Source organism: Chamaea fasciata, unplaced genomic scaffold, assembly GCF_029207755.1.
Source record: "Chamaea fasciata isolate MVZ Bird 193981 ecotype frontalis unplaced genomic scaffold, bChaFas1.0.hap1 SCAF_12, whole genome shotgun sequence".
In the NCBI taxonomy this organism is placed as follows: domain Eukaryota; kingdom Metazoa; phylum Chordata; class Aves; order Passeriformes; family Sylviidae; genus Chamaea; species Chamaea fasciata.
Window position 1 is genome coordinate 1,101,612 of NW_027094097.1, and position 71,277 is coordinate 1,172,888.

Consider the following 71,277-nt stretch of genomic DNA (forward strand, 5'->3'; position numbering starts at 1 on the left):
GAGCTCTGCTATTTCATGGGTTAATTTAATAATGGTCAAAATATAATAAATATTTTTTCCTCAATTTGTAAGGCTCTTACTCTGTTGAGTTTTGGAAAAATTGATAGTTCCATTTTGTGGTGGTTTGTTCTTCTGGACTTTGACTGTATGTATTTAATAATATTTAAAGTTAACTAGGAGGGAAAACTATATTAGGATTTCAGTGAACTTTATAGAAGGGCAAATCACTGGTTAGGGTTGATTGGAACTTTTTGGCAGCAAGTATTTAATTTTCAAAATTCAGAGTTGCTGTAACTTTGCAGAAACAAAAATTGATGCTTTTTTTTTCTTTACTCAGAAAAAAAAAAAAAAACCAAAACCAAAAAAAACCCCAAACACTTTTTAGAAAGCAGGCATTTAAAGTTGGAAAATTTAAGAATGTGTGATTTTTCTTAAGATGAGTGCCATGAGGCAGCTGTCTAATGACTTCTTCCTTCTCCTGTGACCTTTAGGGAAGGATTGGTACCTGGTGCACGTGTCCCTGACTGTGACAGACGTGAACGACAACGTCCCTGAGTGGGCCATGGAGCCCTTCCCCTTCCTGGCTGTGGTTTCCCCCGAGGCCGCGGGAGGGACTGAAGTGTACAAGCTGTTTGCTGTGGATGCAGATGAAGGGATTCATGGAACTGTAGAATATTTCCTCTTGGAAGGTAATTTTTAACCCTCCCATTCCATGGGTTATGCCTCACTATTGCGGCACTTTATCCTCAGCTTTGTTTCGCCCTCTTCCTGCAAAAGGTTCATAAACCTTCAGCTCCGTGTGTGAGAAAAATCAGCTTTTATTGATGTTTGGACATGTTTCTTTGCCAAGTTGAGTTCTTGCCCGTGTATGTCCCTGGGGATGATGGGGCCGGAGCAGTCAGTAATCCCAAGGCTTTGGCAAGGGGTGGCAATGGGGCCTGTCTTCACGAGACAGTCTGTGCAGCAGTCTGCTGAGTGGAGAATTAACGTTCCCATCCCTTGTGGGAGTCATGCTTCTGCTTCATTTGTAACAAACTTTTTAATGGGCTGGGTTGGGCAGAGCTTGTACGAACTCAGTGATAATATTTTGTGTGTGCTCCTTTTAAGAGACTTTAGTAATAGTTCAAAAGTGTCTGAGCAGATGGGGAGCAACAGTACCTCTCCAGTGGAGAATTTTCTGGGAAGGGATACTTGGGGTCAAGCAACAGCAAAGTTTTGGAGGATAAAAGAAAGATGGAGAGAGACCATTCAGAAGAGCCTGGAGTGACAGGGTAGGGGGTAATGGCTTTAAACAGAGAGAGAGTAGGTTTAGGTGGGATATTGGGAATAAATCCTTCCCTGGGAGGGTGGGCAGGCCCTGGCACAGGTGCCCAGAGCAGCTGTGGCTGCTCCTGGAGCCCTGGCAGTGCCCAAGGCCAGGCTGGACAGGGCTTGGAGCACGCTGGGCTCGTAGGAGGTGTCCCTGCCCATGGCAGGGGGTGGAATGAGACGAACTTTAAGGCTCCTTCCAATCCAAATCATTTTATAGTTCAGTGATTGAGTGATAATTGTCCAGAGAGTGAAATGGAACTTTGAGATGCAATCATGAATGATGAATGTAATGCCTGATTTCTAAGTTCTAAACAAACTTTTGAACCTTAGTGTGCGTGCTGATCCTAAGCCAAAGCCAACTTGGGAATTGATACTGTATTCTCCTCCTAATTTTAATCGAGTAAAAATATTCTTGCTGATGACAATTTGCGGATGTGTTCCTTTTAGGTGGTGAAGACAGATTTGAAGTGGAGAAGGACACCGGCTGGATTAGAACGACGGGTTTGCCACTGGTGAGGGACAAGGAGTATTTGCTGACTGTACTGGCAGCAGATAAACTTGGGAGCAGAGGGTCCCCAGCCTCTGTGTCTGTAATTGCTGGATTTCGACCACCACAGTTCACCAACATGTCATACTTGGTGCACGTTCCTGAGAACAGCCCGCGAGGAGAACCGTAAGTAACGGCTCGAAGTAACGCACCGAGGTTGTGGTCCCGGTCTAGACTTGTGTTTGATCTCCACAGGGCCTTGGTATTGTTTGGGAATCATCAATAAATACCGTGAGAAGCTATTTGGGTCTCTTAAAAGAAGTGATCAGGACACAGCTCGATGATGTGTTGTTTTAGTCATCCTTTTATGGGGAAAAGTGGTATTGAATAGTTGTGCTTTCTTACTTTCTGGCATGGTATGGAGAGGATTAGATGTTGATTGTTTCTTAATTTTCAAACAAAGTGCAGAATACAATTTATACTGTTACATCATGAAGAAAGATATCTTGTGTGAAAGAATATGGTTTTTTTTATGTGTCAAATTTGGAGAAGTGCCTTCTCCTCCAAGTGAAAATTGGAAAAACCAAGATTCTTTCTCCTGTCTTCTTCACCATGACAAACTGAGCTAAAACGAAGATGCCACAGAACTTGTCATTTTATTTCTTCAGCCTTTGTATAACCATGTCCATTGAAACATCACAGAAAACGTTAGTAACATAAGTCCACCCGAACACTCAGTCCCTTCTTTTCCAAACTGTTTTGTTCTTACAACAAATATTTTCTCTTCCACTTGAATTGAGGGTACTTGTCCAGTCAATGTGTTCCTTCTGTGGCAGTTCAACTATTATTCATATTATATTATCTGCGGTGTTAATGTTCAATCTGCAACATTCAGTTTTACGGTGTCTAAATAACTGAGGATTGTTAAGATTAAAAAAAAATATTAGTAGATAACAAGGTTCTTCTTTAAAACTGCAATAAAATTAAATTGCACAGGCATAAAAGAAATGGAATAACTGCAAAATACTGTAATATCTAACAGGTACCCTCTGTCTTGCGTTCAGTAATGTTTAGAATTAAAAATAAAATTATTCATGAATTTTTATTACGATTAGAAATAGGTCTGCACACCTTAGATGATAGTAGATTAGTCAGTTGACTTGGTAACATCCAAAAGGAATGAAGTATTTTGTGTGGTTATTGCATCTAAAAGGGTTTGAATATACACAATGGAAGTGTGAAAGTTGTTTCTATAATGTGTTGGCCAGAAACAGCCCTGAAAATCCATTTAGAATCCTAAAGTTCTCATATTTGAATTGGACCAATAACCCAGGAATGCAGGTGTAGTGGTTTTGGTTTGCCAAACCAGGAGGGGGATGGTGTCATACACTGGATTTCTGGGTTTAGGGTTTCCTAACTAGAGCCTGATTTAAGGCTGCTGCTGAGCAGAGGAGCATCACCAAACCTTTCCCTCCCTTTGGTCTGCCTGCGACACCCATGAGCTCCGGCTGCGTGGGCAGGCTGAGCCCAGGAGACGCAAAGACAAAAAGGCAGAAAAAGTTTTCAGTTGGGTTGTTAAACGTGCTCCCAGCATGGCCTTGAGATTTTCAGTGCTGGCAGGACAGGACAGGTGGCTTGAACATGCAGCCAGGGCAGGGAGCTGGAAGGAGAGCCAAACCATTCCTGTTGGCAGAAATGCAGCCGTGCGCTGGCTGAAACTGCCCGCCAGACCTCAGCCCAGGGACACGCAGCAGAAACCTGACGGGAGATGCTGACCTGCAGCAGTGCCGTGCGTTGGTTCACCAGTGCACCGGAGGGAAGCGAGACACAGCAGCGTGGCAATGCAGAGGAGGGGGAAAAAGAGTTGGCACAAAATGAGCTTTTTGGGTTTTGACTCTAATCTTCACAGGATCATGTTGGTGTGCTCTCCTGGGAGATGGAATTCTTTTTCCTAAGAGACTTGCGTGTTAAAGCAAGAGAACTTGAGGAATTACTTTTCTGGTTTAAATGCTTTAAAAATGTTTAGTTTTAAATTTCTTCTTTTAACTTCTTGCTGTGGGTGTTTCCACTTGAAGGCTTTAAACACGTTGGACTCCAAGTGGAAAAAAGATAGTGCCAGATGAGCTAAAAATATACGTCCAGTGTAAGCTGTAACACACGCTGCTGTTAGGCCCTGGCTTTTATCCTTTTGCAGTTATCTATTGGAACTTTAGGATGGGATGACTGCAGCCAACTTACTGTGCTGTTATTAAAACAAATCTTTTTCATCTTGCTTTATCTTTTTAGTTTCCTGCCTGAAAACCATCACTACCATAGAAGGAAGTTGAAGTAGGCAAATTCAGTTGCAGCAAAAATTAAATCCTCTGTTCCTGCATTTTTAATCCTTACTGTGTTCTGCTTCCAAGAATCCTGCCTTTATCTGTTTAACCCCAAGGTGATAGAACCACTGTGTAACAAAATGCTTGAATTTGGAGTTTAGATACAGCTGTCACTGACTTCATTGAGGACACCTCTGAGCAGACCTGCAGGGTTGCACCATCATTTCTGATATGCATCGCTTTTGTCATATTTTTCAGACTGTCGTATTATGTCCTTGAGTCCTCTCTTTTATTTATTTTTTTTTTCAATGCAGCTTTCTTACAGTCACTGCTGTGTCATATCAAAAGAAATCCCTGAGCTACAGTTTGCTCACTAATCCTGGGGGTCTGTTCAGCATTGATCGAGCAACGGGAGAGATCAGCCTGACTCGCAGTGTGGACTATGAAGGTGACCCCCACCAGTACCTCCTCTTGGTCAGGGCAGAGGAGGATGAGGAGCAGTCCAGCACTGCTGCCGAGGTAGGTGTTCCCCTCTGGCAGCCTGGGTGCGTTTCCATTTCCCTCCATCTTTCTGAATTCTGCACAGATTCTCCAGGAGCTCCCGTTTCCCCATGCTGGCCATTCTGCTGGCCGTTTTAGAGGTCGTTTTGTCCATGGGGAGATGTTGAGGAGTGGTTTAGGTGCTCCTAGATTTGACTCTTGCAGATGCTCTAAAGGCTGTTTCTGACGGATCAGTATGCCATCCCATCATAGATCCCAAACCTTACCTGGTAACACGTGGAAACGGATGTGGCCAAGCCAGACATGAGGTTTTGTCTTAGCTCTACTTTCATCAAGTATGGGCTACATTTGAGACTATTCCACTCTAAAACAAAGGCAGGACAAAGAATTATTTGTTTTGCATCCAGAACACAAAGTGAACTCGTAAAATGAGAAAGTAATAAAAATTCACTGCCGTTAAAAGCTGATGATTCGTGGTATTTTAGAAAGATGTTTGACAGCAAAAATATTTCTTAATATAGTTATTACAGTTATTTGGATTCAGAGATTCACTGAGCTAGGAAAAGCATACTATATGGGTTTGTTCCTGCTGCGGGAAACAGGGCAGGGAGGGAACTGGAGACAGAATTATTAGGATCAAGTGTGAGGACACAGAGGGCCATGAAGCAGTGTGCTATGCCAGTGTAACGAACACCGGCTGGAGCACACCAGAACCCGACAGTTTCTGTTCACCCTTGTGCACCACAAGATGAAGGATGGTAAAACATGACTCAAAATAGGATTATGAGATGATTTACGAATATGTTTAGCCTAGAGGTAGTTTAACTACTTGCTTTACACTGATAGAACCTCAGTAGTTGAGAGAGTAGCTCTAGGTCGTGCGTATGTGCTCTGCAAGGCTCGTGGCATCCAGCTCTGCAGGTGCTCTGTGATGCAGAATGCCTCGGCTAGCTGCATGAGGGGCAGCAGGGCGAGCCGCCAGAAAGGCTCCTTTACACACTCCTTACTCTGGGGAGTGTAAACCATGCGACTGTGGGCTCGCATTTGACACAGGGATGAAAAAGCTTTTGCAAAGACGTTAAAAGTCTCTTACTCGGTTTAGCAGAACCATAGAATAATCTGAGTCGGGAGGGACACACGGGGATCGAGTCCAACCCCTGGCCCTGCCCAGACACCCCAACAACCCCACCCTGTGCCTCAGAGCATTGTCCAGGCACTCCCTGAGCTCTGCCAGGCTTGGGGCTGTGACCACTTCCCTGGAGATCAGTTCCACTTGTACCAGATTTGTGCTGCTGTAATTGAATTCAGAACTCGGTCTTAGAGATTTATACCGCTGAAATGTAATATGCTTGGCAGTAGAGTTTTTAGTGTTACAAATCACAGAAGTGTTGCAAGATAAGATAATGGAAAAAGGGTGCTTGGCAAGCAGATGGTCCATTTTCCTTTAAATTAGTAATAAGGGATAATCAATGGAGATGGAGGGTGGGTGGAAAACATTGCTGCAGGATCAGGGACGTGGCAATTGCTACTATCTTGGAATGTCATCCTTCAATGGCACTCAGCAGAAAAAGAGCAATCTTAAGAAAAATGTCTTATCCTATAGCTGCTGAAGACTTCAAGGATGTTTTTGGGAAATTCTTCCATGTGATGTTTCCAGAGCAGTGAGGTTGTTCCCTTGATTCACTTGGCAGTGTAACATTTCCCTCTTCTCCATTAAGGTTTTGGTTGTAATCACAGACGTGAATGATTGTGCCCCCGAATTTCAGCAGTCGATTTACAGCAAAGTCGGTGTTCCTGAGACAGTTCCTATGACAACTGCACTTCTCCAAGGTTAGTGCTCCTGAAGCCATTTATTACCTTCACTGTAGTTTTCTCCCTTGCACTACTTAGAATTCAGTTCAGAAAGCAAAATTACCTGTTCCAGCGCGGGTAGTTGCAGCGCTCTGAAGGCAAATGACACCTTGGCGAATCATGTCAGAGTTATTTACTACTGCCACGGCCCAAACAATTTTTGGGGGACAGGAAGGCAAAGGAAACAGATTTTATTTTCTTTGTGGAATTTTGGAGTAACAGAACTTCGCTGTGGTTGGAATTACAGCAGCAGGCTCATAGTAGCAGTCTTAGTACATTTCTTGAAGGAAGAGAGTGATCCTGGATCAGGAGTTATGGACCCCTCAGATCACCTTCTCTGCCTGTCCTGAGAGCCCTGTGTGGGCTTGCTGTAGAGATTCTGCTCTCTTGCATTAAAAGCCTCTTGTACAGTTTGACTGTTCTGTGTTAGGTTTTGTTTGGATGCTTGACAAGACTTTGCTTCTTCCCAGTGAGACTGAGAACGTGAGCTTCAGCTGGCGGTGCTCTAAAATGCAGCAATAAAACAAATTTGTGTCAGTTAAGCAGTTGTACAAGGGCCTTGCATCAGTTTACGTAAGGGTTAAGGACTTCCTCTAAATCTTGAGGGGGAAAAGGAAATTCAACTTCAGGAAAATTGCTGTTCCCCAGTAAACAGGATTTTATAACCTCCTACTGTTCTACTTAGTGATTTATCCAATACTAATGGCGGTTTGTCAGTTGTCTGGTAACTGTGTTTTTAGCATAAATTTTGGTAGGTTATGAATAGGATCTGACAAACACATCATGGGCATCAGTTGGATAATCCATGTAAATATTCCCTCTTTAATTGCACGGTGTGTGATCTGAGTGATTTTAATTTGGCAGTGTAGGTCAGGTGGACATGAGAATATACTTCTCTGTGTGGGAATATATTCTTGATGGTACAGGTTTCTTTAACAAAGCCAAGATTCTAAATTCTCCCAGGGACTCCACTTTTGGTTGTTGTTTTTTTTTTAATATCTTATTTTTGAGTGAGGCTTAGTTCACTAAAAAGCACAAGGGCCAGCAGAGTTTCCTGACTGTTTTCCAGCACCACGTTCCAGGACAAGTCCCGCTCCAGTGGCAGTGAATGGGAACTTTCCGTTCCCAATCACTGACTTTGATCTCCACAATGTCTTTCTCTTCCTTTCTGACAGTGGCAGCCACTGACTGCGATTCAAAGGAGAATGCCCAGTTGCTGTATTACACTCTGAGCCAGGAGTTCAGCATCACTCCTCATGGCACTATTTTCCCAGCGGCACGGCTGGACTATGAGCGCCCGAACCACCTCTATGAGTTCATCATCATGGCTGTAGACCAAGGGCAGGAGCCCAGGACCGGGACGGCGACTGTGAGGATCCATGTCTCCAATGTGAATGATGAGCCACCTGAGTTTTCTCAGACAGTGTAAATACATATTCTTCAGACTGTTACCTTTTACTGTTGCTTTTTGTATTTTGGTTGAAAGGCTGCTCACAGGATGGTCACCGGCTCTGGTTCAGTCAGGGCTGAGAGCCTGACCGACAAACGTGGGCTGATATTTTGACTCTGACACTCCCAGTAAAAAAACATTAAAAAAAATATATATACAATCTCTTTCGATGGATCTTGAACTTCTGTTTTTTCCAGTATGTACTGGAAGATATGGTGCAGTAATTTCAGATTATACAGTTCAGGAGCACCCCTCCACCACCAAAGGAAATCAGGCAGAAAAAACAGGCAACAGAGTTGTTGCCATCAGCCCTCATCCAGAGACGTGGGGGAATTTTGCCTTTTAATGGGGCAGTTTAAACTTAATGTCAGCAGTCTGCATCCTTGGTTAATAGCTGTCAAAGAAAAATGCTTAGATGACACAATCCTAAATGGCAACTGAATTGCAAAACCCACAAGATAAATGCCATTAAGTGGAGTTCACTTAATTTCACTTAGTCCCATGCCCTACAAACCGCATGTAGATATATTTTTTTTCTTCTAAATACATGTGAGCACTTTTCTTCCATAGCTGGGACTCAGAAGCCTCTGAAGCAATCCCAGAAGTACTGGAAACTTGTACTGATGTTAGAGACTTAGTAATGGAATTTCCAGTCAGCTTCTGCACCAGCCTTCTACTCTTGACAGGAGGAGTTGCTCAGAACAAAACTGAGGCAAAGATTTCAGTGATGCTAAGCTTGGGGTTTAGCTGAACAAAGCATCAAAGCTTTCTGACAGTCCTTGTTTTATGTGCAGATAACCTCTGGCTTCAAAATCTTTTGCCTTCCTTTCTTTTCTAAACATTGCTGAGGAGATACGGCTTGGAAAATTTGATCTTTTGTAATTTATTATAGGTTCTCTCCATATTTTCAAATACTAAACCAGGTTTCTCATTCTTCTACTGATGCCCATTTTTCATTTATTTATTTATTTTGCTATTCAGAGATATTGAATATTTATCTGCATCTGTTCCTAATAATTTAATCAGAAGTGAGTGATACTATTTAAGAGGCTAACAAATTGGAAACAGAAAACATAGTTTCAAAAAAATCCCTGCCAACTCTTTTGCTTAAGGTTTACTGAAGAATGTGATTAAAATTATTTTAAATTTCTAAACCTTCAGCAGCAGCTTTTCTGTTTTCTGTGCAATAGCAGGGAAATTACTATTGTGGGGACGTGTAGATAGGCCCTGGGATTGAAATCATCTCCTGGAATACAAATTATCTCGAGTTTTTGGTTAACTGGGCTTTGAGTTTTCTTCCTCTTTCCTGTTATGAAAGGAATCTCGAACCCAGAGGTAAATTTCAGACAGAACTTAGTTGAAATTCTCCATGCAATAGAACTCTAGTGATCACATGTAAATTGGGGCCTGTTGAGAGACTGTTTGCAGTTAATGCTGTGCTCCGTGGCAGTCTAATACAAATCTAGGTGATGATGTTGTCCTTCCAGCCCTTTATTTAAACAGATTTACAGCCCAGTATAAACTCATGATTCCTTGCCATGAGCTCTCTTTCATCACAGTTCTTCTTTATCTCAGTTATGAAATGCTTAAGGCTCCCACTCTGTTTCATGCTGTCAGTTTTTACTTCCTCTTTTTTAAGAGATCTCTTCTGAACTCCTCTCTCCCTGTATTTCATGTAAAAATTTATCAGAATTACTGTTCATTTGCTTTTGAGATACAGAGTTAAGACAGTGTCTTGAGGGTTGCGACTGAGCTAAACCAGAATGATTTACTTCTCTTCCTTCCCTGCATATGAAACTGGGGGAAGAAAAGCGGCTGTTTCTCTGGAGGTTTCACAGAAAACACGCGTACCTCAACAGCAAAGTGAAGGAAAAGGTTTTCCGTGCATCCGTTTTCTTTTCCTCTCAGTGTTCTGCTGTCCTCAGCATGTGGCCAGGGTGTCCACAAGCACTGTAACCCCGTGGTGCCTCTGGGTGAGGCTGGCTCCAGCCAGCTGCAGTTCATTCTGCCAGCCGAGCTCTGCTGCGGACACTCTGACACACGCTCAATCCACTCAGATAAAATAATAAATATTTGGGGCTTTGCTAAAGCAGGGGGCTTTTCTACTCCAGAGAGCATTAAGCTTAGGCTGATAATGCCTCTTAGGAGCTTACAATGTCAGTGATGTGTCTGGACTTGAGCAGAGATTGTTGTAAAACTGACATTATGCACACGTCCTCCACAACTCACTCTCATCTTGGTCCTGCTGGGGCAAGGACTGCACTGGAAGTCTTTTGAGGACTTGTGTCAGAAAGTGCTGCAACGAGAACTGCTTTAACTTAGCAAGTGCTTGCTGGGAGGCTGTGAATCAGGAAGCTTTTTTTTTTTTAATTAAAAAAAAACCAAGCCCAAGTGAATTCTGCATTTAGGTCAAGTCTTGTTGTACAGCTCATCTTCAAGGCTGTAGTACAGCTGGAAGTTTGGAGTGGGAATGTGGGGATGACAACAGAAAGATGTGGATGGTGGGATAGACCATCAATGCTGTCGTGTCTCTGCTTAACAAAACAAGCATCCTGTCAGTGCAATTGCATTAGAAAATTACAAATTCCTGCAGTGCCCTTTGAACAGGTAGTTGGTAGGTGTTATAAAGCTGACTTCTCTAGATTATATATCCTGGTTAAATTAATGCATGTGCTGTTGTCTGGGGTTTTTCACAGCTACAGGAGCTTTGTTTCTGAAGATGCAGGCCCAAACACGCTGATCGCCACAGTTAATGCTGTTGATCCTGATGGAGATGCTGTCACATATGATATTCAGTCTGGGAACCAGAAAGGGAACTTTGTTATCGACCCTAAGAAAGGTAATTATGTATTAGCTCTTTGCCGCTGTGGTCATAATGTTGATTCTGCCGTGATGCACCTTGAATTTGGTCTTATTAGCAAACTGAATAGCATGCACTATCTTGTGTATGCTTAGTTTTTAAAAGTGCGTGGAAAGAATGCAAATAATCTCTTAGAGTGTTTTAAAAATGCTATCATTCCCCAGAATCTGTGTATAATTGACCTCTCTTACCTGTCCAGTGTTTGCTTTCAGTCAGTAACTTACAAGAGGGCATAATTACAGATAACAGGTAGCTTAAGAGACAGTAACTGAATGGAGAATGTTATTATTGATAACAGGGTGACATTCCAAAATGTCAGACAAGTATCTGAATAGAATTTAATATAGGAAACTGGACATCTGGGATTTTAAATGAGGCTTTTCCCACCCCGTGCTTGTGTCAATGTCCTGACGGTGCTGGTGAGAGCAAACTTTCCTTGGCTGAGCTTATCTGGGTTGTGCTGACACAAAACGGTGTGGAATGAGACTACCACTGTTTTGTTTCAGTGCAGGTAAAAGTATATAAAATCTCAACTAAAGAAGTGTATTTTTTCGTTTAAGGCTAAAACATTCACATGACCAGTGCTGTTTAGCCAAGAATACTGTATGCATGAGGAAAAAAAGATACGTGGAGGATATTTTGCAGTTTAAGGCATTTGTCCTGAAACGCCAATTTTTACATCTTTTTAAGTTCTTTTCAATAGTCACCTATTTTCAAAATGTGAAAAGAAAAAAGGTTCCCACTACGTTTTTGTCCTTATTAGAAAAAGAAATGACATAAGTGCACAAAGACCAACATCTGAGTAGGCTGGCATATCCCTTTAAATTAATAGGATTTATTTGCTGTTGATTGCTTGGAAAAAACAGAAGAGGATGTTTTGAGATTGAAACAGGCAAACAAATTGAAATCCCATTGAAGGATTGAAGTAACTTAATTATCTTCAGTTAAACTACTTTGTATTTTGAATCTGAACTGAGATTTTCCAAAGAAGCATTGAATCCATAGGAAGGAGTAAGCTGCCCTTAGTTATTCCTTCACTTTATTTCATAGAATTCACTTAACATGAAATTTTAATTCCAATGCAATCATGGTTTTGCAATATTAATGTTAGATTCTGAAATGTTCCCAAAAATATTGCAGGTAACTTGCAAGCATTGAATCATGACTCTGGGTTTACTACGAGCTCCTTTACTTCCTTTCTGACCTAAAAATAGAGCTGTAGCTTCCAAGAGTTAAATTTCTGCAGATGCTTTGGCACCTGTAGAGGAAGAAAGATTTTTGAAAGTGTCTAAATGCTACAGCATTAATATACCTGACACTGCTGAAAATCTTTTTTTGTAAGAAACAGGTTTTTTTGGTGAAAGCATCTTAACATTTGATTGATAGCATCTCTTGGGATTCGCTCCACGGTTTTAATATAGAAGATCATGCATAGGTACATTTATCCTTTTTTGCCAATTAATTTTACAGTATTTGAAACTTAACTTTGGGAACATTAGCATTTTTTTCCAAAACACTTTTAGGCTTTTATTGCTGAATAAACCAGTCGAAGTTTATACAGTGGCTTGGAGCAGTTTCTTTTCAGGAATGATGTCAGGGGAATAGTCTGTACCCTCTTGCGGTAGAAATGTGGAGATAAAGTGGAGAAGTGTCAAAGATAATTGCTGCAGCTAAAACAATACATTTGCAAGCAAATTGAGTGACATTGATGCAGTGGAAGTCCTCTGCTGTGATGACAGTTGTGATTCTTCCCGATGAATAACACAGGTGATGGACGGCGGAGGAAAAGAACGGCAGCCCCTTTCTGCAGGATATCAGGCAGCTGTGGTCCCTTTTGCATTTGTAGCTCCTCTCTCTGTGCCAGTGCCCCCGTGTCCCATCCAGCAGGGTGTGTCCTGTGGGGAATTCTGAGAGTGGCAGGAAGGTTTCCCAGCCTCTGTGGCTCAGTGCTGCCGTGACTGAGCTGCAGCGAGGTAAACTTGAAGTAGTTTCAGCTGAGCTGTCCATGGCAGCTGCAGATGGATGGAAGCCGTTACGGGCAGCTCAGCTGAGTCGTGCCCCGTTGGCTCAGTTTGCTCTGTAGACAAACCTGTTGCGATATCTGATCTCTTAATTTTGTTTTAATGTGGGACTGCAGTAAAATCGCCATAGTTAAATGAGACAGCAGGGCCTTAGGGTTGATTGGTGAATGGGCAATGCCAGAGTGCTTCGTTGTCGTGCTTACTAGTGAGAAGAATAATGGGAATGGGTTAATGCAGCAAACCCCCACAACCTGTTGTCTTTACAGGGCTGGTTAGACTCCGTGCAAGCCCCTTCCCCAAGCTGCAGGGGACAGAATATGTCCTGAATGTCACAGCTACTGATGATAACGCCTCTGGAGGGCCCCACCCTCTCACCAGTACTGCCCAGGTTGTTGTGAAAATTGATGATGTCAACAATAACAAACCTGTCTTTCAGAAGGTAAATATACGAGCCCCTGTCATTTGTACTGGACTGTGTAAAAATGTTTTAACACTGTTGGCGCTGCAGGTGTGCAGCAGGTGTGCTGCTCGGGAGCTGCTCTGCTTCCCTCCGAGTCCTGTCTTCTCCTTCTTTCCCGTCCCTGCCTAAGGCTTGCAGGGTTTGTTCTGCTCTTGTGGCAGAACAGCTCTGTGAACTCCTGTCTGTTCCCTGAACCACCCCTTGTCTCTGGCATTTCAGAGGGTGAGGCCGAGTGAAAGCCTTTTGTAGAGATCCCATGTGACACATGTGAGCAGGAATCCATGGGGATCGCTGTCTGTGCAGTGGGCTTGTTCCACAATACCTCTCTAGATTGCACGGGCTTCCTTTTGATGACTGCATGGCTGCCGCTAATGAAAGAGAGAAGAACGAGTGTTTTAGCCTAAATAGTGAAGTATTGTAAAAACATATATGCTTGCATTTGGTTTTAGAATGTTCATTCATATTAATGATCTGTTGTCTAAAAATATCAGATGTGGTACTGATGGCAATGTTGCATATTTGGAAAAGTCAGCATTCGTGTCAGCCTTAGAAATTCTCAGTAACCTCTCCTTGACAAAAGTTACCTTGTGTAGAAATCCCATTTTGATTAAACCAATTGATTGAAACAATTGCATACACTTGCCCTCTTTTTTATTAGACCTTTGCTAATATGGAAAAATATTTCCATTTGGAAGCAACTTGAACTTTTTATACAAATACTTGCATTAGCTGGAGATGCTCAGTGGCCTCATGTTGTGTGTTGTCTGTATAACCACAAAATAGCAAGGGAAATTTAAATTAATCATGGTACAGATAAAGCTTTAACAGCAGAGCATGGCCATGCAAGTGTAGCTAAATATTTTTTTTTCCCCCTGCTGGTATATCTTTAAATCAAATGGCAAGGGAAGTCCTTGATTTTTCTCTTTTTAAAATTTTTCTTTCTTTCTTTCTTCTCCTCCCCTCTCTTAGTGCCAGTATTATCGAGAACATGCTTCTGTCCTGGAAAATCAGCCTTCAGGGACTGTTGTTCTGCAGGTTGAAGCCACTGATGCCGATGCAGGGGCCAATGGTGTAGTGAAATATGGCTTGATGCACAGAGATGGAGTCCTACCAGCATTTAGCATTCATCCTGACACAGGTAAAGCAAATGTCAGAACTGATAACGGCGTGGAGAAACCACCCTGTAACACTGTTGGAGAAAAGGCTTAGAGAAAATCAGACTTCCTGGTTTTTTCTTTTAGTGTTTAACAGCAGACCAAATATGAACCGTAGCAACTGCATGAACAAGTCTTCCATGAAGCCGTTTCACATGTGTTCAGTAGTGAACTAAAACTGATGATTTCCTTGAAACGTGGAAGTTGTGCTTTGTGAAGTAACTTGTGTGCTTTTGTAACTGGATTTAAGAGACCCGAACGAACTATTTTGAGTGCACGTTATCATACAACATTGCTAATGGCAAATAAGTGATTTATCCAAATGACAGCAGTCTCACAAACAACAAAGGAGCTAAATCTTAGAAGGCCAAAACCAAGTTCAGGCTGAATTTCTGGAGGATAAAAGATATGAAACATTCCTTTACCCTATACTTACAACTTTTCAAAAGAAATGTTTTTTTGAGAAACTCATTCTCTTAGTTTGTACTTACCTCCATTTTCTAAACTTAAATTGTAATATAAGTTTATTTGTTTAATGAATTAAGTCAATTTTATTAGAAAATCAATTAATTTTCTAATTCAAATTCCTGTTGTGTGTAGATATAAGCGTAACTAAAGTTCCAGTCTGCCTGAGCAGTACAATGTCAGCTGTTGCAATTGTTAAATCTCAGGGTTGGATCCTTGAACCTGAAGCTAATATCATAGTTGTACTTAACCTACTGCATTGTATTCCAATGGATTGACAGAAAATTAAACATCTGCATGTAAAATATTGCCAGACACACAGGATTTTAACTCTTTGCTCTTTAATTTGTTTCCAGGAGTTCTGACAACTGTTCGGGTATTCGATCGAGAAAAGCAGAGGGAGTATCCCATCACCGTGACAGCAACAGATCAGGCAGTGGAGCCACTCATTGGAATATGTCAGATCAATGTTGTCATCCTGGACCAAAATGACAATGACCCCAGATTTGAAAACACCCACTATGAATGTAATTGAGAGTCACTGGATAGAGTTTCAGTGCCCTGAGTGTGAGCCTACCCCATGTCTCAGATTTTTGGGGTTGTGCCTACCCCATGTCTCAGATTTTTGGGGTTGTGCCTACCCCATGTCTCAGATTTTTGGGGTTGTGCCTATCCTGGCAGTAGAATAGGTGACAAATTTTGATACATCCAGAGATGCACTTTGCTTATTTATCACAGAGCTATTCCTCTGTGTAAGGTGTGATGTAACATGTACAGCCTTGCCTTATGGGAATATTCCTTGCGACAATAGCCATGTCATTCATACAGAGCAATTATTCTCTGAGTTAAAATACAGCTAACAGAAGTATCTTATAAGAAATAAGAATTCCGGGTTATGAATGGGGGGTGATATGAAGTTCAGATATGATCTGTAGCTGTGGAGTGAGAGCAGCCCTTTAAAATACTCAGTGTGTGTGGCCATGGTTCCAAGGAAGAGAAAATGCTACTAAAGTAAGAATGTATGGCAGTTATGTCCTTATGACTTACTAAAATGTCCGTTTAGAAAATTAATGATCAACCTGAAATACCCTTGCCTTACGTTAGATTTCCTCAGAGAGGACACGAGAGTTGGGACCAGCTTCCTGCGTGTTGCAGCCCGTGATGATGACTACGGCTCAAATGCTGCCATCACATATTCCATAGCAAGGGAGGAACCGAATTATTTACAGATTCATCCTACCACAGGCTGGGTGTTTGTGAACCAGCCCATATCTCAGGTACGGTGCCTGCTTTCCTTTTTAAGCTGATTGTTTCAATGTATTGTAGGAGAGACTGAGGTCGTGGGTCTGGGTTACCCCCTCAGGTTAAAGGATCAATACATCTATTTAAATTAAACATGAGTTCAAAGCTTTTAGCTGTTGGGTTCATGGACTGTGAATTGCAAAAGAGCTTTCAGCTGGGAAGCAGCAGCCACAGCACTGCCTCTGAGACCTGCTCTTCCCATTTCCCTGGCTTTGGCACGCTGATCCCAAGGGCTGGAGGGCTGGGGTCATAAGCAGGGAGCAAGACCCCAAATGTAGGACTTGATTGTGCCAACAGGCAATGAGTCAAGACGCAAACCTGAATGGGAACAAGGGTGAAATTTTGGTGCTGATACAGATTCCCAGCTTGATCTGTGTCAGTTGTGGTGCATTAAGCGTAGCTGTCTCTCAGGAAGGTGAAAGCATATAATTCATGTATTTATCTAAAATTGATCAGTTTCAGCGGTTTCTAAATACCTACAACAAGCAGTTTGATATTTGCAGGTTTTAAAGTAATTTGTTTTGAAATGGATCTGTTGTTGTAGATGTCAGTCTTTAAATAGTTGTTTTTTTTTTTTAATACTGATATTTGACTTCTAAGTAACTGACACAAGAAAGTTTGGTGAAGGTGTATTCTTTCAATGTATTTTTTTTTTAAATGAATCTAAGAACCCTACAGACCTTAAAACAAGAACTGTTAACAGGTAAGCTTAAGAACTCAGGGCCTTCACAGAGTGGGTTTTTGGTTCTGTTTAGTTTTAAATTTTGTGTGACATTTGCTTAGGTTTATTGAGAGATATGGCAAAATTTGCCAACCATCTTCACTAAAAAAATATAAAATTTTCATCAAATTTGCACCTAGTTCATATTTTGAGTTCAGCTTCAGATCTTTTTCTTCTGTGAAGGTTACTTTAAAGTGTACCTTTAATTTTGTGTATTCATTTATTTCGGAGGCCTGCTCAAAACCTTCTGTAACGAAACCTTTTTTACTGTTCAGAAGTCATCTATAATTCGAGAGATTACTGCTACAGATGGAGGCAACAGGAGCAGTAAAGTTGAGCTTGCTGTAACTGTAACCAGTGCAAAAAACCAGCCTCCACAGTGGGAAAGAGACAGCTATGAAGTTGTCATTCCAGAGAACACGACACGGGATTCCTCAGTTTTGGTAAAGTTGTTTGTCTGTCTGTAGCTCTCAGTCTGCAGAGGAACTGAACGTTGTTTATTTGCTTAAATGTAGTGAGGTTTTATAAGAGTTTTGTTTTCGTAGCTGAATATCTGGGAGAATCAAAACACAAGAGCTTTTAGAAACGTTGCTGTACTTACAGAAGGGTTGATTACACACACTTTTTGAACCGTGCAGACAATCAAAGCAACTTCTCCCCTCGGAGATCCCCGTGTCACTTACAACCTGGAAGAGGGGCTTGTCCCAGAGACCAACATGCCAGTTCGTTTCTACCTGACTCCAAACAGACATGATGGCTCTGCTTCAATCCTGGTAGCTGAGCCCCTGGACTATGAAACAACAAAGAGCTTTCTGCTGCGGGTGCGAGCACAGAACGTGGCTGCAGTTCCTTTGGCAGCATTCACCACGGTCCACGTTAACGTCACAGGTGTGTGAGCTGTTCAGTGATGTCACTGTGTAATCCTTCCACTTCTGTCCTTTAAAGTTTTATAGTTTCCTCTCCGTGTGCTCTGTTTGATGTTCCAGACGTCAATGACAACGTCCCGTTCTTCACTTCATCCATTTATGAAGCCTCAGTAACAGAGGGAGCTGATGTGGGGACATTTGTCACTCAGGTGTCTGCCACCGACCTCGACCTTGGTCAGCATGGTGAGGTAAGAATGTGGGGACTTTCATCTCCCCTGGTGGAATAACTTCTGCATGAACAGTGGCTAAATAGTCTGGAAACCTTCAGCCTAGGAAAGGGATGACTAATAGGGGAATGTGGAAGGAAATAAAGTAGTTAATTACATACTTCTCTGTCTTGCCATGGGAAAAATGCAACTAAAAGTAGGAGGTGTGAGGGAGAAAACAAAGAGGAAATCTTTACACAGCCTGTAGCTTAGTTGAAATGCTTGCTGTAAAATTCTCTTGTTTGGAAAGTTCTACACAGACTTGAAATGAGATGGGATGAATGAATGGAAGAAAAGCTGTGTTATAAGCTTCTGCGAGTTGCAAATCATTGGCAGAACTGAAAACTGAATCCTTGCAAAACATGGCAAGTTAATGCCCAAAGAGGATGCATTCCTTGCTGATTTAAGAAATGGAAAACAGAAATGTCCTTAGAACAAGAGTGCAAGCTGAAGTCAAGTGACAAAACCATGCGTAGAATAGAGGGTAGAACGTGGTCTGTGATCCTGAGCAGGGTCAAATGCAGCTCACCTGTGGCTGCTGTACAAGTATTTGGGATCTTTAGCTGAGTTTGAGTGCTGCAGCACAAGCACTGTACAAATGTGTGCTAGTGAAATCAGGAGCTGATTAGGCAAATTATTTTCCTTTACGGGTCAGCAGTCAAGCAAGTTAATTTGCTTGAGACCGGATTGCTGAAGGTGCAGTTTCACCCAGCTTCCTTGGCCTGATCGAGTACTCGGACATGGGAAAGCTCTTCCTCTCTTTAAGTACTGTTCTAGTTGTGAACTATTCAACAAAAGGAAAGTGCTTATTAACAACTTCTTTTTAATCCTGTAGATAACTTACTCCCTGTTACACGACAGTGGCAGAGACTACGCCTGTTTCCGCCTGGACCCGCAGACAGGCTCCATTTACACCACCTCGGTGTTTGACAGGGAGGAGAAGGGCTCCTACCTGCTGGAAGTCAAGTCAGTGGATGGCTCTGAATCAGCTCGACCTGGAAAGCATGGGAAGCCCAACTCTGGTAAGAGATAGATGGCTGTGCTAAGTGTGGTATTACCTGGACTGTGTCGGAAACCAGGAGCTCTGAAGTACAAGATTAAATGGCAATTTTCCTTTTTTGTTTTCATGCCTTGTGAAAGAGTGTCTGTTCTGGTTTCGTGGTGGCTTTTTTGCCATTCATCTGTGCAACAGTTGTGTCAGAGCTGGAAGATAAACTTTACATGATGATCAAGGAAGTTTTTTGTTCTGAAATAAAAAAAACCCCAACCTATAGACCTTCGTATTTAGGGTTTAGAGAGTGTTTTCTAGTTAGCAAAGATGTGCCTGTTATCTGTAGGATGCAAATCTTTGGGCAGTGCACGTGTTTCTCAGAGCAGTGCATTTGGTACAGTATTCAGTCAAAAGTGATTGTGAAGCAGGAATGTGCAAGATAGAAAATCCTTTTCTCAACTGATCACCCCGCTTGAATAAAAACTTAAAATTTTGCGGCTTCAGGATGAAAAGTTACCACTAAATCCTGTACAACTGCCATATTAGACTTCAGTTATTCAATTATTCATGTAGTATGTGTTTAAACAAATTGCACGTGACATTCATTTGACACCCAAGTGCTTTTGAGTAATGTTGGTGTATATCCAGCCCACAACCCCAAAGGGTTTGTTTCTGGATTGTCTGCATCTTTGTCTTCATCGGGTGTGCAGGCAGACAGGTGAAGGGATCGTAGCTGACAGCAGTGGCCCAGCTGGGGTTTGGGTCTGTGGCTCCTTGTCTCTGCAGACACGGCGTACGTGCGCGTGTCCGTCAGCGACGTCAACGACAACCAGCCCGTCTTCGCCCAGGGCGTCTACGAGGTGAGCGTGGACGAGGACCAGGATGTGGGATCCACCATCCTCACTGTCAGTGCCAGCGATGAGGACGAAGGTAAAGCACTGCTCTGTCCAAAGTAGGAGCCAGTTGGTCTCGGCACACCAAGACGTGTTTGGTGGTGTGAGAAAGGGAAGTGTCGTTCTGTCTCTAGATTTTAAAACTTCTTTAAGCGCGCACCGATCGGGCATGAACGTCGGTTCATGACGGAGCTGTGAGGCACGGTCTCTTATTTCAGGAGACGATGTACTAATGTGGGATGATAGGAGATAATTTGTGTGCCTGCAGACACAGATTTTTTATAGATCAGATCATTTTCTTACAAATGGGTGCCAATAAAAATGTCCTGGTTAACTAGAATAAGTCAGAGTGGATTTCAGTGAGATTCATGTGCTTTCTCTATGATGGCCAGTGTAGTTTGTGTTTGGTTTGTTTATTTGTTTGATTTGAATCTAGACTTCCTGAATGCAAATGATGAATTTTGGCTGTGCTGTGTTATCCACAAATCAGCCAGAAATTCAGCCACTAATCATGTTAAAAGTACATAACCAGTGCTCATAGGAGAGACAGGGATCAGAACATGCTTCCATCTTCTGACCATGGAGCGCTGCTCCTTCAGCTTCACTGTGTGGTGAAATACTGCTTCTTTTGTTGTTGCACAAGACCCAAGGACTGTTCTCAGTGTGTTTGTGAAGTGCAAGGAGATCCTGACTGCACTGGATTCCTCCCACTCCGTAGGAGACTGAAGCAAATGTACTGCAGAAGGATTTACCCACTCAAGGAACTTTTAGTTTGGTACTTAGGCTGCCTCTAAATCTGCCCTTTAGTGTTGGACAGGGCACCTGATGTGATGGATGTATGGCACTTCATTTCTGCCCTCTAAATAAAGTAAAACCAGAATTATTACTTCATTGCATAGACACATTTTGTAGAGACAAGCTACAATTGGACACACCAGAACTGAAAATGCTGCAAGTAATCTGACATAGCTGCATGTTTTAAAAGACCAGAAAAACAATAAAATAAAAATAATGCCACTAATCAGTTACTGTATGATTTGTACTTCATCTCACCATCAGTGTGCTTTAAGAAATGCGTGTTTCCTGACACTGTTGGTAATTGACAGGAACAAATGCTAAACTACGGTATCAGATCACAGCTGGGAACACAGGAGGAGTGCTGGATGTAGATCCAGAAACAGGAGCCATTTTCATTGCCCAGCCACTGGACTATGAAGAAACAAAAGCGTACGAGATCCACTTGTTGGCCTCTGATGGGAAATGGGAAGATTATGCAGTTGTCATCATCAACATTATGAATAAAAATGATGAGGCTCCAGTTTTTTCTATCAACGAATACTACGGAAGTATAATCGAGGAACTGGATGCCTTACCAGTCTTTGTACTTCAGGTAGTGTATGCAGTTTCACAGATTATAATATTCCAGTGAAAAAACACAGATTACTGTGGTACAATTATGTTACAAATAACTCAGCACATATATATTAATGAAGTTCAGTTTGACTAATTTTTTTTTTGTCACTGAAAAGAAGAAATGGACTTCTGTGGAAAAAAAAATTGCAGGGATAGTAAGTAGGATAAACAGGATGGATCATTTGTTGATCCTAAAAAGCAAACAATTGACAATTTAAAGTAGCTGTCAGAATGTCGTATATAAATTGCATGTATGAGTATGAAAATCTAATATCATTTCAGTGCTTAAATTGTTAACATTGTTAAAATGCCTATTTGCCTGCTCTGAGTTGTCCCTGGATTCGCTATTCCCTGGCATGCACATGTTAATACCACGTGACATGCTTTTGCTGGGACTCCTTTAGACTGGAGCAGCACATGGGTTGTGATGCACTCACGGCATATTCCTACTTTCTATGTTTGTTGTTTTTTTCTTTTCAAACCTTTTGTAGGTTCTGGCCAGTGATCCTGATAGTGGTGTTGATGGAGGAGATTTGAGATACTCCTTGCACGGGTATGGTGCAGCTGATATTTTCACAATAGATGAGAAGACAGGCAGCATTTACTCACACAAGAGGCTGGACCGGGAGGAGAGGGCGCTGTGGAGATTCATTGTGTTGGCTACCGATGAAGGTGGAGGAGGCCTCACAGGGTTTGCTGACGTGATCATCAATGTGTGGGACATAAACGACAATGCACCCACGTTCACGTGCATGCCCGATGACTGCAATGGGAACGTCTTTGAAAACTCTCCTGCGGACACCTTGGTCATGGAAATGGCTGCGGTCGATCGCGACGATCCCAACGTCGGTCTGAATGCTGTGCTGACCTACAGGATAACCCAGAACGTGAAGAACGAGTTTGGTGCTGACATGTTTGATATAAATCCCAACACGGGGACCATCCACGTGGCAGGGGGACTGCTGGACAGGGAGAGGACTGAAAATTATTTTCTCACTGTTGAAGCAAGAGATGGGGGAGGGCTAACAGGAACCGGCACTGCCACTGTCTGGGTTGCAGACGTCAATGACAACGTTCCGAAATTCACCAAGACGCTGTGGCAGGCAGCAGTTCCTGAGAACAGTGCCATCGACTCCGAAGTCCTGCAAGTGTGTGCTGCGGATGCAGACGTTGGGGAGAACGCAGACTTAACGTTCAGTATCATTGGGGGAGACCCAGATGAGAAGTTTTACATTGAGAATGACAAGGAATGGCAATGTGGCACTGTTCGGCTGAAGAAGAAGTTGGATTTTGAGAATGCCCGTGAAAGGCAGTTTAATCTTACTATTACTGTGGAAGATCTGGATTTTTCTAGTGTTGCAGTGTGCCTGATTGAAGTGGAAGACTCAAACGACCACAGCCCGGCTTTCCTTTCTCAGTTTATTCAGACAAACCCTATATTTGAAGACGTGCCTGTAGGTACTACGGTAACCACAGTGAGGGCTACAGACAAGGACTCCGATTTGAATGGGAAGGTTACCTATTCTATAAAGTCAGATTCAGATCCCATGGGACAGTTTGTGGTTGACCAGTTTGGCCACGTGGTTGTGGCAAATGCGCTCGATCGTGAAGCCATTCAGAAATACGCTTTAGTAGTACAAGCTTCAGATCAGGGGACGCCTGCCCGCACTGGGAGTGTTACGGTTTTGATTAACTTGCTTGATATTAATGACAACGGACCAAGGTTTGAGGCACCATACATGCCTGTAGTTTGGGAAAACACATTGAAGCCTGAAATAGTGCATATGAACCACACGTCAAAGCTGCTTCATGCGTTTGATCCGGACGGTGAGGAAAATGGGCCACCCTTCTCCTATTCACTGCCACCAGATTATCAGAATCCCTTGGATTTTTCTCTTACTGACAACAGAAATAACACAGCAACTATAACGGCTTTGAGGTCCTTTGACAGAGAAAAGCAGAAGGTGTTTCACCTGCCAATAGTTATAACAGACAGTGGGATTCCAGCTATGAGCTCCACCAGCACCCTGACTATAACAGTTGGGGACGAGAACGACAACTGCCATGAGTCCGGTCACAAGGAGGTCTATGTGTACAGCTACAAAGGTAAGTGCTAGCTGGATGTGAGATCAGATCCTGGGTATTATGTCAGATTCATGAAATAGCAGGGCTTTACACTTTCCTTCTTGCAGTCTGTTAATCTATTTCTTTAATGATTTCCATGCTTCAGAACTGCAGCTCCTGTTCTGTAAACTAAGTAAAGTGGAATGAGTGAAGTACACTTGTAAAACTCAGACCTTAGTGTGTAGAAGGTTCTCTACCAAAAAAACCCGTTAGCTGCAAGCAGGTAAATGTTGAACTTGCAGAAAAAGCAGTCTTTTATAAACCCATAAAATCTATTTTCCATCAATGAGCGTTCACTTACAGAAGGTATTTTGCAGTTACAATTTCTGAGTCTGGTGTGCCTAAACTAGAAAAAGATGTGACCAGATCATACTGTAGAAATGAGAGAATGAAGCATCTAGATTGGCTTGGCTCCAGATTCGAACCTTAAAAATCTGTGTTGCTGAACTGGAGTGTGGATTTCAAAAGTCTCCTTCCCCGGCTTTGTTCCTCTTGCTGTTTTAGAAAAACTGATTGGATGTTCCTCTTCTGTGCCAGCCCCCAAAGGCCTGGAAAAAATCACTTCTTGCCCTTTCCCTTTTCCCAGTCATGTCCTTCTGTCCCAGCTTTTCCCCATCAGATGCTCTCCCCTCTTTTGCTGGGTTCCACTTGCGCGTGCTTTTCAAAATAATAGAGCAGCAATGAAATATTTGCAATTAACTCATGACGTGGTGATTTTAAATTTTTCTTTTGTCTGAGAGTTTTTAGAGAGTTGTATTTATGTATGATTCTGGTGGTGTTTTGTGCTGTTTCCAGCTTTTCTTCTTTCATGTGACATCTCCAGTGTACTCACATTGCCAGAAGTAGCAGAAATCGTGTGACAGGCTATGCATTGTTTTAAGAATCTTGGATCATAATCATCACTAAATTGGGCAGGAGTCTGAAATTAATAAATGCAGTAACGGATGTGACAGAATATAAAGAGCACTGAAAAGCAAAAATTAAATGCAGATTTATTATAATTTATCTCAACAGGAAAATGGTCAACAACAGTGCTTGGGGATGTGTTTGCACCAGATCAGGATGACTGGGACAATAAAACATTTCTCTCCGAAGGAAAACTGCTCAAGTGAGGATTGTATTTCTGTCAAAATGAGTAATATTTATGCTTCTATAATTATTTTGCTCACCATGTATTTCTCTGTGTTCAGGATGTGCATAAAGCCAGGGTTATTGAATGTCTTAAGGGATGTACCTTTTGAATGCTCTTTTTCTTTTTCACTTGGGTTACTAGGTATTAGGAAATTATTGCATAAAATATTTTCTCCAAGACAATGCAGGATCACACCATGATGTTGATTTTTAGTCAGATGTCATAGTTAATTTACTTAGAAATGTGCATTCTGTAAGCTCCAGTTTAAAAATAGGCAGAGTTTCTAACGCTTGCTCTCAGATGTTAGGGTTGACGGAATACAGATCCCGAATTTAAAAGCAAAGAATGGAGTAATTTCATCAAAAGTGGAAAGGAATTTGGTGCTTTCCTTTGATGGCTAAATTTACAATTGCATGTGAAAACCATGACTCAGATTAGTGAAGTTTGTTTTTTTTTTTTCTGTTAATTGAAATGTTGAATTGGACCCTTAATTCCTTAATTCCTACTTAGACATTATGTGTTCATATCATAAGGTGAGATGGTTTATAGCAGAACTATATGCTGTCTGAAAGGGAAAAAATGGATGTGAAAGTGAATTTTAATCTGTGCTGTGACTGAAAGTTTAAAAGCTTTTTGTAGTCCAGAATGAAAGACTTCCTGTCCATCAGCAGCTCCTGGGCCTGTTTCCATGCCAAGAGGTCACTGTTCCATAAGAATGGCCATGGAATATTTCCATAAGGGCTGATAACTGGCCCTTTGAGGTGTCCAATGAAGATCCTGTGAGAGATTTTTTACAGACTTACCCTGTTCCAGATAGAGAAGCGAGAACCTGGAGTGATCCCTGTGGTTTTGTCACTCCCCATTACTGACCTCAGAGGCTGGCCCATGATGACTGTGCTGAACCATGTGGTTCAGCTGCACATCTGGGAAAGGCTGAGTGGCAGGAGCATCTCTTTATGAGGTCTGCAGATTGGCATTTCCCAGTTAAGGTGGCTGAGGTGCCTTTCTGAGGCTTTTGGATAATTCCCCAAAGTTTTGGCCCTATAACCTTCACAGTAACATTTAAGGCCTTCTGAATGGTGTTAATGAATGAAGTGAGTCCTCAACTTTTGATTTGTTAAGATTTCCTAATTGAAGGTTTCTGTCTAGATCTTTCAGATTAAATCAGAGGACTGGGTCTTTGCTGATGGTGGATAACACTCCTCAGGGAATTTACAACTTAAGAGTTAGAGTTTCTGATGGAGTTTGTCCTGATGTTATATCTACAGTACAAATCCATGTCAGAGACCTGGAAAATGAAGCCATACAAAACTCAGCCACTGTGCGGTTCTCAGGTTGGTTTGATTTGCTGGTGAGAGTTTAGATCAGCTGCTTCTCTAACTGAATGTTTATGGGGTGTAGGTATTATTACATCAAGACTTGATTTGCTTGTCGCTGTAGGGCACTTTCTGGTATGTTTCCATATTGTTAAATAAGAAATAAATGGAGCAATTAACCTGTGAGCTCCCAGGCGTTCACGTTTATCTGTTTTTTGAATCCTCTGAGCAGATGTGACAGCAGAGGAGTTCATAAGGAGAGATGAACATGGCAAAACGAAACGTGGCGAGTTCAAGGAGTACCTTGCAAAGCTGCTACCTGCAAGGCTGAGTGATGTGATTGTCTTCAGTGTGATGAGCAGGGATGGAAAACAGACAGATGTGAGATTTGCAGTCCGTGCTGGCTCGGGCTATTACAGACCTGAGAAGCTGCACGCGGAGATGGCAGCGTTTAAAACTGAGGTTTGTTCTCTGGGGTCACCTGTGGGACTCACCCAAACACTGAGTTTGCAGCGTGTATATCCCACACCTCAGTGGAAAAATACACTGCATCTACAGATAGGGGTTTTATTGCTTCGCTCAGGCCAAAACCACCTGTAAAACAAGTGTTTAATTCAAGCTTTCTCCCTTCTTTTTAGCGCCAGACATACTGGCGTTGTATGGTTGTACTAACTTCTGGCTCGGGGAATAGTCACTGGAGAGCTGCAGAGAAACGGGTCTGCATCGCTGTCGTGGGGTAGACAGACACCTGTGTTTTCTCCAGTCAGTGTTGCATTGGGTAATCCCCAAATCCCCACATCAGCTTGTGTTTAGACACTTAGAGTGGAGGCTGGATGTCACCCCAACAGAAATTCTACGGTACAAAGAGGAGACACTAGAGAGGAAAAGTCCTGCAGGAAGGAACGCGTGGGTTGGGGAACAGTTGCAATGGGGGAGATGGAGACAAGCAATCCCGTGGTTGCATTTATCTCACCGAAGGACAGCTCCAAGCACAAAGTGATGCCCTCCCCCAGCTTCTTTTGCTGTTGTGAGGGGAACATATCTTTTGGATGGAAGATGTTTTCCTGCCCTTCTTGGTGTCCCCTAACTGTCCTGCTCTCTAACTCAGTTACATGGACACAGTCTGTCTTGGCCACACCTGGTTTTCTCTGTTGCCCTGCTGAAAGGCAAAGTGACACTGCTCAGCTTTTCCCTTCCCCCGGCCACGTTTGGGTTTAACACATGGTACATCATGCAGATGATTTTTCCAAAGAGAAATCAGCATTTTTCCATTTGTGTGAATATGATGGAGTCGTCCTGAGTCTGGGAACCAAACAGGGCTGTCTGAACTGCCTGCCTGCCTCCTCCCTGGTATAGCTTGAATGGCTCTCTGGACTGTGAGAGTCTTCACAGTGATCAAATAGGGAATGCCAGGACAGAGAGTATTCATGAAAGGTAATGACTGCTTCTTTTGCATATTTATTGAATTACTGCAACAATAATACAGAAAATCCTATAGGTTTCAAATATTCTCTGCCATAATGTGTGACACCTGGATTAATCAAAGTGGCAACAAGGGGATTGCTTCACGTATTTTAATGAGAAAATATGGTTTTATTAATTATATACCACCTTTCAATATTTAATGAATAGCTCTAGTGAGTAATCACCAATAGTTAACAGAAAACCAATCAGAGCCGGAGAATTCCTCCAGTAGTTTTTCCTGTGTGTATAACTATAAATATAGGAAATAATTAATTAGCACTGAAATTATTCATCGAATTGCTACATAAATAATATGTTTACATTAGCTCCTGGGGATATAGCTTTACAACAGCAATTTTTATTTAGCAGAAAAATAATCCATCCTAATACTTTAAAGGAGCCAAGGTTGTTTATGTACAGTTTTTCAACAACAGTATTGCACAGCTGTCTAAATGTGCATTACAGACTCTCCGCTGATGGTGATAGACATGGGCAGCAGACACAGACCTGCACTGACAGAGGATGCATCGTGTCATTATAAAGTGTACTCTCTGCCTTTGGGGGCATAGGCATCAATGCATGTTATGACATTTGAGAATATAGAGACAAAGGATTATAAAGATCAAAGTTCTTACAGTGTTGAACTGAGATGACTACAAAAAGGAGGAAAAAAATAGAAGCACTTTAGCGTTTGTGTATTTGTTTTGATCTTTTCAAAGCTTGTTTTTAAGATATTTGCCATATGTTTTAACATTTGGAAAAAAAACCCATATTAAATACATAAAGCTCTAGTGTTGTTAGTTTTACATTTGTATACCTTGTTCATTTGTGTACCACTGTGAGAGTAGTGAGGTCTTCTGCCTCATTCACCCGAACTCCGGTTTGGGCAGTAAATACACATTTCAGTGTATTTGAATCACCAAGTACAGGTCAAATTCTGAAGCTTTATGACAGACACCTGTGCAAGCTTCCCAAGTAAGTGGAAGAAACAAACTGATAATTCAGGTGTGCAGGCTGAAGGACAGAAAGCCATGACTAACGGCAGCTCTGCTCCTGCCTCACACTGTCAGCAGCTCCCTTCTCTCCCTCTCTGTCAGTGCTTCCTTGCTCCATTTGCAGTGGAAGTTGGGATCTCAAAGCCACTATTCCTTCGTTACCTGAATTGTGGTTACAGTGAAGCTCTTTTTATTCGGTACTTGGGCTTTCAGGTGCAACCCCAATTAACAACAGAAACAGTGAACGAGCAAAGATCAACGTGGCACAGACTGCAGTGTCCAGTGTGCTGAACTGACTGTGCTTTGTTGCAGACAGCTTGACATGAGATGTAAATTTATGAGGCACAAATCATTAGACTGAATCCAAGTTGCTACAAAGTTGTCTTGTCAGGTCACTGTCTGCGGACGTGATTAATGAAAGCAGCTCAGCTCTGCATTTTCTTGTGTCTGTGTCCTTTCGTGTGAGAGAATGTAAGAAATAACACCTGGGTGTTACTGCTGAGGAAGGATTTGTCCTGGCTTGAGCTGAAACACTCCTGTTGCTGTTGAAGTGCAGAGAGGTGTGATGCAGATGCTGCAGCTCGGAAGGTGGAGTGTCACTGCTCTCAGAGCTTTGATCCTTGGAAATAAAGTTATTAGGCCAGCACAGATTCAACAGGTTCACAATTGGCCATGTCAGTGATTAAGTTTTTAGGGAATGCTGCTGCTGCTGTGGTTTTTAAACGAAATCTTGCCTGAATTTTTCAAATTATTTTTCTTGCCTGTATAATCAGGGATGTTACTAAGTAATGCTCACGAAACTAAACACTGCGTTAAGTCTTTCTCTGATGGCTTTGCTTTTCCAGCATCGAGGTAGAGCCTTTGTTAGGATGAGAGTAGTGACGTGTTAAACTGGCTTTTCTCTTAGATGCAGTCAGCTCTACAGCTGAACATTTCCCAGATCGATGCTGACGAGTGCAGAAGTGCCAACTGCAGTGAGGGCTGCACGAACCACCTCGTTGTGAGTGACATCCCCACAGTGATGGACACGGGCAGCGTGTCCTTGGCGTCCCTCACCACGTCCAGCCTCGCGGTCTGCGGCTGCTCCGCCCGCGAGCGCCTGCACCAGCCCTGCTCCTCCTACCCTGGGAGCCCCTGCCTCAACGGGGGGGTTTGTATGGACACTCTCAATGGCTACAGGTGAGGAAACCTCATTGCACGTTAGTTCCCCCCTCTTCTTCTCGAGTGTTGAGTGGTGCTTACAAGGTACTGCTCTGAAATAACCGTAAACGTATTTCTGACTGGGGGAGAAACAAAAAAAAAACCCCGCAAGTGGACTGGGGTGTAAACCTAATGGCAACAGGGGCTTTCCTGATGACCCCGATGGGGCTGTGGTCCCAAAAAGTGCATGAGTAGCAAAGGAAACCCTGGGGAACACGTAATTAACACTGGTCATTTTTTTAAGGGGGCCTAATTCAGGATGAAGGCCCGTGTGCCCTGTTTTCTTTCCCTTTCCCAGGAGAGTAATAATAAAGGTGAATATCAGTGGTAGCAGCAGGGATGTAGGAGTGAAATGCAGTCCAAACAATGGGTAATAAAGAGCCTAAAAGGCATTAGATAGTAAACTTGCTTTATTATAGCATCACCTGGCATGCAGCAGTATTCCCATAGTGAAATTAATTCCAGCTAGGAATTAACCTCCCAGACTTTACTCTGTAATAAATTGATGTTTGGTGTTCTGTGTTATTTAGGAAATAAAGTTCATTGTTCTCAAAAACTTGGCCTCAAAAATATTTTTTTTTTTTTTTTGAGGGAGTTAGTATAGGGAATAAAAATACTTTGTATTCTTACAGCATTTTAATAATTGCCAAACAGCCCTAAGATTCTGCTAAAATCTTTGTTTTGCTGATTTCTAAACTGTGATTTAAGTACTGCATTTGCTGCATATGAAACAAAACAAAAAAAAAAAAGCCAATCACGGGAGAATTTTGACTCTTTCTTTTGTTTATGGTCTTTCAGATGTCTTTGTCCTGCTTCCTTTCATGGACCAGACTGCCAGCAGACTAAGCACAGTTTCCATGGAAATGGTTATGCATGGTTTCGCCCCATCAGACCTTGCTTTGAAAGCTCGCTCTCTCTCGAGTTTATTACTGTGGTTCCAGATGGACTTTTACTATATAGTGGCCCTGTATCAAATCCAGAACCTGGGAGTACAGAAAACTTCATTGCAATAGGTACTTCTGCAAAAGGGTGTGGAAAAATTAAATGCCTTTTGGGAATGGATTGTTTGTGACCTGTGTAACTATTAGACTACGAATTCTGTCTTTTCATTTAATGAGGCAACTTATTTTCTGGTGTAAAAATCCTTTGAAGCATTTCCTGAGAAGTCTTTCTCCTTTGATGTCTATTTTTGTAGCCTGCACCTCTGGCTTTTGGTTCATCACTGAGTTGTAGAAATGAAGGGAAAAGCAAAACAGACAGATTGATATAGATATAGATATATGTATATGTATATATGTATATATATGTATAAATATAAATAATTTGCCTAGAAAAACTGTAGTTGTATAAAGGAATTTAGGTGCTTTGAAGAGACGTATTACATGAGTTGTGCAGTCTTAGTTGCATGTCATTCTTATCTAGTTTGGTGAGAAAAAACCAATCCATTTCAACTCCCTTTGGTCTTGGGCAGTTTTGCACATTTTTTTGAACAGGCAATGATGTGATGGATGAATCCAGCCCCACGTGCCACTGTGGGAAGATTCATCCACAAGTAGAACTCAGTGCTTTATGCTGACACATAGTTAAGGTTACTACTGCTTATTTTTTGTGAATTAACATAGAAGATGCACAGTATGGCTGGCATTTTATGTTCTCCTGATTAATTGAAAGGTAATGTGATTGAATAGTTAATCACTCCTTTTTGCCTTGCTTTGCAGTTACTTGTAAATTTGAGTAGAAGATGGGAAGGAAGAAACCTGCATGTATTAATTGTTTTAGAGCATCATAAAATTGCAGATTACTTCTCAGGAATTAATTTCAGTGTTTTGACAGAGGAGGGGAATAATCTAAAGTTTATAAGTAAATAATGTACTGAATGAGTACTTCTGCTTAATAGGAGACATAGGGTATAATTCTGGTTATTTCTGTAGTGTACCCCTGTATGTGACTAGCAATAACCATTAAATCAGCGCAGTCACTAACTGCCGAGATACCCAAAAGTGACATTTTGTAGCTGAATTGAATTGCTTGTTCATCTTGTATTAGAACTCTCCAGTGGTATTCCTGTGCTGAAGATGAGCCACGGCTCAGGTTCTGTGGTGCTGCAGTTTCCAAGTCATCTGAATGTAGCAGACAAGAAGTGGCATCGACTTGAAGTCAGAACCAATGGTCAGGTCAGTTATTGGATTGATTTTTTTCTTTTCCGCATCAGGATATTAATATTTTCCTGTGCAGTGATAGGAGGGTCGAAAGAACAGCCTTTCAATAAAGAGCAAACAATATGTGTTGTCCTAACTGTTCAAGTAGGTTTGATCACTAATAGAAATTTTGGGACAACCTCACTGTGAATTCCAAATCCACTGATACTGTAATCCATATTCTGCAATCTTTACCTTTTTTAAGCTCTGCTGCAGCACGTGTAGAATGTGGCCACTGGAATTCATTACTTAGGCACAAACAGCAAGTATTTATTTGCTTGCAAATGCAGTTACAGGTCTCGTGTAGGTGGTTAGAATACTCAGAAGCACAAATAAAGTTGAGAAGTGCCTACTTTTGCTAAATGGTTCCGTTTTAGCGCTACCGGTTCTTGCAAGATGAACGGAACACGAACAGCCCAGCCCTTTCTGCTTGTTAGTCTGGAAGAAGTAAAAGGTGAGGCTGTGCTGTGGCAGGGTATTGGAGTGTGCAGCAGCTGCCAGCTCAGCAGTGCTGTGTTCCGGTGCAGGACGTGCGCTTCACTCTGGACCAGTGCGGAGCGGCCGTGGTGTCCGAGATAGAAGGCGTTGGCCGGTGGCTCTCCACTGAGGATCGCACCAGTTGTGAAGTCCTGGGCTCTGTTCCACGGAGAGCAAGGTACATTCCTGGAGGTTCCCTGGCAGGCAGTGGGTTCTAAGGCCTGTGAGATTGAAGTCAAGTTATTGATGGCTAGGAGTATAAAAAGCATTTCCTCTTCTCTCAGGCTTTCCAGGCCAAGCCTGCACCTTACAGCACTAAACAAATTTTAAGGAACCGGTGTTCCTCTGAGTCATGTTGATGCCTTGGGAAGGCTGACCTGGAATGTCTACTAGGCAGAGCTAAGAGAATAAAGTAGATATTGATTAAAAGGCTTTTAGGATACACCTTGGGCAATGCAAGAGCCTGGCCAGGGCTACACCCAAGGTGGACCCAAAATGATGTCACGATGTCTCACACTTTTATAACTTTTGGTCCATTTGCATATTGGGGTTTAATTGTCCAATTACCGCTTCAGATTATGAAGTTCCATCCTTCTTGTTCCTCCCTTCAGTCCACCCTTGTTTGTGACTTTGGGCCTGGAAGTTGTCCTTGGTCTCCAGCAGGAAAAGGATTTGTTTTGCCTCCCTGCTCTGTGAAGAGCTGACTGACACTTAATATGAGGCTCAGAACTGCACCCCTGGGCAGCACAGAATCTGAAAAACATGAAAGCTACAACTTCAGTGCTGCAGTACTAAGTGACAGCCCCAAAACTCTGTGGCTAGTACTGGAGATTTTGTGGGTCCTGTGTACCACCCTCCACCCACAGGATTTCTCTCTGTTTATCAAGTCACTGTGAGCCTGCTCTTTAAAACCTCATGAATTTAGGCCAGTTGACATTGGAGTCCTGGGTCCAGTTTGTGCCCCACAGTGCTGGGTGGACAAGGAGCAGCTGGGTACAGTCCAGAGTGGAGCAATGCCTGCTCAGCTCACCCTGAGAGTAAAAATCAAGAATGAAGGAATTGAGGTCAGTTAATGGAAAGAAGGGAGAACTAAGGAGAGATATGATAAGTCTCAGGATGTATGAAAGAAGGTACAAAGAGGATTTAGACAATCTCTTCTGGACAGGGCCTAAAGTTACACTGAGGAATATTCAGGTTGTATTTTAGGGAAACTTTTGTACTAACAAAGATACTTCGGCTGTGGAATAGATTGTCCAAGCAAGCATTCTGATGAGTATTGGGATTAAGCCTTGTCCACAGCTGCTTGGAGCTCTCCTGGTCATGAAAGGAGCTCAAAAAAAGGGAAAGATACAAGGACAAATGAAAACAAAATAAACGAATTGATAACTCTGGGAAAAAGAAAGTATGAGGACTAAGATACATGGAGTACTTTTGGCTTGGAGAGGTGATTGGGAGACAGTGCAGAGCTTGGACGTGTTTACCATGCCTTTTAGACCACATGGACCCAAATCTTAGACTTTTGACTTTTGTCATACACAGAACAGCCTTTGTTGCAGTGTTCCCAGAGCACAGGATGTCTGTGTACACACAGAGCACTTGAAGGAGAGTATGGTATCTAGACCATCACAGCTGTTTCTGACTTGCACACAAACATACCCAAAATGTAACAGTGTCCCACAATTACACTTCCAGCAGGTTTCACTGTCATGTTTTAAAAATACCCTTTATTTTAAAGGGCTTTGTTTCAGAGAGAGAAGATAAAGTAGTTGCATTTTTACTGTTACTTTATAAAGCCTGTGTTATTTGGAAACGTAGTGTATTTATTTATTCATCTGCCTATGTCTGAAGGTAGATGCACATCTATTTTTATTATTTATATGATTTTTGAAGGTATTTGAATGTGAACCATGTTCTCCAGCTGGGTGGTGTGAAAGAGTCGTTACCATATTCCTACCCACAATTGCTGCACAAACATTTTTCTGGTTGCTTGCGCAATTTCATCTTGGATACTCAGGTAAGAGCAGAGAAACATTTGCTTTAGCAGAGAAAAAAACTTCCTTATTCAATTTTTGGGGGATTTGTATCAGACATGAGACTTCTGCTTCCATCAGTGTATTCAATGCCCACACGCATCAGTATAAAATACAAGAAAATTCTGGGGTTTTCTGTGATAATTAAAATAAGTACCTTGAAAAGTTATTTCTCAATAGAAGGAGATGTATTAATGAGGCAGGAACTGTGTGTTTGCTTATCCCCTGCTTCATGCAGCTGTTTTCCAAGCTTCTTTTGCATTCAGGGAACTTCTGAACGGCAGTTGTATAACGGTTTATTTATGGCAGCTGTCTGCTTTGTTAGGAAGTATTAGGGGTTTTTTTGCTTCCATAGTCAGTTGAGTTTACTCAAAGGCAAAATACATTCTCGATAAAATCAGCTGAAGCCTGAATGTCAAAAAGCAAACTTAGTAGCTGAAGCAATGCAGATGAGGAGCAAACAGCGAAGCGGCGCAGCTATTTCTGTTTAAAAAATGAAATTTGTTTCTCGAATAGTATTTTTGTGTCATGACTTGTCTCTCGAAGGTGTACGACCTTCAGTCTCCTGCAGAGTCCCTGAACAGCTTCCCTGGCTGCAGCCTGACGGACGGGAGCTGTGAGACCATGGGCTCCTCCTCCTGTGGTATCCACGGGAGGTGCCTGGGGGACTGGGGCTCCTTTGCGTGTCACTGTTTGCCGGGCTACCACGGGTACCGATGTGACAAAGGTGAACCCTGCTTTTCTGTTTCGTTAGCGTAGGCTGCTAGATTTTATAGTACAGGAAACTTCAAGTATTTGCAGGTAATCATTGCTGAGGTGATTTTACATTACATTATGTAAAACCGTGTTGCAGTGTAGTTGCCTGTGATTGTTAACAATTTCTTTTCTAATTTCCTTTGAGAAATTGCTTTCTCGGCACAGGATCATTTCTTCAATCCTGAGGGTGTTTGTGCAGTGACTGTATAATGACGTGTCTGCATGACAAAAAAATTGTGAAAAAAAGTATTTTATTTTATTGCAGTTGTTTGATTTGCATCTGTTTACACTTTCAGAAATACCTAATAACCTAAAAACTATGAGCACTTTCTGTGCAGAATTAGAACTATACAACTGAAATTAGAAATCACTGCTCCATTGGTGTCAGGAAGAGACTGCTGGCTTAAGGAGCTAAGCTTTGGGAATAGTAGGATCTTTAGCTCTCCTGGAGCCAAAATTTGCAGCAGAAGGACAACTATAAAATAGCAGGGCGTGAAATTTGATTGTGGTACTTACTGCTTGGTCTGCAGTCTCTTGTCTTGATCAGAGGTGCTGCTTCCCTGCTGTTGCCCCGTGTGAGCATTGTAAGCAGGAGCATTAGCAGGATCAAGCTGGGTGGGAGAGCACCTCTTTACGGAGGAAAATGAAGTGTGAGAGTGACTGGAGATGCTGTGGAAATAAATACAGGAGTATGTCCCAAAGGACAAATTGTCTCACAGATCCATGCTGTGCATTGCAATGGTTTCCTTTTACTTTCAGCTCTTATTGTGACATTAAGGGCAATGATAACGTTTCCCTCTCCTCAGGAGATGGCTGAAAGGTGTCTCTCCCTTGCAGTGGCCAAGGAGTACAGGTTTGAGGCGGGCAGCCACCTCCGGTACCAGCTGCCTGTCAGCGTGTCTGCCCGCAGGACGCTGCTGCAGGCGCTGGTGCGCACGCGGCAGCCCGACAGCGTCCTCGCCACCCTGCGCTCCCGGGGCAGGGACGAGCACATCACCCTGCAGGTGAGGGCTCCGGGGCCACAGACACCTCGCAGAGATGGGAACAGAGCTCAAACCTTCTGCTGAGCACCTTCTGGGCTTTATTCGATGGGTGGATGCATCTGATCCTTGAGATACTGGCCACTAGGCCGTGGGATCCTATTGGATTTCCGTGCCAGTCCCAGAGAAATACAGGTTCTGTACAGAATGGGATGAATATGGCGTGTACCTGGTGTCCTTTTGAACCATGTGGCCAATTCTGCTTAGTTCACACTCTGCCAAGCAAGGTGCCTGTGGCAGTTCTAATGATGAAAGGCTCGCAAAGTGACAGCCCTCTTTTTTTATACACACCACTGAACAAGTCACCTCTTCAGCCAAGTTGGTTTGAGCTGTCAGCGTAGCTGTGATACACCAGACTCCCAACTATTTGAAGAACCCTGTAAATTTGTGCAAGAGAGATCAGGGTAAAATTACTCCTAAGGGGACTTAGATACTACTGTGAGTATATTGCTACCACATTTAGGTTGTCTATTTCAGTAACACCTGAAGTATTTTTATATTACACCTAAATGTGCAGTGTAAACATAGCCTAAATTTAAACAAGTGCTTTAAGATTGAAGTTACAGGTCAATACAAAATGCCAGGCAATGACCTTTTTTTTATTTATTTCTTGCAATTTTTTATTGTCCACAAGGTTGTTCAGGGACTCTTAGTGGTCTCATACAATCTGGGTGATGGAAACTATTCTGTAAGCCTTCCCTCCTACCACATTGATAATGGTGAATGGCATCCCATCACACTGGAGAGAAATGAAAATGAATTTACTCTTCGCCTTTACGACGGAGGTGGGAAGAGAGAGATTACTAAAGCAGCAGGAATCTACAAAGAGATCGTCATTGACCCCAGCAGCTTGGTCCTTGGCAACACCTACCCATTCAATCCAAACAAGAGTTTTCAAGGTAGGAATTCTCGATCTCACTGTTCATAATATGGACCTGTAAAAATAAAGGCATATTGCAGGAAAATTTCTTGTTCATGTAGAGCCCAAGTACGCAGATTTCCTGCATGACGCTTTTCAACAGGGACAGATAAGCTGTTCTGACCAGGAGAAGGTACAGCAGGGAATTGCCTGCAGATACACTTGGCTACTCAACCTGGAACAGTGATGGTCACCTCTTGCCTTGGTGCAGAGAGTTTGTACCTGGAGATCCAGAGGCTTCTCCCAGCTGGACTGTGCACGTCTCCCTGCCTTGGATAGACAGAGCTGGTTCAGTGCATTGTTCTGTCCAGTTTGTTTGGCTGCTCTCCTTCCCTCCCAAACACATCTGCTCCTATGCTAGAAAGAATTTTTGCATTTTATATGTGCATTGCACAGCACCCACCAAACCCTGGTTTATTACCTCGGTATTACTGGATTTTACACTCAGTCAAAGCATTAACTAAAATTAGAAATGGTTTATTGAATTAGAGCTAAAAATCTGAACTTTTAGCAACTGAGTGGATAAGGTCACAGCGTCTGTTAAAAGCAAATCAGTTTCCAGCCTGGAAATTGAGTAGTTCCACAAGGGAGAATTATAAAGAACCGGAAGTGTGGGATATCCATGGCAGCTCTTTACTCTGAGCTCAACTGGAAGTTTGGCCTTTGCCTAAACCCACAGTGTAAGTAAAGCAAATCAGCAGAGCTTTTATTGCCAAGGAACACACATCACTGCTGGTTAAACCTGCCTGGTGTCTATAGGTCACCTCTCTCCCATGTCCTTCACCTCTTTAGCAGACCCTAGCAAATCCATTCAAAGGAAGTTGGTCATCTTTTCAACGCACAAAAGTACTTCAGTGAGTAAAACAAAATTGCCTGGAGAGAAATTAAATAGAGTAATAATTTACAGCTTAAGTGTATCACAAATTATTTAGAAAAAGATTGTTTTCTGTTGCTTTACTAGAAGTATTCCAATAAATAAAGTTTATTATGTGAATTAGGGAGCATATTTTGAATTTTTTATTTATGGGAGTAATAGTGTTTGTTTTTAAGTAAATAAAGAAGTCAAATGGTTGCATGAAGATCATTTTAATTAGGACTATTAATGTTGCTGCTAAGTAGCTGAAACTTTAAGGACTTCAAAGTCATAAAATGTACTTAATTAATCAAAGTATGTGTTTTCATGCTGAGGCATCTCGTGCATACAAAGTTAGTGTCACACATCTTCAGTACAAATTTTCAATCCCTGATTGAAGCCTCTCTCACCATTATTTGTGGTTTGCTCTTCATACTATAAAGGTAAGCCATAAGCTACAATTTAAAATCAGCCAAACACAATTTTTACTGGTACATTGAAGAACAGAAGAGGTTATCCATATGTAATGTTTCTCCACAATATTTGGACTTTTCTGTGGAAATCACAGTGGAGGGGTACATATTCCACTGACTACCCTAGGCAAATAGAGGCCCTGTTATGGTTTAACCCCAGCCAGCCTCCAGCCCCTCACAGCTGCTCACTCACTCCCTGCCAGCAGGATCAGGGAGGGAATCATGAGGGTAAAAGCTGGAAAACCCCTGGGTTGAGACAAAGACAGTTTAATAGGGAAAGCAAAAGCCATGCACACAAGCACAGCAAAACATGGAATGAATTCCCTGCTTCCCACGGGCAGGCAGGAGTTCAGTTATCTCCAGGAGAGCAGGGCCACATCCCCTGGAATGGTTACCTGGGATGACAAACACTTTCTCTCCAAACACCTCCCCTTCCTCCTCCTTCCCCTCACTGCATGTCCTGAGCACAACATCCCAAGGTCTGGAACATCCCCTGGGTCACTTGGGGTCACCTGTCCTGGCCGTGTCTCTTCCAAGCCTCGCAGGCAGCCCCAGCCCCTCCCCAGCACAGCCCCACCAAATTCAGGAAAAGCCTTGGCTCTGTGTGACCCTGCTCAGCAATGACAGAAACATCTCCACGTTATCAACCCTGTGCTCAGCATGGAACCAAAACAGCCCCACAGCAGCCCCTGGAAAGGGAATTAAGTCTGCTCCGGCCAAAACCAGCACAGGCCTGCAGCAGCACTTGATTCTTGTGGAAAACATGGGGAATCTTGGTCTAAAACTTTAGCAAATTCAGTCCCAAAATGAAGGACAATGCTATGAAAGTTTAAGTGAATTCAGTGCTGGATTTAAACTTTTGATAGCCTGTGTCCTTTGTTAAGCATAAACTGCCAAATCTTACAGCTGCTTCAAATGATTCTTGCTGAATGGTTTTTAAAACTGTCTCTTTGTGCCTTGCTGTAGGATGTATGAAGGATGTCAGATTTAACAACTACAGAATCCCTCTGGACACTCATGGGAAGGAGCTGGTGTCAGTATTGAGTGCCCAAGGCATCAAAGAAGGCTGCTCTTCAGAGGCCTGTCGGAATAACCCTTGCAACCAGGAATTTATTTGTATTGATTTGTGGATGATGCACGAATGCAGGTAATTGGTGGAAACAGAAGCACAAAACCCTTCAAAATGAGGTGGGAAGGGGTGGATGGTGAAGTGTGCAGCTTGAAGGCTGGCACTGGCAATCTCAACAAACCCCTGGAACCACAGTGGCACACAAAGCTGGAAACTTGTGCAGGGAGCAGGTTACTGTGTCCTTAGAGACCAGCACAGCTGATGTAAATCTGCCTGGCTCCAGGGATTCTGGAGCAAATTCAGCTGCCTGTCTAGTGGAAAACATTTAAAGAGCAGAGCAAATCCAGAATGCTTATAAACCCTGGAACCAGGACAGGAGTGTGAGCTGGAGTGACACAGTTCCCTGGCTGTGCTGGGAAGCTTGTGCTGTGCAGTGTCAGTTCTTTCTCTTGTGAGGGTCTGACTTCTTACACTGCCCCAGGCTGTCACCTCTGTTCCCTCCCCAGCTTCTCCAGCTGCTTTAGGAACACCACACTACAGAGCTCAGATTCTTGTGTTTGTGCCTGGGGTCAGGGCAACACCAATTCCTGTTGGTTGTGGTGCAAAATGAGCACTTTACTACTTACACACACTTTAGTGTTTGCACACACTGCCACTGTCCACACAAATGGAGTTCTCTTACTCTGGAAACTCAAAGAACACAGCACAGCTTGTCCTGCCTAGCCAGAACTGCAGCTGCCAACCCAGCTGGTTCTCACAAGGATAATCTTGCAGAAGGCAGCGGAACTACCTGCTGAAAGCCCCAGACATAAGGGTCTGAAGTTGTGGAGCTCATGCTATGGCTGCCTCAGGAAAGGCCATGACCTGTCACGATTTCACATAACTTACTCCCAGCAGCTGCTTCGGGAGCCACGCAAAAAGTGACAGCAGAGTGTGTTTTCAAATTTTCAGTGCTGCCTGTCCCGGCTGTTTTCTCCCAGTCTAACAGTCCCTGGTGTGTGTGTGTGTGCAGCTGCCCTGCGGGACACATGCTCCTGGAGAACGCCTCAGGCCGGCAGTGCGTGTACACGGCGTGTGCCGAGCAGCCCTGCAACTACGGCACGTGCGTGGCCCTGTCCCCCAGCGCCTTCCAGTGCCACTGCCCGGACGGCTACGCCGGGCGCCGCTGCGAGATCACCCTGGCCATCTTCCACAGGGACACGGGCCTCAGCTTCACCTCCCTCTTCGCCATCTGCGTCTGCTTCCTGGCGCTGCTAGGTAGCTACGGCAACTACGTCTTGTATTACCTGTGGTGAGCGCACGTGTCCACCTGTCCTGAGCAACCATCGCCTCATCTCCTGCCCAAAACTCCTCAGGGAGACTCAGCTCTGCCTTCGCTCCTTTGCCGTGGCCCCATCACTGATTTCTCATCCCTCTCTGCATCCATCACTATGTGAATCAACTTTTGGGAGCTATGGGAGGTCTCTGCAGTTTTGTTTTCTTCGCATTTTCACGTCATTGCCGAGGAAACGTTCAGATGCGTAACTGGAAGCAAATGCAGTTGAACAGCGAGGGTGGAAATTGCTAACAGATAAGTGTTGTTTAAAATGCTGCTGAGCGTGAAACAGATTTTTCAGTCTAGGAGAAACTTTCTGTCTGATAGGGATACACCGGCCAGGCAGGAGCAGACTTTGCATCTTGCCAGTTGTGTCCCAGCTCCCAAACAGCTGACTTTGTCTTCCTCAGCCATTTTCAGGCTTAGGCATTGGATCTCGAAGAGGAAAACCAGAAGGATCTTACTAGTGAGGAAGGATGATATCTTGGAGTCTTGTTTATTCAAATGTCATGGAAGTCTGCCTGAGTAAAGACACAGGATTTTTCTCCTGGCTGTTAGTGTTAATGCAGTTTCCCTCAGAAGTTGTAGGAAGAGTATGGAAATACCATAATTTTCCCCAGCTCTGCTAGATACTATGTTTGCCGTGCAAATGTGAGCAACAAATTCCTGGGAAGCTAAGTGGTATCACAGCTCTTGGAATCCCAGATAGCTGAGGTTGATAGCTGATCTTTATGTTAGAGAGTGCAGGGCATGACCTCTGTGTACCCCACATTCAGTCCCAAGGTCATTGAGATGCTGCTCCACAGAACTGCTGCCACGTAGATATTCTGTAAGAGATTCAGGTTTCTTTAGTTCACCGCGCTGGTAATTTATGGTATACAGTGTTCTGAGGTCTTACTCTGAGGTTTTATTGATTTTTATAGAGTTGGTAGCACACTGATACACAAATTTCTATTTATAGAATGTTCAGTATCTCACGTTGAAGCTTGTCAGTTGTGTAAATGCACTTCAGCATTTAAGAAAAACGTTTAAATTAATGAACGCTAAGGCAAAATGTGCCTGATTCTTGTTTTCTAGTAAAACATCTAAAAGTAATTTCCTCTTCTGTCCTGTGTCTTTTTGTGTTTCATTTGTGTGCAATTGTGTCTTGTTACTGTCAGCATGTCATTACTTCTTTGTCCCCCTCTGTAATGCATTTTCTGTGCCAAAGTTCACCTCTACACAGGACAGAGACGGGTCAGAGACACCGCCTGGTCTTTAACCAATTTCGAGTTGTGCTTTAGAGGGTGTTGCAAAATGCTCTTTCAAGGCCTTTCCTCTTCTGCGATTGACGTTCACCACACTGGAGAGTGCAAACCCCAGAGGTTTGCTGAGCAGCCCAGAGTGCAGCCGTGCTGGCCCTGCTGTGCCCTGGCGTGGCTGCATCACCTGTGCTGTGCTCCTGTGTCCCCACAGCTCTGCTGAGCGCCGGCCTGCTCTGGGCTCGCTGCCGGACGCGCAAGGCTCTGCACGGCGCCGTTTACCACGGAGCTGCTCACCCCGAGGACCTGGAGGACGTCCGGGAAAACATCCTCAACTACAACGAAGAAGGGGGTGGGGAGCAAGATGAAGTAAGGACCACTTTTATGTTACAATTAAGAGGGGACTTGTGCCTCACCATGCTAAAGAAAATGAATTTTGTGCTTTGTCCTCGGCCTTCCTTCTGCTGATTCAGCCCTGCAATTGACAGATGAATTATTTGGAAGGGCCTGTACATGAGGGTGCATGTTTCCTAAGCAGAGATAAGTGCCTATCCATTTTTAATTTGTCTTAGAGCCAGTGATGCTGGGTGCATGTTGAAAGGAGCCTGTAGGGTGAGTTTAGCAGTAGGGAACTAACAGCTGTTGGGTTTGGTTTCAGGGCTCACTTCTGCCGGAGCTCCAGGGGCTTGGAAGAGCCTGGTGTGAGTGTTCCTCATGGCCAGGCTTTTCCAGAGACTGCTCCCAGCTGCAGGTGTTCACACTTCCCTTGTTGGGAAGGGGAGGTGCTGAATTGGCTCCTCTGAGGCCCTGGGGCATGTGGTGGGCGTGGAAGAACCTCTCTGCATTTTTGTGTTTTGGAGATAAATGTACCAGTGAACACAAGCTGTTTATACTTAGAGCAGATCATACCCAAAGCAGGTGCTATTAACATTCCTGCTGGCTGTTCTAAGGTTTTCACGCGTCAGTGAAAGGCAGAGCTTTGAAGAAAAACTGTGGATAATATAAACAAGTACTCTTAATAGATTATTTACTGACCTGTAGATCCTTTCTACGTTTATAAGAGGTAAGAAACTTCATTGCCAACTGTTCATTTCATGGATTGAAGGGGTGGTGTGACTGCTGGGGTAATAATAGTCATGGTGCCAGAGTGATGGGCCAAAAAATCCAGTGATTTCAAAATATCCTTACTTGAAGAGTATCCTTGTTTTCTTGGTGAATTAGTGGGAACGTAATCAACACAGACATTTCCCATGTGATAACATAGACAGCTATAAATCCTGTTTTCCTTAATCAGATTAACTTCCTCCGCAATATTTTGCAATTTTACACCCAGAAGGTCTCTTTGAGGAAATCTACAGTTACTGTATGACATGTTTAATTACTTTTGGAGAGTTCTTAAAATACACTCCTTATTTTAAGCAGTGGAATCAAATTAGTGACTTCCATCCGAAGCTATTACCCTGCCTGAAGAAACAGTGCTTGGAGTGAAGCCTCTCTGGGTTTTGTGTGCTCTTAAATTACTCTGATTAACCAGTTGCTGGGATTGCAGCTGAAACTTTTTCAGCTAAAACCTAGTTGTTTGGCTAGATTTAAAAGACCCAAACAAACCAGCCCCCCCAAATACCTAGAATTACACCACCTTAGCTGTGTTCTAACGTTACCTCAACAAAAGGATCATGAGGCTGCTCGGATAAGAGAGTTTCATTTTTATAATGTTTGTGGATGGTAGAGCTGTGGGGACAAGAGGTTGCCATATGAAGAAGTTTCTGCATCTGAAATAAATAAAATTTCCCCCCAGAGAAATCAGGAGCTCATAAAAAATTGCAGGAGGTCAGTGCACGGTTGAGTACACAATGAACTCAACTGACCACCAGATGTTAAAAGCCAGCTCCGGACTAGAAGGCAGGGCTTGAGTTGTCTGATGGAAAGTCGCTCCATGTCACGGATTCTCTTGGTGTCCATGCTCAGAGTGGGGCTGCTCTGGGGCTTGCACTAAGGCAGGGATCTGGGCTGCAGGTGTGATTGCTGCTCATCACCGACACTCCTCAGTCTCTGGAGGAATGGGAGTAAGGAGCTCCTGTCCTAACCCCCATCCTGCCACTTAGGCAGCTTCTTGATTGCAGGTGGAGGAATTTTAAGTTGCTCTCTGCCTCCAGGGGAAATTCAGCAAAGCTCACTGAGATTACCTCGGTTAATCTCTTACAACATGGTTATGCACAATGCCACACGCTGGAGAACTAAAGAAATCTTTTCAGAAGTGCTGATTCTGTCTGTCAGTGTCACTGATGGCTCCTGTTCCCACAAACAGCATTAGCAACACCAGGAATTATTTGTTTGCTCTAATGAACTCTGTCTCTCACCACCTGTCAACATTCTTCTTTGCCCTGTAAATCAGTCGAGGGACACAACCTTTGGGTTGTGGGGAGGTGAAGGATGCTGGGGACAGGACTTCATTGCAGGTGGCACCAAGATTCTGATCAGTGTTTAACTGTTGGCATTGGCAGCTTTGTGCCGGAGGTTGTGGCACAATTCCCAGACAGCCTTTACTGCGGCTGAGCTGGGAGGGAATTAGGGACTTTTTGGGGAGTAGGCAGGTTTACTCGGCTTTTACAATTGTGCCACAGCCACGTAACATAATTATGCCCTTATTCCAGAAACTGGCAAAATTTTATCCGAGATCACAGTAGATTTTTGAACGACTACTGCTGCAGACAGGTTTCGGTAAAGTGCCGTTTGTGAGTACCCTTTCTCACCTCTTCTGCCACGCTTGTGCTGTCAGTGCCGAGCGATGACAAGACACTCAGATCCGAATTTCACAACGACGACTGGGGCATTTCTGTCAGGTTTACTTAGCTTTCGGTCCGCAATCAGCCTGGACTGTGACCGCGGCAGCGCAGAGCGCACAGGTGTCCCTCACAGGCGGCACAGTGGGCAGAACACCCAACCCTTCAGGTGCCCACGGCGGGCCGACTCAGCCGGGATCACTCCTCCATCCCCACCGCAACGCGACCCTTTGGGGCCCGCAGAGAACTAATTCCGTGTGCCCGATTTCTCCCCGCAGGACGCGTACAACATGGCAGAGCTGCAGGTGTCCGTGCAGGGCAGCCCGGCGTATTCCCTGCACAGGAGGAAGGAGGCCCCGGCGCTGGGCCGGGCGCTGCCCGCGCTGCTGAGGGAGGCCGAGCGCCGCGGGCCGGGCCCGCCGCAGGACTCGCTGCGCGTCTTCTGCACCGAGGGCGGGGGCTCCAGCGCCGGCAGCCTCAGCTCCCTCAGCTCCCTCAGCTCCCTCGGCTCCCTCGGCTCCCTGGGCTCCGCGGGGCCGGGCGGCGGCAGCGCCTGCGAGGACATCCACCGCTGGGGACCCAAGTTCGACAAACTGCGGCAGCTGTACGCGCACAGAGAGGCAGGAGGCCCGTAACGCCCCAGGGCTGCTCTTCTCAGCTCTGCAAGCAGAGGTGAAGCAGAGTTCTTTTACACTCCCGCTCCCTATTAGCCCCACCCCGCCTTTTTTGCTCGTTACAACGGGGATTCGGATTCCCACGGAGGAGGCGCACTCGGCAGCAGGCTGAAACACGAGTAGGAGGTCATCTCGGGATGTTTACTTGCTGGGGAAAACAAAGAATCGGGTTGCGCAGTCGTTCCCATGCTGGGGTGCAGAAGTCCAGGTACGGTTTGTCACCGAAGCGCTGCAGGACTCCTGAGGGATGCAGTGCACACGGCCTGAGGTGTGTGCAGCTGGGGGAAGCACGCCGGCTGCGCTGTTCCTGGTGCTTTCACAGTTACTTGAAAAAAAAAAAACCCCACCTTGTCTTTTTCTCATGTGAACGAAGTCCGTGGTGTGTTTTATCCCTTTTTTTCCCCTCAGTGGCCCAGCCCTGCTCACCCATCACAGCGCAGGTGCCAGTCCAGGGTACAGGGAAAGGAAAGGAGCAGAAGGATGAACTGGAACTTCACTTCTACTGTGATGAAATCCCTTTATGCTGCCGTACAAGGGCAGGAACTGGATTTAGGCATAACACTTGAACCCAGCAGCTTACAACGAGGTAATTTTCCTAAGGAAAAGGCCAGGTGCTCTGGCTACCTGCCTCAGAGGGGGCTGGTCAGGAATTTCAGTAGCAAACGCCCCAGTTCACCACAATCTCTCATTCCTAATGAGCTGCTAAAATGAGCCTAAACCAGCCTGAACTGTGCCATTTGCATCTACAGTTCTGTCGCTCATGTTTTGTTAAATCTCCTTTGATTAGAAGCATTGCAGGACATAGCTGGGGACAGGGAAACACAGGGAGAAACTAACAGCAGTGGCAGGGGGTGGAATATTATGCTCTAAATTAATCAGTCCCTTTTCCAAACCATTTAATGTCCAGCTACTATGCTGGATTTTCCTTAATCTTGACAGCATTTGGAAGAGAGAAGGTGCCACTAAAATAATTTTGATTTTTTAAAAATTTGTACAGATAGATAAATGGAGTACAGTGCAGCAACCCCAAAATTTTAAGCCGTGCTGTTTCTTCTATGTATCATATGTAAATTATACCTATTCTAATATGTAAACTATATTTACTATGTACATTATATATTATGAATATAATAGGAATATCTCCTAGTTTCTGATAATTTGTTTCATTAAAACACAGCATGAAACCACGTATTGTAACAGACATTAAAACCGCTTTGCCCACAGCAGCTTGTTTGGGGAGGTCTGCCTTTTATTTTTATACGTCTATGAAAACCCCTAAGTAGATGAATGGTGTCTGCAGGCCAGCTCAGTCTGCACGTTTCCCAAATGAGGAATGTTCACACAGTACCTTGTTCTCACGTGCGTTTGTGCCACCCTCTGGAAAAGCTTGAGTGCACCATGGAGCACGGGTTACACACTGCAGGTGCTGGGCATTGTCCTCTGGAAAAACCTAAATCCTGTTTTTACTCACCACCCAATGGTTTTGGGTCACGGACAGTACAGAGTCTGTGGGTTTCTAACTTTACTGACACATTTATTTGCCTGGGAGAAAACCTTGGCTGAAACACCTTGCAGTGTTCACCAGTCCAGTGTGCCAGCTCCTGTATTCCATGGTTGCTGCAGTCACAAACAGGAGATGGAAAATGAATTAAATATGTATTTTGCATAAAAATCTATTCCTTCCTGAAAGAGCAATAATTTCGTCTACATCCCTTGTGTTCTTCCCATACCTATGGACATGCTGTTGCTTTGGCTGGTTTTAATTTAATTTAGCCTGTAAGCTCCTTGGGGCCAGCACTGTCTTTATTTGCCCGTGAAGTGTCCTGCCTATCTCAGGCACCGTATAAATAATAAACCAGCCTTCTTCTGTCCCGGGTGTCTCTGCCTTGTTTGTGTTTAAGGATGACTGAAGGGTGGACTCTGTTGAATTATTTCTCTCAGTTTGGATCAGATGCTTCCACAGGTGTGAGTCAGGGGTGCTGTGCTGCCTGAAAAGCTGCCCCTGCACTCCCAGTGAGCCCCACCTTGTACACAACATACAGAATACAACCAAAGGGCAGCAAACGTTTCCAAACTGCTCTAGGAGCTCGTGTCGATACAATCTCAGTAATAGGACACACTCATTTGCAGCTGTCATGCCCTATTAAAGCCTACTCTTCCTCTTTCCAGAGATTACTAATTAGTTCACTTAATTTATCTGTTTTAATTTGCATGCTGCTCTTTAATTACTGCCGAGTTGCTGAAATCATATCCTCACTTGTTCTACATTCACACAGCCACTGAAATATTTCAGTGCCTCTACAGAAAGGCTTATCCCAGCACTGCCATGGCTCCCAGGGAGAACAGCTGGCTTTCCACAGAAAGCTGTGCCATGGGTCGGGGGGGGAAGGAAAAACATTGAATAAAAAACCCCATCGGGTCCCTAGGTAGTGGGATTTTCAGTAATCTAGTACTTTTATTAATCTTCTTCCACGTTCTTTACAGACTTTAAACATATAGGAAGAACATTTTATTCAGCATAAAATGTTTGTAAAGGTCTGGAATTTAAATAATCGTGTGGATATTAGTATTTAATCTGGCTGCCTGTCAACTACATTAATCTTTGTGGTCTTCCCCTGTTAAAATAACATTCCAAGTACATAACATGGAGCCAAGCCATAGGAAAGCTGATTGTCCTTAGGTCTGACCTACCAACCAGCAGGTTTAGGAGGGAAAACAGGGCTGCAAAGAAGCAGGATTAGGTGGGCAGAAGAAAGTTGAGCATTTTCTTAATTACAAGAATGCTAAAACCCATGGCCATCTCCTGGGGATTTAAAGGAGGAGGTTCCCTGGAGCCCAGAATCCCCTCCATGCAAAAACACCACGTGGCTCACATCCCATCAATTACATTAATCCCTAATTAATGCCGGTGACAAACTCCCCCCAGCCCCCTTTAGATCAGTTTCATCTCCAGCTCTGCACATCCTGCAGCTCCTGCCACAAGAGTCACATCAGGACATCCCACTGCACATACAGCCCTTGAAAAGAGCTTCTTCACTCCCAAAGAATGCACCTTTCTGTTCATTAAAAATACTAAACTTGAGCTACAATGTGGAAACAAGCACGTCCCTGTTGGTCAAAGCATTTAATATATGATTTTATGTGTATATAATACACTTCATAAAGAAAGAAATAATACTTATTTAAATAGGTATACTGGCCTTACTGGAGCTGACATGCACGAGGTGATGACTGGTAAAAATCATGGCTGGTACCTTTAGCTTCTAACAGGGGAAGCCCAGCAAGCTGTTAAAACACAAAAGTCAAAGTGATTCCAAAAGTCAGTGCAATACAGACACAATATAATGAGCTTGAAAAGCCAAAACTTCCTCATGAAAAATATTTTGCCATATGGACTGAAACAAAGCTGATTCCCTAATCAGGTCTTTCTCAATCCATCCCAACATAAAAAAACAAGCAAAAAAAGTGACTTTCAAATTACACAATTTATTTAGTATACAATAGTCATTACATCTCTTTACAACAACATATTATAAAATAACTATGTTAGATCCCACCAGCAGAACACTGAAATAAGAAATGAAAATACACTTATGTATCCCAAAGGCTTTTCTCTCCTAAAAAAGTCCTGGCTCCTTGGATTTACTCTTTGAAGCAGGGTGGTGTCTGAACGCTGCACTGCAGTCCTTGGAATATCCCTCAGTGTTAAACCCTTCTGATAATCTCTTATGATACATCTTTCTGTTTAAAAAACCCCAAACAACCAGTTTGCACTTGGTAGTTTCTATGAAAAGGTTAAACGTCTCTTTTGGCAATATCAGAGACTGCATTTTTGAAATTAGTCTGTTGAAAAATAGTTACTGTTCCAGTCAGCATTTCTTAGTCTCAGCTGTCACCTACAAGTTCTGAAGACAAGAGGCTACCACAAGAGGCTGGGTCTGGGAATCCCTCCCCTCCACCAAAGGGAAGTTACTGCACCTTTCCAGCAAGATCCACCTGTGTTCTAGAACAAGCCATAGAGCCCAGACATCTTTTACCTTTTGTGCGCTTGTTTTCAATTACTGAAGCCACTCACTGAAGGATTCACTGACCCAGGCTTGCAGCAAGAACCACCATGCATCATTACAGGCCTAATTAAAGTTTTAATACTGATTAAAATGTTTTATTATTGTATTACGTTAAACTGCAGCGGTCTCCAACCTCATTAAAGGATACAGGCCAGGAATTACTCAGGAGTTTCAGCTGCTCAGTGTAACAACCCAGCTCCTGTCAGCGTGTGATTTAACACAGCCTGCCTACAGCACAGCCTTCTGTGCCAGGGAGGAAGGCAGAAGGATGTTGAACATTGTTTAATGAGTATTTACTGAATAGAAAATTGTTTGAGCATGTGACATAACCATCTCCATCTCTTCGGTAATTTACCTTTGTGCAACTGAAAGGGAAAACACTTAAATCATTTGGAATTGGAGCCCAGCTCAGTTGTGACAGCTAATCTCATTACACATCTTGATTAAATTAAATGTGGAGTTTACTATCTGCAGCACTTTTAAGTTTCCCATCATTAGAAATTAATTGCAGCGGTAATTACTATAACTGAGTTATTTGCATAGGCCACAAACACTCTTATACGTGTTCAAATGTTAATTCAACCTGGGCCTAGAGGCACTTGATTATTACAATTCTGTTTTTCTTAAGAAACACATGAGCCTAGTGGATGTCTGATTCAAGATGGAGAGTACTGTGAGGCGTCCAAATTTGATTTCTGATTTCAGTCTAAAACCAAAGCAGTGCTAAAAACATAGCAAAAGCCATGTGGTACCTTCATAACGTTTAGAAATCTGATACAAATCACAAAGTTCAGGCTGGTAAAAAGACAAAGGGTACAAACAAATCACAAAATTCTCAGCATTGAGGTCTGGCTTCACTTCATCTTCCATGTCATTTTAAAATACTGGTAGTCTCTGTTTCAGGCTAAAGAACAAGGACACAATTTTGTGCTAAAATATAGAGCTTTGTGTCTGAAATAATACAAACCAAAGCTCTACTGTCTGAATGTACTTGAAATACTGGTTTCCTGCTGATTTAGAGATGAGGTGGTTTTTTTTGTCCAATTTTGCTATCCTAGTGGGATTCAAACAAGGAGAAAAAGGATCCCCTCTAGTTCAGAAAGTATATACAGAAAAGTGTTGTGAGAATCCAAACTGAGAAATTTGGATTTTCGTTTGTTCTGAGCATTGTACAAGGATACAAACATGCAACATGTATCAAGCATGCTCCAGCCTTTTTTCTCACTAGAAATACATAACACTCCATCATTAAACACTTAATGTTATAAACCAGTTTGTTTCTGATCACTAAAAATGCTGGACCAAAGATTAAAGGTTTTTCTTCAAAATTATTTGCTTAATCCTCACTCACTGATTCCGCAGTCACACTCACAGGATTGGAAACTCATATCCGCACACATTCCCGAAGAATTGAAAAAAGAGGCACTGAAAGAGCACAAGGATCTGTCAAAAAGGATCAGACTGTAAGACAAAACTTCATTTTGTGACCGTTTTTAGGATTCACAAAGGCAATGCTTGCTCAGGGCAGGAGCAGCATGGGCTGCTTTGACTGAATTTCTACCACTGGAGAGGAAAATCTGAACTGCTGAGCAGATTCACAGGCTGGCACTCAGCAGTGCTCCCACAGGCTGCTGCCTTTGTCTTCCAATCAGTTGAAACTAGAAAATAATTACAACCTAAGAGTTCTGAGGGTCAGAATTTAGCATCAAAATGGTCCCTGCTAGCATTTATTTATGAATTTTTGAAAATTTTGGCAACATCAATAATGTTATCAAAATTAAACTTGTCTAAGAAAAAAGAATCACAGTAATTAAACAAGAAACCATTGGCGTAAAATGTCTTAAAAATGTAATCTGTTTGTAAACTTCATCTGCATTTCCTAATGTGGGTCCTAGCAGTGAAATACTGAAAGTGAAGTCACGGTGGCAATGTTATTTATGCTTGGCAAGTTTGTAAACGTGGAATGTTTTGTTTTGAAACACCCTGGTGAAGTGCACGGTGTAAGAAGGAAGGTTTTTTTTAATTTCCTCACAGAAGCGAGGATACACCGAAGGTTTCAAATCAGGTTCATTCTCTCCCAAGCCATCCATGATCTGCAATGAAATGGAAGAGATGTATAAATTCCTTTAGCCAATTACAGGCAGTAAAAAGTTCATAACAACCTCCACAATACATTCACTGGGTCAGGCTGGCCAAACAAGTGGGAGGAAGAAAACAGCTTTAAACCAGTAAGACTTAGAGTATTGTCTCTAAATGGATAAAGTGCTTTGTCAGAGGTCTGTATCTATATGTACTTGGGCTTGTGCAGCCTGCTCTGCCTCCACCTCAGCCCCAGAAATGCCTGGGAAGTGCCCTGACACAGAGTGGTAACAGGAGCACGCTGCACCTGAGGAACTGAAGCTCTGAAGCGATTCACACCTGGGAGGGAACTCTGCTTGTGTGCTCCTAACCTGGAGCTCGTCAGCAAGTGATTGCTTATCCTGCCCAGGCTGAAACTCCCCCTTTTTTATTCTCAAATAAAAGCAGTGTTAATTTGGCCCTTTTGAGAATGTCTAAAGGCTCCAGTAGGTTCTCCTCCCCACAGTGCGAATACACTGAGCTACCTCAGATCCCAGAAGCTGGGTTTCAGAGGGAACACAATGTATTTTGTCCCCGTGTTTTATCCTGGAACACTCACGTGGCCATTGGCTACATCGAGCAGGTCCCGCAGGCGGCAGCCCCGGCTGTGCCTCCTCTCGTAGCAGATGCTGTCCTCCAGGATCACGTAGTCCGTGCCAAAGGAGCGCAGGATCCCGTGCACCTCCCCGGGGGAGCGCTTGGCATAGATCTGGTAAATCTGCAGAGCAAGGAAACAGCTCCAACACCACACGCCACAGCACCACTCACAACTGCTTTGTCTGCTCTGGCAGGACTCCTCTACCTCGAGCCAAAGAACTGACACTGGGTAACCACGTGAATTCAATATTATAGAAACAGTCTAAAAGTGCTTTGTTCAGTAGCCACGTGGAGATGTGTGTTATGGTGAGGATGCTGCCGGCCACACAACACTGCACGGTGCTGTCAGGCTTTGAGAATGTCTCAAGTCCAGAGAAGGGTGGGGGAAAACAGCCTCCCCAGCCCTGTGTGCAGTTTCTCAGGGTGGGTTCTGTATCCATTGCTGTGTGCTGCTCTGGGAACTGAAGGGAGTATCAGGGAATGCTCCTTGTGGATTTAACAGCCCAAACAGGCACCAGGATCTACTGAAGCCACAGCAGCGCCCTTGGGACTAGCCGGGTACTCAGGCACAGAGCTGCCCAGACACTCACCAGCTGCCACAAGTGAGCCAGGAGATGCCAAAGCAGTTACATCCTGGCCCTGTGCCATTACTAAGTCACTCCTTGAGTAAAGCATGTGATGCCTTTTGCAGTGCCATTAGGACATTACTGTTTTCTGGAGGGGACTCGGCGACACGGGCAAGGATTACTTCAAGAAATCAGAAATCTCTTACCTGCTTTGTTCTCTCTCTCAGGCTCTTATCCTCATAGTGGGGATGGTTGGTCAAGGTCCGTCCAGTGCACAGTTTGACTCCTGCCAACAGCTGCATGCTCCCAGCAAACACTGCTGTGCTTGGAGTGTTTGACCTAAACAAACACCGATAAGTCTGAGGAAGTCTCTGGAGGGGCATTTTTGCAATGTTTGTGACAGATCAGAAGGAAAAAAAAGACTGCAGAAGTATTTTTCTGCTTCTCCTCTATTCAGGGAGCAAACTGTTCAAGCAACTGTGTTTTTTTTCAAATGCCAAGTGGATAAATTACGGTAATACCCAACTGCAAATAAAAAATTTACTAAGCACTATGAGGAAATCTAAGGAAAACATGATCCTGATAATTTCAAACTATTTCTGTATTTCATCTATTTCTCAGGTTCATAAAGCCTCTGAATATTTATATGTTTCTATAATCTAATTCTTTTAATATTTCAAGAAACTTATTGTGACTTAGGTTGGTGTCTGATACATATAAGGTACTTCATATAAAATGAATTATTTAATCTGAATGGTAAAACTTTGTGTTCCTGTCCTGGCATACACCGCACATTTGGAGCAAAAACTTTATTCCATGAGACATTAATCTTCCTATTCTGACAACTGTGGGAGAGAAACTATGAAAAAAGACACCCCAGTTGCAAAAAGCTGGGGCAAGGGGATGCAGAAGATGCCAGGACAATGCTGTCACTTATTGTTAGTGTGATCTTTGAAATTCCACATAGCAGTCCTGGTATCTCAGGATCACTCGCATCACTAATGAAAAAATTATTTTTGCTCACCTTCTTCCCATCATGTTTACAATCTAAGATATTTTCAAAGACACAACAGAAGAGCAGAACGAAAAGAAAAGAGTAAAAATGTCAGGCAACGGGCTCATCATCAGGCTAATGGAAACTGGTCAGAGTAATGTGAAGTGTTTCCTAGTGCTTAGTAGGCACATAACCATGGAAGGGTCTGTGAAGACTAAACCAACAGAAAGCAGCACACATTAAATCAACTAAAATGGAATTAGAATGTGAATAGGTGCCTGACATCCCCACGCATGCACTAAACTACTCCAGCAGCTGTGACGCTTTGGGGTGCACTTCAGGGAGCCTTTGGAAACTGCAGCTACACACTCAGTCATCTTTAAGCTCCATGATCAGCTTGAAAACGTTGAGAGACAAGTATTAAATTTTACTATCGCCTTTCAAGAGATTATGCTTAGCAAATGAATTAATAATTACAAACCCTTCCTAAAAAAATCTGGCACTGGTACATTAATCTCATCTAGGAAGGCCAGAGATAGTATTTTTAGAAGGCCAGTTTAACTTCACTGATAGACTAGTCCTTCAACACTTTATAAAACCAGTTTCATTTTAAAGCCTGAAAATATTTAATCTCTTAAGAAATTATTTATTACTTAAAATATTCAAAGCCACAAGTGTCCTGAAGTCAATGTTCCATTAAAAGAAATTAATTCCTGTTAGAATTTAGTACTATGCAAATGGGATGGCCCTGACAGGCTGTCAGCCAGGACTTATCCCTGGAGCTGTGGGAAAGCACAAGTCTACAGACTAAGCTGCCAAGGACATGGGCTGGACTCACAGAGGGACTGGAGAGAGCTTAGACATCCAAAAAAAAAAAAAAAACCAACCTCTTAAAGCATCTTCAACATGTTTCTGCGTTTATGCCTGGGCCAGGCTACTAATGTGACAAGTAGGTTTCTGTGCTTGTTCAGGATTAGTTCAAATTTTAAAACCTGGCTGGTCTTACCAAGGCAACCCTGCTCTTCTGATTGCAGATTTGCATTAGAATGGGCTCTGTAGCAGACTCAAACTTGCTTAAACCCACTCACACAGCCCCTCCCAACAAGTACCAAAGGCAAAACCACAAGAAAAAAAGCAGACAAACAAAAAAGCCAAACCAGCCTGCAGGCTCTTTCCTTTAAAAAGAAAGCTAAAGGGAGACAGTGCCCTTTAGCAATAACCTACTGGTAAAAATGCTTGTCAATGATGTAGAATCACAGGATACACCGAGTTGGAAGGGACCTCCCAGGGCTCATCCAGCCCAGCCCCTGTCCCTGCCCAGACCCCCCAACAATCCCACCTGGCAGCGCTGTCCAAAGGGTCCTGGAGCTCTGGCAGCCTCGGGACTGTGCCCATTCCCTGGGGAGCCTGGGCAGTGCCAGCATCCTCTGGGGAAGCAGAACCTGTCCCTGATCTCCCAACCTTGCTCCGGTCACAGGCAGCAGAGATAAGCTGCAGCCCCCAGTGACTCTGCCCCCAGCAAATGGATCCCGCAGAAGGTTCAGGGTTCCATTCCTCCCGTTTCCAAAAGCATTCACTCCCGCTCAGAAGAGGTGAAGTACAGCTGAGCTGCGTTCTTTACCAGACAGAAAGAGTTTTGCCAGCACTTCCTGCTCTCCCTATCCCTTCAGACAATCTAGTGACCACTGCTCGCTTTTCAAACAACTGCCTCAAGTGCTCTGGCCCAGGGTGGAGTTAAAAACCTGGTGCTCCAGGTAAAGGCAGACGATTCCCTGAGATTTACAGGGAAGCCCTGGGAAATGTGTCCTCCAGACACATCACTGTCCATATTTCACTGGGCAGCTCAGATGTTCCCAGGCCAGCAGGAGCTACTGGAATCCCTCTTTCCCTGTGCTGCACTGGCAGTGCCAGGAGCACAAGTGCTGGATTCCAGTGCCCTGGGCAGAGAGCTGGGAGGTGACACTGGGAGGTGACACAGAGCCCCAGGCAGTGTCTGCTCTCTCCAGTTCCCTCCCCAGGAGCTCTGGTGGGGGCTACTGCTGAGTTCTGGGGACACAGGAGCACGGAGGAGCATTCCCAGGCCAGGATGGCTCCTGCATGCCAGGGATGCTCCTGCCCATGCCCTGCACCACGGGCAGGGCCCTGCAGCCAGGGCACCTCCTGTGCTGCAAACCCTGAATGACACTTCCCTATTACACAAAAACCAAGCCATTTTTACAACTGTCTCAGCAAATGATGGATAAAATGAAAGGATAATTTGTTTTTATAGCTTTCTGCCAAGCTCCATACCACACTGCCCAACCTGCAAACAATTTATTCTCTAGGAAATGTCACTAAATAATGACAAGGACTTACAGGTCAAACTGATTTACATTATATAATTTAAATGCCATACCAAGCAGACCTGATGGCATTTTGAACAAATAATCTCATTTATTTTTGAAGCTCTAAGCTTTCAACAAGTTAATTACAGCTGAGCTAATGGGTAAACTAAGCACTATATTACAGTGTAGGAACCTTTTCTTTACCTTACACTTAAGAATTTAGAGAATTATATAAATACTAAAGAATAACTCATTAAAAATAAAAGGGTTTTACAGGAAGTACTTGCACAGACTCTGAAAGGGGTAGTAATTCTTTCTCTTAAACTGCTAAAGAATTATTGTGAGCTGGTTTTAGGAAGCACTAAGGAAGAAATGGCCAACATTGCAATTACAGGTCAGACCATAAGAAATAAAATGGCTATTTCTAGTAAAAGTCCTCCAGAGTTGAACCCTCTAGTTGGCTTTCAAAGCCATAAAATCTGACAAGTCTCAGATTATTCCTTTACTAGCGCCTGAGTATGGTATGAATCAACAAAGCAAAAGGATTTGAGAAAAGGAGATTCTGAGGAATAGTGCCAAGATCGATTTTTTTTTTTCTTTAAAAGAAAATCTTTTTATTTGCAGAATGCAATACTAAAATATCACCCATTCAGCTGCAGGTGATAGGCAATAAAGCATATTCAGTCACACTGTCATGGTTCTTTTTTTTCCCTCTGGTTTGGAAAGACTGAAAATTGCAAAAATGGAAAACGACAGCCATAGAGAAAGAACAACAAGATGCGTTTTCGTGAGTCCCAGCTTCCATTTTTATGCATGCAGATTATCCTCACATAAAGGAGTGCACCTCTTGGTATAAACCTACTTCTCAGGCACGCTCAAGTTCATGCCTGAAATTTACTCACATGTCTGTCCAACAAAAGCGCAAGAATTTAGGAACATCAATTAGAAAAGAAAAAAAGAAAAAAGTGTAATATTGCCTTTAAAGTCTGGAACATGTGTTGATTTCAGTGTGATAACCATTGAAAATGTAAGTAATAAACTTTAAAGCTGGTTTGAAATCAAAACATAGCCGTTAACAGAAATTACTAGAGGAAAGAACCACCACTGAAACATGGGTGCTTCATTTGCATGATCTTAGGAGGTTTTTAGAAATCTGTGGGGTTTCTGCTAATATACAAATTTGCCTGCTTGTCCCCACACCTGGTTCGGGTACAGCTGACATCCAACAATGCTCTGCTGAATTTCAAGTCTCAGTGAACTTTACCATTGTTTTGGCTGTGGCCCAAGATTTCTAACAACTTTTTTGGTGAGTTTTGGCAACTGCTATTGAAATATTCCACAACCGTAGACAGATTTCCCCTTTAAAGGCAGAAGACATTGCTTCTTTAACACTTACCAGGAGTAAACAGAGTAGGGAAGTTCACGCTATTGATTTGCTCATTCTACTGATATTCTTCCCCATCTCACAAATGAGCATGTTGTTCCTGTTGTCTTAGGGAGAAAGACCAAAACTAAGAATTTTAATGTACCTCCCAGCTGGGAACAGAGCTGTGAACTATCCCTGGAGCACTGGATTCTCGACTTTTTTGTTGAAAAAAAGCTAAGAAAATGAGATGGTGGGTAGGAAAAAAAAAGCAGAAGACGGGGATATGCAAGGACATTATGTAAAAAATTGTGCTCTGCAATTGTACAGATACAAACCAGTAGATCTTCCTGAAAATGCTATGGTAATTTTAGTGAAGGGAAGAGTAAGAAATGCATCTGCAGACACTTCACAGGGGACAGACTAATAGTTGGCCATTACTCAGATTGTATATTTGGACAAGTTAATATGCATTTAGAGCTAAGCGGACAGAAGGGTTTTCTTGTTGTGGAGAGATTGCAAGACAGATGAGTTATTCCTAATTCACTGCTATACATGACAAATTAGAGCTCCTCATACTGAGTTTTAATAATGAATGATTAGTTCCTGACACCAGCCTTGACAGGCCATTAACTACAGCACAACCATCGAGTGTTAGTATAGCAAAAGTGTTCTCTCACACATCAAACTTAAGAAAATCTGTCCCACTTTGAGAAACTTACCATAAATTTTGTTGACTGGTATTTAAAGCATAGATAATTAACTCTTCTTCACAGGAATAATATTTCTAAATACAATAAATTCTAAGTTAAAAAAAAAAATGCCCCTCTGTAATTGTCTGTCATGACTTGGAATGAAGAGATGACAAGCACCAGTTTAGCATTCTCAGCAGTAAGAACACATGAAAAATTATTCTCATTGGAGCCAGCCAAATCCAGTTCATGGCTGGGAATAACTCCACATGCATATTTTATATATAAATCTATATATAACTCTCTACATTGCACACAGGAGACCTGAACTATCAGACATTTACCATCTTTTAATAAAACAGTAGTGCTAAATGGAACTGGCTGGTAAACATTAGTCACAAAAACATGTCAATAAGGCTGCAGAGATTCTAAATGATGGAAAAAATCATGGCCTGCTTTCAAAATAAGTCAGTGAAGGCTTGGAATATATTTTACTTCTAAATTACTCTTTCTGCTTTATGGATTAAAGAAATACAACATTATGGAGTACAAATATGTTGCTGTGGGGAGAACAGGCTGGGTGACTGGTTTCACTGAAGTTCATTGCATATGAAGGAAATACTCCAAGGAAATACTTCAAACAGTTCAATATTTAATGTTGTATATTCCGTTTTACTTTCAGAATGTTTTCCTCCAGAACATGAAACCAATTTTCTTTTTTTAAAATCATTGCTGGAGTTGCAAATAAATACAAGTCCCAGGAATCCCCCTGGTCAGAAACTTAACCTGAAAGTTTCTGGTGGTTACTCCATGTTAACAGAGAATGTACCCCTTCAGTTCACAGCCCTCCAGAGAACATCCTACCTGGCCTTTTTTTCTCACCATCTTCTACATGTAGTATTCCAAACTGTTTCCACCTAAAAAATACCTTCCTATGCTCTGTGAGAAAGGAGAAGTGACAAGGTGGGGTTGGAATGATTAACTCACACTCCTGAAAGACTGCACCTATGCTTAGCTGCGACAAGTTCAATTAAAAATATTTTGCTTGCAGTTTGGAACACGTTGGGATTAATTCTAACAAGCAGAAACAACTTAGATTGTTTTCAAGTCCAACAGACAGATGCAGAGTACGAGTTTTCCAGAACTACATCCAAGCTTTTTAAGGTTACAGAGTTGAAAAGTACATTAGGTTGGGGCAGAGGAAATAAAATCATTGCACTGCAGAGGTTTATTAAGTAAAGAAGTAGTGATAATATGATGAGAGCAGCTTGACACCTCCAAATTTACCTCTTTTAGCTGGGAAAACTGTGTCCTTATGGCAGCAAAGGGACCAGCTGGTGCACATGGAACACAGCAGGGATACTGAACCCGGGCATGGAGCTGCTCCTACCCGACCTCCTGATAACCCACCCACCCTAACTCTCCTCAGGGGTCACCAGAGTTCACTGCTGAGCTGTGACAAATAAGGAAAACACTATACCTAAGAACATTAGATCTACACAAATAGCATTTAACTGAAATAGAGAAAAAATCCTCTTACTTAATCCAGTTCATCAGCTCCACAGTGTCTGGGTCATAGAATTCTCTCAGCTCTGATAGTTCATCCATTATTCCCGGCCAGAACTAAAATGGAAACAAAACAGAACCACCTGAAGACAGAATGAACAAAACAAGTTCTGGATGCTGAAATGTGTTACTTCCTCTTGTCCAGCTCATGGGCAAATTGCAAGACACAAGTGTATCTATCTACCCTTCCTATGAGGAGAGGAGGTCACTGCAGGATGAACGCACAGTTTCAGAGTTTGAGATCTGCAGCTCCTGCCAGATGACCAGCAGGACCAGAACCCATTGTCAATGGTGGCAAGAGAAGGAAAGGCCCCAGGAATTAACATTAAGTTTGGAAAAGAAACATAAAACTAAATTCAAAAAGGTAGGAAATTGGTATCACAAGTAAAGATCATTAGATGTGCTGCAGATGCTATTAAGGGTATTTCAGAAGGTTGAATTACAAGGGAGCCACTAAAAGCAAAAATAAAACTGTGACTGAATGACAACAACCAATAGACCATCAGGAGAAAGCATTTCAACATTTACTACAGACAAAGAATACATAAATCAAATCTGGAGGAGAGAAAAAAGAATTGAAACCAATTTTGAAAAGCTTAACCCTCCTGTCCAAAAAGCTAAAGGAACAATGATTCATTAAAGGGTTTATTGTTTAAAGCCAGTGAATATTCCAGGGAAGAAGGGAGCAATTAAGGAAGATAATGACAATGCTAACGACAGATTGCTGTGCATCAGTCTTTACTACAGAGGATGTTATGGTGAAACCTATTTCAAACCTGCTTTCCTTAGATAATGAGGACTGCTGGTTTGAAAATTGAAATGCTACAGGAAAAGTCTAAGAGAACCCACCTGCTAATCTAAAAAGCCATTAGTCATCCCATTTATATAATGCTCACCCAAGAGTTCAGAAGGAATCTGAACGTGGTGCTGCTGAGCCCCTCAGCAAACACAGACATTCCTTCACCCAAACTGTAATTACGTGGCAGGACTGGGGGCAGCAGGTGAAACTGGGCCAAGGAAGATTCTCCCCAGTGCAGCTGCTCACTTCAACACTTGTTCAAGTACCCCTGGCATCTCCCAGCTGGAGCCATGGCAGCATCACAAGCCTGGGGAAGCTTTGGGAAGTACAGCAGTACAACAGATGTATTTCTGCTCTTCAGAACTCTCCCAGAGATTAGTAAACTCAGCTGTTGTGAAAGGAGATTGTGGAGTCTCATAATGAACCAAAATTCCCTCATCATTGCTAAACTGCCCTGGAAAGCTTCACATTCTGAGAGTTTGGAGTCCCTCAGGGTGGAGACAGAAGGAATGGGCTCTGCTCTGCTTTTCAGTCAGCGCAGCCCTGTAACCTCCTGAGGAAGCAGTGGCACAGCTCCCTGCTCAGTGCTGGGGCTATCCGTGGCAATCACTCTGTCAGGGTTTTTTTCAAGTCACATTACTGCAAGTTTTCAGTGAGTAACAAGCAGTTTCCACTGGAGGAAAATTTTGGTCATGGGGCTTGCTATTACTGAATTGAAAAATTTCCAGGTAGCACTACATTTCATTAGTAGAACCAAGACAAAACTAAGGTATTTACTTCAGGAGTTCCAAATACAAGAGAATGACAAACAAAAATTAAAACATTTGAAAATATGGACCAATAACACTGCCAAAACTTTGTCTTGTAAATATGTCAGATTGAGAAAAACTCTGGTGACACCAGGAGAGGATAAAAAGACCAGATGGAGCACATCAGGGATGTAACAAACTGCTCAGAAGAGTGAGGGAAATGTGAAAAGAGGTTTCCAACTTGTAACAGCGCTTGTCTCTGGGGTCAGAGTCCTCAGGAAAAGAAACCAGTTGTCAAGTGGCTATTTTTTTGCTTTTCGTTTCAGTTTTATGGAGGGGAACACAATACTGGTGTGAACTCTATCAGGAGCTTTCTTAACTGCTTCACTACTGCTTTTTCAACTGTAACAATGAAATTAATCTTGTGTTTTTCCGAAGGGAATTATTTAACAGACATACTTTCATCTCAGACTAGTTATTGCAGGAACAACTTCTCCATCAAAGCAGACTCTGAGTTTTTTGTCTTTGTGACTACACATTAAAAGAATGGTTTGCCCATTAAATCAGTGTCCCAAATCTCACTGCTATGACAGACTGATAATCTTGTACATGTTATTGATTATGGGATGTTTTATGCATTTAAACTGAAGTGTCTGACAACAATAATACTCTGTTTCTGGAACAGACAGAACGTGACCATTTAATAATTCTGTACTTTAAAACATATGAGATGAGGCACAGCAGTAGAGATTATGATTATTTCTGCTCCTACAATAAATGATTACATCATGTGACAATCTGCATATTATCTACAACTTACTTAAAAAAAAAAGACACAACTCCCATTTCTATACAATTATGCATTTAAATAACACCTGCCACTTACACATACAATCAGATAAACATTTGTATCTCTGAACAACTACTTTAGATCAAATAAGCCCAACTGATCCTTCACAGACAATTTCATGGGCACAGCTCTCCTCATTTTTAAAATTCAGTTACAGTTCCTGTATGTAGTTGCTTATAAGACAACACCCTTCTAGGAGAAAGGAAAAATTCCATGCAACTAAAAGATCCCAAAACATTGAGGGAAAAAAAAAATCTTACCTTAAATGAAATGTACAGTAATGTAATTATTGGTATAGAATACTTAATCACCCGTGTCTATGAGAAATTGGAAAAAAAATTGGTTAGTGTGATGATACATTTAATAGATTTAATTTTTAATGTATTGGTATCTGAAATATTTAACATGTGGTGGAATTTAAGAGATTGAGTTTTAAGCCCATATTCTAATTACAGACCCAACATAAAAGTCAGATTTATATCTTGAAATCTATATTCTACAATGTGGAAAACATTGTCATTCAATATAATTGACTGCAAAGGTCTTCTCAGACTGCTGATGATTTCTTATTATGGAGACTTTTTTAGTAAAACTGTGGTTATTTTTCACAGCCACATCTATATTGCCATCTAGTGTACTCCAATGGAATTATTTAATATAGAAACCACCAGAAAATCCATTTCACTTATTGAATTTATACAAATGTACAGCAGAGATGGCTGGTTTGAGAGAACTACAAACAATACCCCGAGCCTTGACTTGGCTTAGACCCAGCCCAAAGGCCAGGGCATGATGAAATGCTGTGAGTGCAGGGCTCACCCTCTGGGACGTGTAGAGATGGAGACACTTCAGGAGGAGTTTCCAAACCTCTGCACTGCACAGGCCAAAGGATGCAAACACACACATGTGGGATGTCCAGAGGTACTTCATCCTGCAAGAACACAAGCTCTTCAGGATCATCTGGGGCTCTGCAAAGCTGCTTGTCAGAGCAGTTAATGCCTAGAGGAATTCTGAACACAGTTTTCTTGGACTTTCAGGCCTCTGAAATAACTGAGTACAGGACTGACACTGCACTTGCTACACGCTCTTAAGAACATCTCTGTTCCCAAACTTCCATTCTTTATGGCAGAATTTTGGGAAATGCCTCAGTCTACAAGCAGAAACACACCAGGGAGAGAAAGAAGGTTCATGACCCTATCAGTTTGTGGTCAACATATTTTATACACTCTTACAAAAATATTCTCCATCATCGAAACAAGCCCTTAGCAGAATCAAAAAAATATACCTCATTGTGCTTAATGCCAGACATCCAAAAAGAACTGTGTGAACTAAGCTGTAAGCAGCATCAGGCTTCAGTGTCACTGTGTATTCTTCCATCTTTTCCTTTAACTGGGCTTGATTTGAACCACTAATTGAAGAAAAAAAGCAGCGTTCAATTAAGCTCTGTACCATATTTCATATAATTATCTGCATTTTAAAAGGCATCGAATCCTTCTGAGGCCAGAAACAACAACCACTGCTATGAGACCACAATCTCCTGTTGCATCCATGGTATAATTTAGCCTGATGCCACCAACTTGATGCAGCATCAGGTATTTCCTTTCATGTGCAGCTCTCTGGAAATGCAATGGGTTTAAAATCAGCTGGATTAGAACGAGATAAAATTGTTCACAGCAAGGCAAGCTTGGTTTCTTGTTTGAAGCAGCTACTCCCATGTTCAGAGGGCTGATGACAGTGAAGAATTTAACTGTGATTTGTGGGGTTGTGCTGGTCTATCTGGATGTTGCTGGAGCCACAGATTGGAAGCAGAGTTAGAGAAAATGAGGTGTCCAGCCTTGTGAATAAGTGGAGGGCCCTTCAAAAAGCCAGCAGCAGCTGCTTCAGTGTGTGGAGTTTCCCCATTTCTTTAAGGGCAGGGGATAAGTGAGATAATTGCATTAAAAATTAGGGACATGTTTAGGATTACATCTAGGGTTGCAGAAAATAAGAGCTGCAGAATCTTTATTTTTAAAGTTGACTGATGCAGTAAGTTTATAGAGGCTGGCTGAATAATAACAAAGTTATTTACAGATGACTGACATTTGACAATTACTATTGTAATATATAATTGTCATAACACAGTTTTAGAATATCTTTTAGAATACTCTCCCTTTCTCTTGCTCTCTTCTCCTTTTTATCCAGTCTTCCCTAAAATCTATGATAGTAACACTAGTCAGGTGACTCTCCTTGAATTTTTGCTTAATCAAGTTTTATCTGATTCCCTGCTACCTTTTGTCCAGGTTGTACATGCAAAACTGAGAGCTCTATAATGAACCATTTTGTTTGAATAGCAGTTCTGTTTGATTTTCTTCTGTGTTCTGTAGATTCCTCAGAATCCCCCAGATTAGCACTGGGAGCTACCAGCAGTGATGCACAGTTCCAGCTGCTGCTCTTTCACAGAGATCACAAAGTTCAGCACAGACTATTCCAGCTCATTTCTGGGCAGTCTGAGGATAACACCTGGCAAATCTGTGATTTGGAGTGCTTTGCACAGGGAAAATAGGATGAACTAAAGAAACTAACATTGTTTAAGATCAAGACATCCTACCCCTGCTTTCCCTCATCCCAAAAAACCCAACCAACATTATACATACAGCAAAACTTCAACAGCAAAGAGCCTGACTGAATCTAGGGAAAGATGTTTCATTGTTTACATTTTTAGCTTCAACAGAAGTTACTTATTCTCCCTGATTTCCCTATCATACACTCCACTCCTCAGCAGCTGTGCAAAGCAATCCTGTATCTCCTGCTGTGTTCACCTGTCAGTTCCTCAGCCAGCTGAAGCAAATTGATAAAAATGTGCATTATGTTAAAATTGCATTTACCTGAGGTTCCGAAAGGCAACAATTACAGCTGCTACTGTCAGGAGGAAGAGAACAAACCCATAGACGTAAAAAAGTAACGTACTGGACAGTCTCGAAAAGGTATTTAAAGGTAGTAAACCAAAGGCTTCTTCACAAAGATACAGGTTAGCATCAAAATCTCTAAAAAAAAAATAAAAATCTTTGTCCATCATGTGTTTCATAACTTGATGTCAAAACGGATAGAAGTTTACTTTTATCCCAAGAAATTATGAAGTCACTGTTATGCAGATTATTCTTAGGGCAAGTATGACATAAACATGAGGTAAAACTGTGATTTGTTGCGCACACTTGAAATAAGAACAACTTGAAGGCTTCAATTAAAGAAGTCAAACAAAAAAGAAAAACTGCAGCTAAATCGTACCTTGTTGCTCCAAATCCAAATTTTGCTTTCAGGAATTTGAATATATGCTCATCTGACTCAAGATTAAGAATTTTCTACAAAGTAGGGAAAGAAAAAAGAAATTATATTTTAAATATGAAAAATGTTGCACAGTAAACAGCTTTTTTGTCATTTAAATGTAACTGTAAAGCAACGCAGGCTTACTAAGATGGGTGCTTTGCAATCAAAGCAGCATTCACTTTTAACTTCATTCATTGAGAAGAAAATTCAGTGAGAAACTTTGCAAATGCTCAACAGTGTAGATCTACAACTGATATAAAATTACAGGTGAGCGTCAAGTTAACACCAATTATTTGTGAAGTTTTCAAATCCAGATATCAAAGATTAGCAAAACAATCTTTTAATTTCTAAAATGCAATTTCTGAGATGCAGAGAAATCTCACTGCAGATTTTACTTAATGATATTTCTGTAGATGGTTAACAAATAGCTTTTAACATAAGACAATGTGTAAATTTTGATATTAAAATTTTTTTTTGCCTACCTTAATGAATTTATTTATTAGGAGAGTCAAGCACAAGACTAGTAGAACATGGAGGATAAGTTTCCCAAGCCTATTAAGCAAGCCACCCTTTTTTAGATTTCTCTACAAAGAAGAAAATATTAGTATTTCAATCCTTTTCTATGTACTTGGAACAAAAGCATCACAGGCTATTTGAAACAGCTGATCTGCTAGTCCTGAGCAGCACCAAATCAGTATTAGGGTCACGTAAGCAAAAATGGATACAGAACCAAGGACCCACAATAAAGACACACTTCCTGCACAAAACTGAAGGGACAGTGTCATAAAAGCTTTGCCCTGGCAGTTTTCCTTTGGCAGCAGCCCTATTGTACTTACAGAACTAATTCTGTGTGCCTTTTGAAATACCTCCTCATTACACCTTCCACCTAAACGTGGCAAAGGGATCTTCTGCCTCTGACACTTGGTAAGATTTTGAGCAATTTTCCAGTTCCAAGCTCCAGATCCAGATGAGCTGCTCTGCTCACAGGCAATACGACAATATTGTGCAGACAATAGGAATGGCCCTGTAAACGCCTTTATTGTGGTCAGAGGCTGTCACCAATGCCAGAATCAGGAAAAAGAGAACTGTAACTACACCAAAAACCCCTAAAATTCCAAGGATTAGGATCCTTGAAAGAAACAATGCATTTCAGGAAGCTGAATTCCACAGGAGCCTAGTTGTCCTAGTTGTCACAGATTATCTTGTTGGAGGCAAATCCATAAATTCAGGCCAAGTCCTGCTGAAGCAGGTGTAAAGTCCATTTAAGCAATTTTTTTTTTCAGGATCCCAACTGCAGCTTGCACAATCATTAATGTTAATAGCAATCACGGAATTATGATGTCTGATGTGCTTGGTTAAGCTGCAGTTAGAGTAATGGAATTCATGATTTGATCAGGCATTATTTGGGTTCCTGTATGCTATAGTAATTCCTCTAATTAGTATTAGTAAATGAAAATTATAATGAATTTAAATCACTCATTCACACACACACACACACATATATATAAATACTCTTTCTTTAGTACTAGAGACATATTTTGGTACTTACCTGGATTGTTCTTGCTATTAAGACAGAAACATTAAAACTTATAAGTAATGATCCAAGAATCATAGAATTGAAGAACTGCAGGACACAGACCAGCAGTAATCCAGAAATCTGAATGATATAGAGCCACGTAACCTGCAACAATAATGAGATTTTTATGTCTACAAAACTTTACAGTCATAGCTGCTTTTCTCTGAATATGCTTTATAATTTATTTCAACATCAATTATTTTTGCAAAGAACTTATCATCTTGCAGTGAATCATTGCATTTAAAGCCATTACTGTATCCTTTTTATATTTATGTCCTGAACTACTCAGGTTAATAATTTATGTCCATTTTACACTTAAGGAAGCCTGATCCTATAATCAAGCAGATAACTGCAGCGTGAGGAAAACATTATTTACTTAATATTTGAAGATGTTTTTATTTTCTTTAGTCCAAGAAGTGTTTCTGTAGCCTTGGTGATGTCTTCATGACTGAAGAGTTATGGCTCAGTGCAGCGCAGCAACCAAACATCCCCAAAACTGTTCACTAAGAGTTCAGTACTCTCCCTTCTGGGTTATGCTAAACTATAATCAGCGTTCAGCTCAATGTGAACACTAAACCCCAGCTGATTTTCTGACACTGGCACAAAAAGACACATTCTACCTCACACAAAGATGCCAAGTTCAGTTTTGTATTACAGAAGTGGTGTAAATCAGTATCAAAGAGCCCACCAAACTCCAACAGTTCTAAGTAATGCTTTTTTTGAAAATGAGTACAGACACAGTGGTGTGGTGAGTGTTCTGGAGTAACTCAGGATGAAGCTGGTAATTTGCTGACTTTTAAGGCAGCTGACCAGTCACATTAAATGCTGACTACAGCTTGCAGCTGCAGATATAATGAAGAGTACAGAAACTTAAGTAAGCCACATTTGTCTCGATATGCAGGCACCATACTCATTTACAGTTAAATTAATACAATCAGTAAAGTTCAAGTCTGCTTCAAATTTAAAATGAAGTTACTTCAATTACTCTTCATCCTCCTATAACCTTTCCTAAAGTTAGAACCTTTTTCAACCAGTGCAAGCTTACACCATGCCTAAAATGATCTTGGTAGAATTTCACAGCAATGCCAATGTCAAAGACAGCGTTTTCATCTTCTAAAGCACATTTCTGTTTTGTAGAACTGACTGTCAATGATCCCTGACCTTCTTAGTAAGACTGGTTTTATTTTCTGCCTTATCCAGCTCAGCAACACAGCAGGGGCAGTGCTGTTACTCCATGGTGAATATCAATGCAGCCAGGACAACTGCTTCCTCCCAGCAAGCTCATGTTCTGCATCCTCCTCCTGTGTGCAGAGCTTGGCTCTGACTGCCAGATGAGAGGATGCACGATGCCTGAGGCAAAATTCATACACTGCTTTAACTTCAGCTCACACAAAGATTTCCTGCGGTACTTTTTCCTTCTGGAAACTTTGAGAGGCCGTGCTAAAGCTGTGGGATCAGATCAACTGTTGGGATGGTGTCTGGAAGTGTCAAACAGTGTCTAAACAAAAGCAGACAAGAATTAAATAGACATGAACTATGTTAAAGTGAACAAACCCCAGGAATGGTGGTGTTTTCATCATTCACTTTTACTCTTGCAGGGTATATACACTGTGATCACTTCAAAGCACAAGGATAATCTGAATTACCCTGGGCATCCAGGCCACTGGTTAGGAAAGCATCTTCCCAGCTGTTGGCTTGATGAAGGCAAAGAAACCAAAGTAGGTTATTTCCAAAGAGAAAGTTACCTTTGCTGTGGGGAGCATGTCCAAGCAGTCCAGTATGAATAATGCCAATGCTTGTATCAGCATCATAAACTGGTTAAATTGCCAAGTCAGGCTAAAGAGAAACGTTGCTATGAATACAGCCATGAGTGTGAGCCTCTGAAAGGAGGGAAGAAAGTTTTATTTTACTTCTTAGTTTCCTTTGTTAAAACACAAAAAAATCAAGCAAAAAGAAACCCCAAACCCCCAACCAAAGGCCACCTTAATCTGGTTTTATTTTAAAACCACTTTTAAACCACTGAATTCTCTAACTGCAATAACAGCTTGGAGGATAACAAATATTAGACTTACAAATTCTTGACTTATGCCTGTGTTTTATCACTCTAATACCATTTGCAAGAAAACAGTGAGATCTCATATAGTTTCAGCCCCCAGATTAAAATGCAGTATCTGTTTTACTGTGGTATAAATAGCAGTTACTTGATCAAAATGAGGAGTAGTAACTTAAGAACTGTTGGTCAAAGAAACTGTATCACCCACTTGATTTAATTATTGCAGACCAGGCCAGTTTTCAGTTACTAAATTCATTTATTGTGTCACACTTGTCAGAAATACTCACTTCTTGAGCAGGCTGTAAATGAGTTCTGAGCAGGTATGTGATGGCTGCTATCTGAACAGCAAAGAATGGCAGTGCCCAGTTCTCCCTTAAAGGAATGGTGAATTCTACCCTTGTAGTATCTACTCTGTACAGAACAGAGAGTTGCACAAATTTAAAAACATGCAAACACTCGGTGACAGAGAGCTTGCAATGACAGGCATCTTTGTGCTATTTTAATTCCTTATTTATAAAAATGGAGGCTCTACACTCCAGTTCCTTCAACACACCTGGCTCTGAAAATAAATCACTATGAAGGTTCTGCAAGTTATCCATTGTTTCTGCATCTCAAATGATGTACTTCAGCTTCACTAACTGTAAAAAAAATATACTGTGGATTACATCTTACTTATGAAGTAGAGCTTGGGTAATTTAGAAACGACAAAATACACCCCAAACTAAAAGCACTCCCAAAATCCAGCTTGTGGATTTCCACACCACAGGTCATTTTACTTCATTTTTTGGTTTGAAAATGCACATGTAAGAACATAAACACAATATAAATTTCACTGTGATCCCAGTGACTTGAGCTTGAATACAGTTTAATTGCTTACGACCTTCTGGTCATTGTTTGAAGCTTTTGAACATAAGAAGTATGTGATGGAAGAATTCCCCAAGAAAGATCATCTGCAAAACCTGATTTACAAGTTAAAAACAAAGAATAATTCTCTTTTTCCTGCTGTAGAGAAAGTATTTGCTAAAAAGGCAAGTAAGCAACAGATCTGAGACGTTTAGCTGGAGGAAGAACGTGTTTAAATGAGGTTACTCAGTAGCCTCAGAAGTAATTCATCTGGACAAAAAGTCTTTATCCAAACCCATTCCATGCACTTATTATACTGCACAAAGGAAACAAGCTCTCATTGTTCAAAAATTATTAGAAGGATGGACAAATTTGCTCCAAATATTCTGTAAATGGAAGAGATGATCTCATGAAAGAAACGTGTGAAATACTGCACATTGCATGTGGCTTTTAATTACTTTTGTATTTGGAGAAAGGAACATCTTGCTTCCACACACCTGTAATTATTCTGTAGTGGATGTGCTTGCAGATAAATTCCTTTAGAGCTGCTCATTAACATATCAAACGTTTCTGGTAGAACCAAGACTGTACTTTTATTCTCTTGAGTAATTTACAGGTAACAGCCAATGTCACCAGTCTTAGCTTCATAACAGCAGCTTAATTCTGGCATAAAGCCAGCTCTTATGTTTTTATCTCCAAACTGATAACTCTTCAAGTGATAAAGCACCAGAACAGCTCAATTACCAAGATTTTTCTCTGAGGATTAGTGCGGGAGATGGCTACAGGAATAAGGGAGGAGAGGAGCTGAACTTCAGATGAGGTTGTGGAAGGAACCCCTGGGGGCAGGTGTGGGGCAGTGAGGAGACACCTGAAGGGCGTCTTTAGGTCATGAAGATGTCCCTAACACCTGAGAGATCCTAGGCTGGAGAAGACAAGGTACATCACCTGGAGCTCCAGACATTTCTGAAAGATGTACTCTACTTGCAGAGACCAATTTAAGAGAAAATTTTCTACTCAAGCTTCCTGAATCTTTGAAAACCCAGTCTGATACGTCAGCTCATTTCTGATTATTTTCTAATTATTTTTTTGTTATTAAAACAATTTTTCCATTTTCTGGCTAATTGGAGAGAGGCCTTATACTTTCACGTTTTGTACAATTAATCCCGCAGTCAAAGCTTTAATGCCTTACCTTTGAAACTAGGTACAATTTTTGAAAGATTGAATGTTTAATCTCACTTACCTGTTTGTAATATACCAGCAAGCTGCCAACAACCCTGAAAGCCATGTTCCACTAAGAAGCCAGCTCGTTACATACAGAGCAATGACATAAACTGCCTGAAGTCCAAACAAAGTGTAGATATAAAAATAAACAGGCTCTAGGTATTGCTGTAAAACACAAGAATACTGATGTTGACATTAAAACACACA

The 71,277-nt window shown here is 42.3% G+C and overlaps 2 protein-coding genes across 5 annotated transcripts in view; one reads left to right on the forward strand and one right to left on the reverse strand.

Moving 5' to 3' along the window:
* Window positions 1-530: 530 nt before the first annotated feature.
* LOC136295658 (neural-cadherin-like) lies at window positions 531-47,197 on the forward strand. Its single transcript, XM_066194226.1, has 32 exons — window positions 531-689; window positions 1,759-1,984; window positions 4,431-4,635; window positions 6,336-6,447; window positions 7,644-7,893; window positions 10,615-10,757; window positions 13,066-13,238; window positions 14,229-14,397; window positions 15,235-15,405; window positions 15,983-16,155; window positions 17,177-17,344; window positions 17,540-17,789; window positions 17,888-18,015; window positions 18,869-19,055; window positions 19,811-19,954; window positions 21,024-21,307; window positions 21,822-23,436; window positions 24,469-24,562; window positions 25,736-25,920; window positions 26,135-26,364; window positions 29,269-29,540; window positions 30,360-30,574; window positions 31,608-31,735; window positions 32,287-32,414; window positions 34,127-34,250; window positions 34,813-34,993; window positions 35,860-36,026; window positions 36,697-36,961; window positions 39,274-39,454; window positions 40,389-40,633; window positions 42,147-42,301; window positions 44,994-47,197. The coding sequence occupies exons 1-32, from the start codon at window positions 563-565 to the stop codon at window positions 45,348-45,350; spliced, it is 7,452 nt and encodes a 2,483-aa protein (XP_066050323.1). The 5' UTR covers window positions 531-562; the 3' UTR covers window positions 45,351-47,197.
* A 1,658-nt stretch (window positions 47,198-48,855) lies between these two features.
* The window catches only part of DPY19L3 (dpy-19 like C-mannosyltransferase 3), a 33,915-nt gene continuing 11,493 nt past the window's right edge, over window positions 48,856-71,277 (reverse strand). For 3 of the 4 annotated variants that reach the window (XM_066194222.1, XM_066194223.1, XM_066194224.1), the window contains 14 exons: window positions 71,090-71,235; window positions 69,294-69,417; window positions 68,699-68,833; window positions 66,927-67,058; window positions 65,860-65,961; window positions 65,339-65,412; window positions 64,939-65,097; window positions 63,360-63,482; window positions 62,894-63,005; window positions 62,335-62,391; window positions 59,651-59,733; window positions 52,944-53,076; window positions 52,134-52,292; window positions 48,856-51,549 (listed from right to left, as the gene is read on the reverse strand). In XM_066194222.1, the coding sequence (XP_066050319.1) occupies window positions 51,388-51,549; window positions 52,134-52,292; window positions 52,944-53,076; window positions 59,651-59,733; window positions 62,335-62,391; window positions 62,894-63,005; window positions 63,360-63,482; window positions 64,939-65,097; window positions 65,339-65,412; window positions 65,860-65,961; window positions 66,927-67,058; window positions 68,699-68,833; window positions 69,294-69,417; window positions 71,090-71,235 (1,701 nt within the window). In that variant the 3' untranslated portion in view covers window positions 48,856-51,387. The remainder of the gene's footprint in view (window positions 51,550-52,133; window positions 52,293-52,943; window positions 53,077-59,650; window positions 59,734-62,334; window positions 62,392-62,893; window positions 63,006-63,359; window positions 63,483-64,938; window positions 65,098-65,338; window positions 65,413-65,859; window positions 65,962-66,926; window positions 67,059-68,698; window positions 68,834-69,293; window positions 69,418-71,089; window positions 71,236-71,277) is intronic. The other variant, XM_066194225.1, reaches the window with a different exon arrangement.

Excerpts from the sequence above, each read along its gene's own strand:
- LOC136295658 (XM_066194226.1), top strand. The coding sequence starts at position 563 with ATGGAGCCCTTCCCCTTCCTGGCTGTGGTTTCCCCCGAGGCCGCGGGA. Across the intron at positions 18,016-18,868 it reads ACCTTGGTCAGCATGGTGAG|ATAACTTACTCCCTGTTACA; the intron begins GTAAGAATGTGG and ends TTAATCCTGTAG. Across the intron at positions 23,437-24,468 it reads CTATGTGTACAGCTACAAAG|GAAAATGGTCAACAACAGTG; the intron begins GTAAGTGCTAGC and ends TTATCTCAACAG.